The following is a 71,306-nucleotide window of genomic DNA, read 5'->3' as shown; positions in this document are numbered from 1 at the left end:
TCATTTTACCAGCTTTTCTAATATGGACCTCAGATTCTTGTTAACACTCCATGGCACAAATACTGTTCCCTTTAGGCTCTGTGTATGTGTGTGTGTATCAATATTTCTCCCATTTTAAAGTACTAGTCCTCCATAATTGTATTTCTGTTAAATCAAAGTACTTTTACTACATCTTAGTATTTCTGCTCAATCATAGTATTTCTGCTCAATCATAGTATTTTTGCCAAATCATGGTTTTTGTGCCAAATCATAACATTTGTGTTATGTTATAGTATTACTACTAAGTGGAGGAATTTCTGTCATGTTACAGTATATGTGCTGATTACAGTATTTCTGCTAAATCATATTATTTCTACTATATTATATTTTTCTTTCTAAATATAGCATTTCTGCTATATAATTGTATTTCTGCTATGTTATAATATTTGTGCTAAACCAGAGTATTTGTGCTGAAACATAGTATTTCTGCCAAATGATAGTATTTCTGCTTTTTATAGTATTTGTGCTAAAACATAGTATTAATTTAAAATTACAATATTCATAGTTCATCACAGTGTCTCTGGTAAATCACAGTATTTCTGCTATGTTGTACTATTTTTCTAAATCATAGTGTTTCTGTAATGTTTAAGTATTTTTGGCTAAATATATTCTTTCTGTTATCTTATACTATTTCTCCTAAATTCTTGTATATTTGAGAAGTTATCATGTTTCTGGTAAGTTACAATATTTCTGCCAAGTTCTGCTATGCTATTGTATTTCTGCCAAGTATTATGTTTCCTCTAAGATATTGCAGTTCTGCTAAGTTATTACTTTTTAGCAAAGTTCCTTTGCTTCTGCAAAGTTTTTACAATTTCTGCAACTTTTCAGCTTTTTCAGCTAGTTTTTGCAGACAGCTTCAGCTTTAAAGCATCCACACTGCATTTTCGCAGGAAATGCAAATTTTTCTAGTTATTATTATTATTCTAGTTGCTTCCGTACGTTTTTTGTCCTTTAACTACTTCCACAATTTTCAGCCGATTTTCACCGTTCAAATTTTGAACTATTCTGCTTTTTCTGCTTAAGACTGCTATGACTTTTGGTATTTATAACTATTATACTTTTTAAAATATTAAGCTTTTTTCCTTTAATTTGTCCCATTGAAATGAATGGAAAACTTCCGCACTTCTGCTAAAACTTGCTGTTTTTTGAAACTTAACTACTTCCTCATACTTTTGCCTAGAACAACCATTCAAACTTTAAAATGTTCACAAATTATTGGGCTATTAATGTATGATTCAGCTTTTTCAAATCTTTTACCATTTTACTTTTATCCCTCTTAAAGTTTTGAGTTGCAAAATTGTGATTTTTCACAAAATACATGGGTTGTTATGGTTGCTATGCAGTTGGTTCTAAGTGAGCCACTTTAAGTTTCGCAGTCTTCTCTTCATGTCCGAACAACTTCTTGCTACTTGCTCAATTTTCACTCAACTTCCACAAATTATACATCAAAACGTAGGTATTTTTGCTGGCTTTCAGAAAATGTCACTATCATTGTTGTGGGATTTATAGAATTTTGGCAAATCTCCTCAGACCAACACAAAGTCTCAAAACTCTCCATAGAAAGTCAATGGAGAGTTTGTTCAAAATCACCGCTTGATTTCTGTAATGAGAGGCATATTCGAATCGTCATATCTCCTTAACGGAGCGAAGTTAAGACATGAGGCTTGTCCCGATATATCTTCAGACACTCCTGACGCTCACAATTCAAGAATTATTTTCTCACCTATTACCATTTGGCCATGAATTACGTTTGTTTGAGGGTAGGAAATTCGTCCTTCGCTCAGATTTCTTCAGCTTTCAAACTCTGGAAATGAGCCACTTTTTTCTCTCGTCATATCTTTTTGATGGATTTCCACAAAGACCTGAAAATTTCCATGACTGTTCACCAAAGCCTGCTGTCTCTTACGGTGAAAGAATGATATCGATACTCCAAATAGATTTAGAGTTACAAAGCGTTGTTTGAGGGCAAGTCAAGGCAGTTTTTGCTTCGCCTCTACTCAGTTATGGTGCATTACAAGTCAAATATCTTTAATAATTCATATTTTAATGATAAATTGTCAACACTTGAAGATTCCCCCATCTCTTCTGAACAAAACGGTGTAAGAATGACCGTTCTAGCCCCTACGGTTAGGAAATTATGGCCATTTGTTTGGAGGGTAGTCCTCACTATGAGAAATAGACTGCAAAAATCCTGTGTCTCTCTCTGCTGCGTGTGTAAAAACGGCTGCACCTGTTTTGGCGGGAAAAAGTACACAGCCTCTCTGATTGGTGGATTCAAATTCAGCAGCTCCCAGGCTGCTTGACTGACCTAAAAACTGGCTTCTCTCTCTTTCTGTGTGTGTGTGTGTGTGTGTGTGTGTGTGTGTGTGTGTGTGTGTGTGTGTGTGTGTGTGTTTAGTGAGAAATAGAGAACTTTACCCTTATTTGGCAGCATATATTATAGTATTTCTGCTTTTTATAGTATTTCTGTTTTTTATAGGATTTGTGCTTAATATAGTATTTGTGCTTGATATAGTATTTCTGCTAAATTATAGTATTTCTGCTTTTTATAGTATTTCTGCTTAATATAGTATTTCTGCTAAATTATAGTATTTCTGCTTTTTATAGGATTTCTGCTTTTTATAGTATTTCTGCTTTTTATAGGATTTGTGCTTAATATAGTATTTCTGCTAAATTGTAGTATTTCTGCTTTTTATAGTATTTGAGCTCAATATAGTATTTCTGGTTGTAATAGGATTTGTGCTTAATATAGTATTTCTGCTTTCTATAGTATTTGAGCTTAATATAGTATTTCTGGTTTTTATAGGATTTGTGCTTAATATAACATTTGTGACAAATACTGTTCCCTTTAGGCTCTGTGTATGTGTGTGTGTATCAATATTTCTCCCATTTTAAAGTATTACTCCTCCATAATTGTATTTCGGTTAAATCAAAGTACTTTTACTACATCTTAGTACTTCTGATCAATCATAGTATTTCTGCTAAATTATAGTATTTCTGCTTTTTATAGTATTTCTGCTTTTTATAGTATTTCTGCTTTTTATAGGATTTCTGCTAAATTATAGTATTTCTGCTAAATTATAGTATTTCTGCTTAATATAGTATTTCTGCTAAATTATAGTATTTCTGCTTTTTATAGTATTTGTGCTAAAACATAGTATTTCTACTAAATGTAGTATTTATGCTTAATTATGCTATTTCTATATATTACTGCTAGGTCCCCAGGCAGCCAATCCTCTCTGAGGACAGACATTCAAATTTACTAATCAGAGCCTTCACGGCTTACCAGCCAGCCAATCGTATCTGAGGGCTCAGGCATTCAAATTTGCATATTGGGGCCTTCACGGCTTGTAAGCCAGCCAATCATATCTGAGGGCTCAGGCATTCAAATTTGCATATTGGGGCCTTCACGGCTTGTAAGCCAGCCAATCATATCTGAGGGCTCAGGCATTCAAATTTGCATATTGGGGCCTGCAAAAATCCTGTCTCTCTGCTGCATGTGTAAAAACGGCTGCACCTGTTTTGGCGGGGAAAAGTACACAGCCTCTCTGATCGGTGGATTCAAATTTAGCAGCTCCCAGGCTGCTTGACTGACCTAAAAACTTGCTTCTCGCTCTTTCTGTGTTGTGTTATAGTATTTCTAAATTATAGTATTTCTGCTAAATTATAGTATTTCTGCTAAATTATAGTATTTCTGCTTTTTATATGATTTGTGCTCAATTCTAGCATTTCTGCTTTTTATAGTATTTCTGCTTTTTATAATATTTGAGCTTTCTGCTTTTTATAGTATTTGTGCTAAAACATAGTATTTCTACTAAATGTAGTATTTATGCTTAATTATACTATTTCTATATATTACTGCCAGGTCCCCAGGCAGCCAATCCTCTCTGAGGACAGACATTCAAATTTACAAATCAGAGCCTTCACGGCTTCCCAGCCAGCCAATCATATCTGAGGGCTCAGGCATTCAAATTTGCATATTGGGGCCTTCACGGCTTGTAAGCCAGCCAATCATATCTGAGGGCTCAGGCATTCAAATTTGCATATTGGGGCCTGCAAAAATCCTGTCTCTCTGCTGCATGTGTAAAAATGGCTGCACCTGTTTTGGTGGGGAAAAGTACACAGCCTCTCTGATTGGTGGATTCAAATTTAGCAGCTCCCAGGCTGCTTGACTGACCTAAAAACTTGCTTCTCTCTCTTTCTGTGTTGTGTTATAGTCAGTGTTGGGTAAGTTACTTTAAAATAGTAACTTAGTTACATTACTAGTTACTTCTATCAAAAGTAACTCAGTTACTTCAAGTTACTCGTTACTTTCAAAGTAACTAGTTACTAGGGAAAGTAACTTTGGTTTTACTCAGAATTCTCTTGTTAATGTGTTGCTTCCATAACTTTGCCAGTCTTCTAGCTTGCTTACTTGCCACAAGTGCACTGTGCCACCTACCAACAGAAAGGAAAAGATAATGTGCATATTTCCACGAGAGAAATCCCACGCCTGGACCGTCATTGACTGCTGCCATGATTCTAGCCTACGTCACAGCGTCATGTGCGCCTTTTACATCCAACACAAAAACTGCAGTCGTGATGCTTTGATTGTACTAAACTTACTGTACTGTAACTCGGAAATTCTGCCTTCTGAATAGGAAGATGTAGACAACACCAGACTGCAGATGAGCTGCATACAGGGCTGGACGGGGACAAAAAATCGGCCCGGGCATTTTGACTAGAGACTGGCCCACCATTATAGGAAAAATCATAAAGCCTTTGAATGAAAACAAACGCTGTTGTGACAGTGATGTTCACTGTTTTGATGGTATATATGCATCAATCGTTTGTTGTAAGATTGAGATAATTATTTTTTAAAAGCTAGACATTTTAAATGAGAATAAGAAAGAAAAGTATTTCTTTGTGCCCCCCTCTCCCTGTTAATGCCCTACCTGGCCCCCCTGGCAAAACTTTGCTAGATCCGCACCTGCACAGTTACCAGCTGTCAACTACCTAAAAAGGATCCTGGGGTTATCTGTCTCTCAGAAACAGTTCATAACTTCCCTTCAACTCATTCATGTCACCTAAAAGGTAAACCTGTTTCTCCATCACCTGTTCAGCTCTGATGATTCAGTAAGGACATCTCCTGGTTTCATCTTCATGTTTCCCTCTCACCAGATAACCAAACCGACATCATGACCAGCAGCTTTTTTGCAGCTGTGGCTCCAACAAACATCAGCTGATACTAGAAATTAATATTAAATAAATTCTAACAACGGCTGCTCAAGCTTAAACGTGCTGCTGTTGTTTAGCGTGACATCGGCTGGTTTCCTCTTTCTGGCGCAAAGTGGGCGATAAACAAACAAGAGAGCCGATCAGCTGATCATTGATCAGTTTTCATGATTGAAGTAGAAACGGGAGAGGGAGGGGGAGAATGAAAGAAGAAGAGACAGCTGTGCAGCAAAGACACAGAATAACTCCAGCTTTGTGCCTTTTTCATTGTAGCTGAATTACGGGACAAACTGTTCCTTTTCGCCTCAATAAGAAACGCGTAATATTTTCTCTGAATACCAGACGGGACGGTTGGCAACTCTAATAACTTATGAACAAAATAAAGTTCAACATCATTAACTTCATAGCACCCACCCAGCTGTATAGAAACTCCGTCATGCTAGCTAGTACGCAGTATGGAAAAAGTCAGAATAACGAAAATAAACTCCACCTAAACTTGGTTTATATCTGACCCAGACAGACTGCAGGTCATAACTTATTACCTGAAGTTCAGTTCACACTTGGACCGGCGGCCGCCTCGGGTCTCTTTTCCTTCTGCGTCCCCTTTCCCTCATCCACCTGCTGCCTCCACCACTTGCTAATGTTACAGAATCTGTGGAAGCTCCGCGATAGCCACCACACAAAGTAACGAGTAACGACCCTATCTAAATCCCAGTAACGACTAACGCGTTCCTGATTTTGGCATACTAACTAGTTACCGTGCTCGTTACCGCAATAATAACGTAGTTACTGTAACGCGTTACTTAATAACGCGTTAGTCCCAACACTGGTTATAGTATTTCTAAATTATAGTATTTCTGCTTTTTATAGTATTTCTGCTAAATTATAGTATTTCTGCTAAATTATAGTATCTCTGCTTTTTATAGGATTTGTGCTTAATATAGTATTTCTGCTTTTTATAGTATTTCTGCTTTTTATATGATTTGTGCTCAATTCTAGCATTTCTGCTTTTTATAGTATTTCTGTTTTTCATAATATTTGAGCTTTCTGCTTTTTATAGGATTTGTGCTTAATATAGTATTTCTGCAAAATATAGTATTTCTGATTAATTATAGTTTTTCTACCAAATCATAGTACAGTATTTCTGCTTTTTATAGTATTTATGCTTAATATAGTATTTCTGCTTTTTATAGTATTTGTGCTTAATATAGTATTTCTGCTAAATTATAGTGTTTCTGCTTTTTATAGGATTTGTGCTTAATATAGGATTTGTGCTTAATATAGTATTTCTGCTAAATTATAGTATTTCTGGTTTTTATAGTATTTGTGCTAAAACATAGTATTTCTACTAAATGTAGTATTTATGCTTAATCATACTATTTCTATATATTACTGCCAGGTCCCCAGGCAGCCAATCTTCTCTGAGGACAGACATTCAAATTTACAAATCAGAGCCTTCACGGCTTCCCAGCCAGCCAATCATATCTGAGGGCTCAGGCATTCAAATTTGCATATTGGGGCCTTCACGGCTTGTAAGCCAGCCAATCATATCTGAGGTCTGCCGTTTCTTCTCTCGTCATATCTCAGCGACGGATGTACAAAGAGCAATGAAAATCGCAGTCAAAGATCACCAACGTCCACTGATTCACCCAGTACAAGAATTATGTTTCTAGTCCACCTAGTTTTTAAATTACACGACGTTTTGTAACTCTCACCGCGCCTCTCACCGCGATCTAATTCTGACTGCTCATGACCCTGTTTTCCAGGCGCCTGTTCTCTTTCCCAGTGGCGCAGTTGGTAGTGACATGGGTCTTCAAGCCAAAGATCGTTGGTTCGATTCCACCTTGATCAACATGTTTTTCTCCCTACAAATTAATACACTATCACAGAGCAGTAATTTATATTCATCATTTATTACAATTCTGCAAACTTTTATCATTTTACCAGCTTTTCTAATATGGACCTCACATTCTTGTTAACACTCCATGGCACAAATACTGTTCCCTGTAGGCTCTGTGTATGTGTGTGTGTATCAATATTTCTCCCATTTTAAAGTATTACTCCTCCATAATTGTATTTCTGTTAAATCAAAGTACTTTTACTACATCTTAGTACTTCTGCTCAATCATAGTACTTCTGCTCAATCATAGTATTTTTGCCAAATCATGGTTTTTGTGCCAAATCATAACATTTGTGTTATGTTATAGTATTACTACTAAGTGGAGGAATTTCTGTCATGTTACAGTATATGTGCTGATTACAGTATTTCTGCTAAATCATATTATTTCTACTATATTATATTTTTCTTTCTAAATATAGCATTTCTGCTATATAATTGTATTTCTGCTATGTTATAATATTTGTGCTAAACCAGAGTATTTGTGCTGAAACATAGTATTTCTGCCAAATGATAGTATTTCTGTCAAATTATAGTATTTGTGCTTTTTATAGTATTTCTACTTTTTATAGGATTTGTGCTAAATTATAGTATTTGTGCTTTTTATAGGATTTGTGCTAAATATAGTATTTGTGCTTAATGTACTATTTCTGCTAAATTATAGTATTTCTGCTTTTTGTAGCTAAATTATAGTATTTCTGCTTAATATAGTATTTGTGCTAAATTTTAGTATTTCTACTTTTTATAGTATTTCTGCTTTTTATAGGATTTGTGCTTAATTTAGTTTTTGTGCTTAATATAGTATTTGTGCTAAATTATACTATTTCTGCTTTTTATAGTATTTCTGCTTTTTATAGTATTTGTGCTAAAACATAGTATTAATTTAAAATGACAATATTCATAGTTCATCACAGTGTCTCTGGTAAATCACAGTATTTGTGCTAATTACAGTATTTCTGCTAAATCATAGTATTTCTACTATATTATATTTTTCTTTCTAAATATAGCATTTCTGCTATATAATTGTATTTCTGCTATGTTATAATATTTGTGCTAAACCAGAGTATTTGTGCTAAAACATAGTATTTCTGCCAAATGATAGTATTTGTGCTAAAACATAGTATTAATTTAAAATTACAATATTCATAGTTCATCACAGTGTCTCTGGTAAATCACAGTATTTCTGCTATGTTGTACTATGTTTCTAAATCATAGTGTTTCTGTAATGTTTAAGTATTTTTGGCTAAATATATTCTTTCTGTTATCTTATACTATTTCTCCTAAATTCTTGTATATTTGAGAAGTTATCATGTTTCTGGTAAGTTACAATATTTCTGCCAAGTTCTGCTATGCTATTGTATTTCTGCCAAGTATTATGTTTCCTCTAAGATATTGCAGTTCTGCCAAGTTATTACATTTTAGCAAAGTTATTTTGCTTCTGCAAAGTTTTTACAATTTCTGCAACTTTTCAGCTTTTTCAGCTAGTTTTTGCAGACAGCTTCAGCTTTAAAGCATCCACACTGCATTTTCGCAGGAAATGCAAATTTTTCTAGTTACAGTTGAACTCTGAGAAGTCAGAAACATTAATTATTGCCCCCGACAACCAGATATCTCTAATCAAACAGCATCTTGGTTCTCTTTGGCTCATCTGTTCACCCGAGCCTCAGGTGTGATCTTTGATTCTGCCATGTCCCTAGAACAACACTCTCGCCAGTCAATTAGGAACTGCCTTTTTCAGCTAAGAAACATCTCCAAACTGCGAACTTTGCTGTCTAAATCTGAGTTAGAAATCGTTATTCATGCTTTTATTTAATCTTGCTTAGATTATTGTAACAGTCTTTATCTTTGTTTAAGCAAAAGGAAACTTGACCAGTCAGTCCAGAATGCTGCTGCAAGGCTTTTAACTAAGACACGAAAAAGAGAGCACATTACACCAGTGTTACGTTCATTACACTGGCTTCCAGTACATTTTAGAATTCATTTTAAAATCTTGGTACTGACTTTTAAAGCTTTGAATTGTGATGCCCCTGCCTACATTTCTGATCTTTTAGAACCCCACGCTCCCTCTCGCAGCCTGAGATCATCTAATCAAAGGCTGTTGGTAGTCCCACAAACTTGTTTTAAGACCAGAGGAGATAGATCTTTTAGAGCGGTGGGCCCCAGGTTGTGGAATGCTCTCCCTCAATTTTTACGTTGCCTTGATTGTATTTATTCTTTTAAAAAGCAGCTTAAGACTCTTAAGGCTTTTAATTAGATTTGTGCTGTATGTTTGATTATTGATGTATTTTATGTATTTCTGTTTTATATTACTGTGAAGCACTTTGTGGTTTTTATCCTGTGAAAGGTGCTACATAAATAAATTGATTTGATTTGTTGTTGTTGTGTGAACCATCTTCTAGAGATAACTGTTAGAATACCTCTATGAATGAAAGAAAGCTGAAAATGTCTGTATGGTACTTTCCAGAAAGGAGGTTGCATCACAGTGTCTGAGAAATTTCCAAAGAAGAGCTGCATTCCTGAACTTTGCATGTACTGAAGTACACCACAACACAAAAGAAAGCTGCTGAGGCCCTCTTATTTGTGCTTCTTGCCTGAATCAGTGTGCGGTGGTAATATAAGTGAATAGTCTTTTGGGCATACACAACAAGTAGACAGAGGCTACATGTGAAAAAATATAAGGTTTCTGGAAAGTCTTTGGCCCAAGAAAAACAAATCATCCAATTTGAACAAAATAGTTCACTCACACTGACAACACACTCCTCAAAATTTGCATAATTTTGATTTGGTTTCTTTCCCTCTTACAAAGTTGAAACGCACAAAACCCAAGAGGAGAATTAGCATGAATTCACCTTAAAACCCTCCCCACTGCTCGCACACTTTCTGTTTCAGTGCATACTTCCTCTCACTGAGACGGTACTTCCCATCCCTGACTATACTTCCTGTCTCATTGTGTAGCTTCAGTGATGTGATTAGAGCTGTAGATGTAAATGTTTTGATCGTGTTTGTGTATAAAAGGCTCACAGATAAGACCGTCTGTACTGTATACACACTGAGTTTTTTTTCAAGAGGCTTAATGTGTTGCATAAAAAATATCGTTCCTCTTCCTCTACAGTCATGCTTGTTGGGTTAATTGGTGAACTTAAATTGGTCAGAAGTGTGGATGTGAGAGTTTGTGGTTGTCTGTCTCTCTGTGTGAGTCTTGTGATAGATCTGTCGCAGCTATATCAAGCCTTTACCTAACCTGACCTTACAGTTAATACACTTTTAAGAATGAAAATTAGGTTCAGCTTGTTGCTAGTTGGTGATTTAATGCCAGAATCATGCCTCAAATGCCTCGAGAAATATACATATTTTCTAAATTAAATTATTTGCTGAGTTATTCACTTATGTATTTATTTATTTATATTTTTAAATTTGGCTGTTTTAATCCTCCATACACACAGGCTGGTTTTTTGCTCAGTAAAAGAAAAGTGTTCCCATGACAACAGACAAAACACCATAGTTGCCAAGTTACTGCCTGTATCCATGGAAATCTGTTATGTGGTGGCATCTAATATAGTTCAAAGAATCTCACTGTTTCTTCTTCTTGTTCTCAGTTTCACCTTGTTTGTTTACTCATGTTGCAAAAACAGCTTGGATCGTGAATCATTTTGATGGTGCCAGGCCGCAAATGAGGCGATTGCATGTCTGTAAGTAACATGATAGGATGTTAACACCATATGTTAGGTAGGCCCAGCATCACCTGAGATGGATCCATGTGGGTGTAACGTCAGAACACACTCACCATGTGCCTGCAAAGATCGTGGTTCCCCCTATTTTGTGGTTAAATCCTTAAACATTTTAAAAACCACTCCACTCTTATCCCTTCATAAAGAGCCAGCTAACAAGTCACCGTGACACGTTGACCTCTGACTGGGTAAATTACAGGTTTTGTTTTGTTGAATAAGATGCGGGTAATGAAATTATTCCAATAGCTCCATCTGGTGGACAAGTGCAAAAAGCTTCAACATCTGGTTTATTTATTTATTTATTATTTTAAGATTAATATTTTTCTGTGATTCTGCTAACACAGATCAGACTTATTGCCTTAACTATAGTGCTGTGCAAAGGTCTTGAAGCATCCCTCATTACTTTATATTTTGCTTGGAAAATTGAATATAGGAGCAGTGATTTGTTCAATCATATGCAAACATAAATGGAAATACAACTCTCTTAGGCAAGATTCCTTGTAATTTCTTAAACCAGTCTTCAGGAATAGCTCTCCAGGCTTCTTGAAGCACTTTCTAAAGCTGTTTGTTGAAATATGGCTGCATTGTGTTTCATTTTCTGTTGAGATGATCCCACAGTGTATCAATAATGTTTAGGCCCAGGCTCTGGGGTAGCAGTTTTTTGCTTCAATTTTCATAAATCAAAATTTCACAGTACTGGCAGTAAGGTTTTATTTAGTGTTTACTTTGGCGGGGAAGTGGAAGTGCTTCATTGGCTGCTGTAGTAAACAGAGGACGAGTGTCCCCGCATCTTTTTGCCTTTGTTAATTTTCTTGGTCTGATCCTGAAGCATGTCAGCTCCCCCACTGGAGATATGCTTGGCCTGTGATTTCACATGCAGCCAGGCAGTGTATATGCTTTGTTCCACTCGTCAGTGGAATGACTGAGGCTGTGCTCAACAAACCTGTCTTTATAGCAACCGGTCCCTTTCGCAGTAGCTTATCTACATGAAAACCACATAACACAACACATCGAGCAAAACTATCAAAGGCTTCTGGTTCCCACACCACTTATTTGTGGAGAGATCAGGTTGGCAGAATGTACTTTGGCTAGTTTGTAAGTGTTTGGAAGGAGGAACTGCTATTTCAGATTTGTATGGTTACCAAGATGGTTGCCCCAAGCCACCTTAAGTAGAGAGAAATCAGATGTCTTACCAGTGGTAAAACAAGATGGGGCAAGCTTGGAGATCCCATATGAGCCCAAAAGTAGCAGCTGCATCACGTTGATACTTGAAATAGGTATGCTATCAGGATGAAGGAGTGGTATCTCTGGCAGTAAGTGGGTAAAGTGGCAGTACAGCCAGCCTGTTCCACTGGAGGCAAAACTGGATAAGAGTAAGGCAAAGCCAGACTGGATGATACATATGATGCCAGCTGAGGTTTAGGTACTCAGCAAGAGTGCTAACAACAAATTCACTAATATGTAAGGACATTTCTACAACAGTCATACCAATGACAAGTGAAGTATATGGAGACTTTCTGACATAAATAGATAAGAAGGCAATCATAGCACCATTATCTTTATTTCACTTCCTCAGCGGTTACAGATGGAGCACAAGTTTAAAGTAGCAGTTAATAAGAATTTAGGGAGCATAGTGAGCAGTAATCGTTTGCAGCAGTATAGAGGCTCAGAGGAAAAACATACATCTACTTCCAGGCTTCTTCATCTTGTTGTGAATCCTTTTACTCCCGGTCAAGTTAACTCACAGACAGGTCTGTGTTGCTTTATACATTTTATATATATTATCTATGTTATACAAATTATATAATTTTAAAAAAGGCAGCACTTTTCTACTACTTGGCTCCTTTTTCTTCTTCTTCCAAAAGGCAGGTTATGGCGATGGCCTTCGTCACTGCATACGGGTCACAGTTTGCTGCGGGACGGCGGTCCTCAAAGTACCCTTTCTTCTCTTGCCCCACCTGCCGTGGGATGCGGATGCTGGCACCTCGGTTGGCCACTCCAGCAGAGAAGTCGTGGATGCTGGAGGTTTCGTGGAGACCTGTGAGACGCCTGATGTTGTCCTTGCCTTCATGAGGGTCGTACACACGAATGTGCTCAGGGTGCTTTTTCCCCAGCTTATCAATAGCCTTCTCAATGTACCTAACATCAAAGAAACATGTATTTTTACTGAGGTTTCCTCTTATTACTCTGTTTTAGAAGATAATTCATCAGGCAGTATGTTGAACATCAGTGAACAGTTGTTTAAGCATGATTAGTAAAGATTAAGACAGCATCACTCTTTTCTTCATATTTGCTTCTAAGAAGACATTATTGTAATTTTTAAGGTTAAGGTCTTGAGCAACAGTTTTCCAGGTTTTCTGAAGGTCTTTCAAAGTTTTTCTCTGGATATTGACTGCTTTTTAAAATCATTTTGTAGTCCAGTCCTTGTATTTGATCATTTTCAGAGAATGTTTTTTTTGGTTTTTTGTTAAGCCACTGAAGACTTTTATCTATGAATCTCACTTAAGGGAATAACTTATCTACACCACAACTTAGGAAAGAACCAATTTAAAATTGTATCTTTGGGTAATTTGTTACTAGCAGTCAGCCACTTAAAAAAACACATAATTTCTTCCCGTTTCTTGAGTCGAATTTATTGCATACATAGAGTATCCAATAAAGTATCTGGTGAGGGGATATAGTGCTGCATTTTATTTAATTTAAAGAAATACTTAAAATAAAAACTAATAAGAAAATACAAGCTGTTTTTAAGCTTTTCAAATGTGCCACTGGTACTCCTTTTTGTAGTACAATGAAGAGCTTTTTTATGTGTATCTTTTGAAAGTCTGGAGTTTACTTACTGCAGTCCTCCTTCTTCCCTCATTTCCTTGGTGCTGACATTTGTGTGGCAACCAGTCCCGTTCCAGTTGCCCTTCATGGGTTTGGGGTCCAGCGTTGCTACAACCCCGAAATCTTCACAGACACGGTGCAAAAGGAAACGTGAGACCCACAAATGGTCCCCCATCTCGATGCCCTCACAGGGGCCCACCTGGTACTCCCACTGAAGCCAGAGAAAAAGAAAGATGCAGAGAAAAGAGGGAAATCTTTGAGGTGAAAACATTAACACTGTTAATAAATGATACGTTTAGCTAACTGCAATTTGATAGTTTTTTGACTGTTAGAAAACAAAGAAATTATAATGAGTAACATTTGCTAATGCCCTAGTATTTGCTTGGAAATCACTTGTGAATTATATTTATGTTTCATATTTATCTGTGTATTATATTTCAGTTTTTTGAGCTCATCAGTGTTTTCTCCGTTATTGAGCTCATTTTTCTCTGAAGAATTTTGTTTTGTAATATTGTTTTTTATATTTTTTAGGTAGGTTGTTTTTAATGTTTTGGCTGCTGTACCAGAGTATTTCCCCAAGTTCTGGGATAAATAGCTTGTCTCATAAATATGTCATATGTTTGTAATATATAACAATATTTAGTCATCGTATTGTATCAAATTAACATTGTCTGAATTAACTGTAAGTCATAACTAATGTTTGTATGTGGTCATTAAATACTGTTGAGTCATCCACTTTATTTGGACAGCTAATAAATTGTAAATAAAGTTGTAGCTGACTTTATAGTACTTGTTTTAAATTGCAGTTCAGTAGGGAGGTTGTGCTGTTTTGCCTTTTGTTACCTTCTCTTTTACTATCATTTTATTTTCTGTTTTAAACTAGCTGGTTAAGTTCAGGAATTGTGGTTCTATGTTGAGTTTGGGGTGAGACTGTTTTCTTTATTGTGTGGCATCACTGGATTGTAGCAGCGTGAGTATTTCATAGAAAGTCATGTTATGCGTGGTATGTTGGGGAGGTGTACCCATCTACCACACTCAATGTCACAAAATTTATCTCGTCGACGCAAAAAGAAAAATGCAATGGGAACAAAAGAAATGTGATGCAACCTTTTCTGGGTGTTATAAAAAAGAAACAAGAAACTAAAAATCCAACTGGCAGAAATCCAAAGCAGGAGAACTAGAAGATAAGAATAGTTTTTAATTATTTCATGTTTTTCTGAATAAAACAACTCTGTGATGCCCTATAATGAAAATGCTCATTGAGTAGTAATAAAAGATTTATTACAAACCAAAACTTAAGATCGCAGAAAAGTTAATGGCATAAAGAAACACAAAATACACTGTAACCAGTGATTAATAAATATTACATACATTTTATTGGCTATGTTTATTATAAAGTGCTACTGCCATGTATTGGAATAGTACTTTCACTTACCTGAGATGGCATAACTTCAGCATTAGTACCGTAGATTTTGATCCCAGCATAGAGGCAGGCCTTGTAGTGGCACTCCACAATGTCTCTTCCATAAGCACTGTTGGCCCCCACCCCACAGTAGTAAGGACCTGATGACACATGATGACACAAATGAAAATCCACAATATCAAGATACACTGTATGAAAACTGTACGACGGCTATAAACATTTAGGTTCTGAGCCTATAAAAAGTGCATTTGTGATGCTTGTTTTCAGACAAAAATTACAAACAGTTACAATATGAAGTGTCTGAGAAATGATTTGTCTACTTCTTTTCTAACTTTACAGAAATCCTTTGTATAGCACTGACCACTGTGCTAACTTGAATAAAATAATGATAACATGTGGGAAAGAGAAGTGTGGTGCTCAGAGAATCTGAATGGATTTACAAGCTCCTTAAGAATGTGAAAGCCTTTGTTAAAGTTTAGAAACGTATCAGCTGTGCTAGTCTACTTTTGGTTTTGTTCCTTTTGTCTGATTTCATACCCTGTCATTCTTGGAAAGTGTCTGTTTTGTTTCTGAGAAATTCTGTCATTACCTCTGCTTCTCTGACCTTAAATGTAAATGTGTATCATTTTGTGGGATATTGCTTCACTCCACACTCCCCGTGACCCAGATAATAGCACAAGGATTTACCACAAGCTGGCAATTGGTTTGTCACTGCAGTATTTGTATAAAAAACAGTAAAAAAATGACAGCTCGGTCACCTTGGGGTGCTGGGAATCCATTTGGAGGCCAGCAAAATGGATGTCCATCTGTTCCCAGAAGTGTGTACTCCTGTTCCATACCGAACCAAATACGGTGCTCTTTGACCTTTTCCATCACTTTGTTGCAGCTTGCTCTGTGGTTAGTTTCTAAAATAAAAGTCAGAGCAGTCTATTATTGTGATCTTAGACGATGTTAAGGGAAAAAAGCATGGACTGAAAAAAATGTACCAGCAGGTAAACGGTTGTACTTCAGGACCTCACAGAGAACCAGTTTATTGGGGTCAAGGTTGATTGGATCCCTGAACATGCAGACCGGGATGAGGTACATGTCACTGTTGGAGCCTTCGGCCTGGTAGGTGCTTGAGCCATCAAAGTTCCACTCAGGTATTTCTAAAAATAGAGACTTCTTATTACTCCTCTGATTAGGCGTCAGTGTTCACATTCTTTTTTAAAGTGAAACCTGATTAACTTGATAACTACGTTAATAGAGATGTCAAGTTTTAGACTAAGTGCCTCTCACCCATAAAGGTTAGAGCTTATTAAAAATGCCATTCACCTTCTATGCTTTTTGGTTCTGTGTCTAGAGTCCTCGTCTTGTTCCGAAGTGTCTCTCCAGTGCCATCAATCCAGATGTAGGTGACCTGGCATTTCTGTCCTTGAGGCAGGCTCATGTACTGCTGCCGCACAGTTTTGTTGAGATGAGAGCTGGATGACACTGATGCCATTTTCACCTTCAATTGCAAAAGTGGATAATTATAGTAACAGATGACATTTTTTGACTTTATGGTACCTTCAATTTCCATGTTGTGCTTTTTTCCTTCCCATAACAAACCTACAACTATAAGGTTTTTTCAAAGTTATTAAAACGAACCAGCGGCATTACTTCATTTATGCCTCGGGTAGCTGTCAAGTCTCACAAGATTAATTTTCCACATCTAGTTATAGTTCCACATGAGTTTGACATTCCTGATTTCTAGCAATCAGTGTCAGAATGTAAATATAGTGCTATAAGGTATTTAACAAGACACCAAGAAGATAACCAGGGCTTGAAACACATTCACAGACACCCTCTGCAAAATAAAATAAAACTTAAAGTATTTGAAAATAATATAACGTAATCAGTGATGCTCATAATCATACGGTATCTAATCCTAAACAGGAAATTGGACATTATTTCACTTATATGCTACTCATAAGTAGGTCAAACACATTTGAACTTTATGTAATGTATTACAGTTATAATTTGACTAAACTGACTTTTATATATATATTTTAGGTTCTGTCTGTGCTGCATTCATCAACAGATAAAGTTGTTGATGTAGAGTGACTAGTCTTAACAATTTCATATACAAGTAGCTGCTTTGTTTTACTTTACCTTCATTCCTTTTGTTTCCCTACATTTATTTGTATGATGTTAATTACATTTATTGATGTTTTATTACATTCTTGTCTTAAGAATGTAACTTTTAATGAAATATGTCTTAATAAAGTTTTTAGTAAGTAACTATTTGTGATAAAAAAAAAATGTTTCATTGTTATACTTTCAGATACTAACAGGGCAACTTTAAACATGAAGATTAAGAAAAAATTAAGATCTATTTCTTCCCTTTTTTAGTTCTCATATCTTAATAACTGGAAAACAGTGGCATACTATTCTCAGATTTAAATGAAGCAAATTAAACAAACAAAAACAAAGAATTATTTGAACTTACTCTTTTACAGTCGGTTTCAGGTGAAGAAGTGTGTAGCTTCCGAGTCAAGTCTGAGAATGAGGTGCCTAAACCTGTTTGTGGTATTTAGCCAGAACGCAAGCTAGGCTGCTGATGACACCTGTACGTCTTCCTGACGTAATACGGCATTTAAATACTTTGTGTAGGCTTGTCCATGTAAGCAGCAAACACATACACGATAATGATTTGATCAGTCCACAACAAATCCTGCAAGACTGTAAGCGCCTTCAGTACAATCTTTGACAGTATTCCTGCTTCTCTTCTATGTAGAAACAAACCAAATGGTAAACATATTACATTTATACTGTACACACCTCATGTACAAAGCACTGACCTATAAGATCCAAATATGTGCCCCTATCCAGCCAAACGAAAACAGTGCACAGGTATAGCTCAGGGTATCACAAACTCCCATGGAAAACAGTAACAAACACCCACCTGATGAAAGGCCATCTGCTGATAGTGACTGACTGCTGTTTGCTGAGCTGAGGGTCTTGCAGCTCACTGAACACAATTAGAGACCAGAAGCTGCTGCTGGCTTCAGTTTCCGTCAGGTTGGCTGTTCTGAGATCAGGCAGGGGGCCAGAAATTCAGCAACTCTAACAGAAAAAGAATTAGTCACATGGGATCCATTGAGGATGTATTGAAGTGTGTGAGATGTAGATGCAGAAGAGGCCAAGAGCATAAATAAGAAAAGAGATTGTAGAGCTCACCAGCCACAAGCAAGCAAATTGCTCAGTTGGCATTATTGTAAGACAACGTTTACTTTACTTGATATTGGGTCTGAAAAAGTAGGACTTGTCTCTGATATTTGATGACTACAGCAACCTATTGCTCTGATAGTCTTTCTGTGAGAAAGAAAGGTTTAGTCATAAGTGATTTTTTCTCTTTGCCTGTTACTGTATCTAACAAATAATAATAATAAATAAAACAGCTTAAACAAAAAATATTTTTGATTTGCTTCCTATTTGTATTACCTTACTTTATTTATAAATATTTCTGTCATGCCAGAGATGGAGCTCTGGGGACGGCAGCATTAGTCTGTGAGTCAGTAGTGAAATACAGCATAAAATCTTAGATTAGTTACTCTTAATGTCTGTATGGTATACTCCTGGTACTCAGAGGATGAGTACTGCAGTACCTAAGTCAGTTCAAAATATCTTGACAGACGTGAAGAACATTCCCATCAGCTTTCTCTATGTAAACATCAGCATGTTTGAGATGTTGCTGCGAAGGTTGCAGCAGGTTTCGGTTTGTCTTCACCTTAAGACTCAAGTTCAGCCAGAGAGTCATGCACAAAAGGAAAGTAATAATTGCGACCTTGGTCAAATATGATAATCCCCAAAACGGGACATACAGGTTAGACATCTAGCTGTTAGATACAAAATGTGACGCCACCTTAAAATAGACATGTTTTTTGGGTGAGTAATTTAGGCGTGTGCTCAAAACTCATCAGGCTGAGTGGATGTACACTTCACTTTGTCCAGTATTTGTTGAGCCCCATTAAACATAGACAACCAAAAACATTTTTAAGGCTTAACATGAAGCAAACTGCAGCCAACATGAACCCAAACAAACCAGGTAAACTCATCAGTCAGTGTCACAAAATGAAGATGAAGCCACCTGAACAGCCAGTCGTTTCCTTTAATGACAACACTCTACTTACAGACAGGTTGAGCTGATACTATTAAACTACACAACAGAACTTTTGGGCTCAGAGTCAAAGCACAAACTTGATGTGCAGCATTCTTTTGCATGGTTTTGTTCTTTGTTGTAGGAAAACTGCAGCTTTACAATTGGAGTATCAACCTTTCAGGAACCAGAGATGATGTGCAAAAGACAAAAACGCTACACCCTGCTTTTAAAAAGTGTCTTTCTATGGCTCAGCCACAGGTCTACAGTATATTAGCCAGATGTCATGTGTTTCGTGTTATTTCAGTGACACCTAACACTTGCCAATCCCATCTCATGAATTTTGGCCATATCTGGATCACCAAACATCTGTAAATTATCCATAAGTAGCAACAGTAACATTAGGCTCAAATGTGCCCACTTTCAGAAAGGTGTGGAGTTAGCTTTTAGTGTGACATTATGAGTAAGTCCTTATTACATAAGGTGTAGCTGGAAAATAATGACATCAATTTCAACAAAGGACACTAACTTAATGCTAAATAGCTGCCTAATAATTAAATTAACAAAAGGAAAGAATGGAGCCAGTGCTTTCAGGCTGAAATATCTCAATTAGGGTTTGAGTAAAATAAAATCTATCCTGTCTCCACAATCAAACTGACATTATAGTTTGAAAGTCAAATCTTGACTTTAAATCAACATCTCAGTTTATTCAACACTTTGCCATCTATAGTGCATTTATACTCTTTAACAAGCAGCAGCTTTGAATGCCTCTCAGGTAACACACACATTTCATTTTATTTGACACACAGTGCACACATACATGAAATGGTTTGTCTTGTTTGAATTAAAATGAAAGTACCTTGACTTCACTGGAAACACTTATTGCACAGGATATGCAAGAACTAGATTTACTGCCTCCAACAACCAATAAAGTTGTTGTCTACGTGGAGATTTTCCAGGGTAATAAGTTGTTCCCCAGATTTAAAGGAATAGCCTATAATACAAAATGACAATATTTTCCCTGTTTCTTAGGTGCTACAGCACATGGGTGCTGTATTCACTTTTTATGATATGGGTTAGAGTTAGGGGCTATAGACGAATTAATGTGTAACAGAACATAGAACGTGTAGATCTGCGCAAATGATGCAACCAGTTACATCCATTTCTTTTCTGAGTTATATCTAATTACTAAATGATTCTTTGCAAGGTGACATTTACACTTTTTACACTAAATCACTTTGTCTAAGGTAAGTTTACTTTTGTGCAGCTTTTAGTATAAAGCTCATAGCTTCTTAGCCTTGATTTGGTATTTGACAGTACTGTAGGAGACAATTCATGCTTCAGCAAACTAGGAAAAATACATATTTAAACAGTTAATCTTACACACATAAAAATACAAATATTATAACCAAAACAAACAAACAAACAAACAAATAAAAATGGTATTCAAAGCACGTAAAAAGGCATAGCTCAAATACAAATGAATGATAGAGGAAACTAATACTGGCAATACCTTAAGTTTGACCTTATAAATTTCTTAGCAGTTTGGACTTTTGCTTCTTGACTTGCATCAGAAAGACGCTGCCAGCTGCTCTTCCAAATGGTAAGACATGGTTGAAATGCCCAGTAAAATTAAAAGCGAGAAGACCCAGATCAGGCTTGCGGGCCAGGTCACGCTCAGAAGTCCCTACTCTTCAATAAGTGTCCTTATATGTCAAACTTGTCTCTTTTTTAGGCCTTTCTCACAATGCGGCCGCACTTCCTCAGGTCCCTCATTCCTCTATTTGTCCTGACCGATTGGATGCTTGCCCTCCAGGCTCCCTGACAAACACGAGCACTGAAAGGAAATACAGATAGTTTGAATGGAAACCTCATTAAACTTAGACAATCCAAGAAAAACGGGTGTTGTGGGGCATCTACAACATGCCGCACAACACTTCAATTCTGTTCAGTTAAATTTTATATATACAACAACAGTTGCTTGAAGGCACTAAATTTTAAAAGATAAATGCTCTACAATATTAAAAAGAAACAAAGAAAACCCCAATAATCACATGACACCCACATGTGCAAGCATGTGATTGATTTAAGTAACAGATTTAAAAATATCATTAAAAAAAAAAAGGTTTTTTAATGATCTTGTATGTGTTTTTTTTTATTGTGATTGATTGTCTATCTATTGCAGGTTCGAAATGGTGACAGAAATGTTCTTTCTGACCCAAAATGACTTTACATCATTCGTTACAGATATGGTCGACAGATTACAGTCAACCAAGACTGGTGGTTGTGAATGTTTCACCAGCTACTGTGTGTGTGAACATTTAACACATTATAGCTTTAGTTTGGTAAGTCATTTACAAGTTCTGCAAAGCCTTTCTTTTCTCTGATCTCCCCCTCAACAGCCATTTACTAAAAACTATCAGAGACTGCAGGTGGTTAACACAACTGATTGATTACCGCCATTCATACACATAAACACACTCACACACACCTGGAGCTCATCAGAGGTCGGTCAGCTCGTTTGCGAGGCTTGGCGCTCTGTCTCCGGTACTGCATCCAGCCGCAGACCAGGTCGTGCGCGATCATCACGTACAGCAGGAAGATGAGCACGGCGGGATCCATTCAGCCGCCGTATGACACGCGGCTGGCGCGAATGAAGCCGGGGTAAACGAGAAGCGGGGACTGCACGAGGCTGCGGGTGTATGATCTTGTGCAGGATGGTAACTGAGAGATGGATGACTAAGATCCAGAAGAGGGCTGGTGCCCAAGTTGCCCTGTGTCCACTTTAGGCAGTCAAATCGCAAGACACGAACGGCTACCGCAGTGGTCCCTCGGATTACATCCATGATAGCACAACATCCTCCAAAACCACCCCGAACATCCGAGTGAAGCGGTGGTTTCTGTGCGTCTCACGGGCAACATCTGAAAGCCGCGGTGACAACTGCAAAGAGGGGACCTCGGAGGATGTTGCCGTAGAGACGCGACCGTTGCTAAGGGCATGCTGTCGTCATCCCATCTGAACGAAGCATCTGCACCCAAGAACACATTATTGCTTAGGCTGTTATTTATCCTTTGACACACGGGTCATGCAGCAATTAAGTCTTTTTTTTATTTTTATATGTTAGTAGTATATATTATTCACCTTATATAAATATTTAAGCCACACAAGTATGTGTAATTTTCTTGCTTTCACTTCAACAGTAAGCAATCTGAATATAGAAACCATAAAATATTTGCTACTTTGAAATTAAATGAATGACGAGTCTCTGAAGTGCCACATTCTGTATCTTGTGCACAAAAAATATTTACCCCGTGAAAAGTTTTTATGTGGTGAGCACATGATAAGAACACACCAGGTAATTACAGTGTACACAAAGGATTAAAAAAAATTATAAAAATTGGCAACTTGACCTCAGAGTCTCAGTAATTTCTGCAATAATTTTCAGCAAATAGGTTTTTATTTCAAACACCACATAAACAGTTTCATAACCTCCCATATAAAAGGGCTATACACTCACTGGCCACTTTATTAGGTACACTTTGGGAGTATCATGTTGAACTCCCTTTTGCCTTAGTTCTTCATGGCATAGTTTCAACAAGGTTATGAAAACATTTCTGAGATATTTGGGCCCATATTGACATTATGGCATCAACGGTTGTTGCAGATTTTTGGGCAGCACATAATGCAAAACCTCCCATTCTCCAACTGCTTTATTAGATTGAGATCTGATGTCTCTGGATACCATTTGAATACAGTAAACTCATTGTCATCTTAAAAAAAACCCAGTTAGAGATATTTTTAATTTTGTGACATGTTGTGTTGTCCTGTGGATGCAGTCATCAAGTACACTGTGGTCATTAAGGCATGGACATGGTCAACAAGAATACGCTCAAAGCGTGGAAGAATATATCTCCCACATCATGCTGAACCATTAATACAAGGCAGGTTGGATCCATGCTTTCACATGTTTACACCAAATTCTCACCCTACCGTTCCAGTATTTCAGCAGACAGCAAGACTCATCACTCAGGCAACATTTTTCAAATCCTTTGTTTAATTTTGGTGAGCCCATGTAAACTGTAGCCTCTGTCTCCTGTCTTTAGCTGTCAGGTGTGCCACTTGGTGTGATCTCCTGCCGCCGTAGCCCATCTGCCCTAAGGTTTGATGTGTTGTGTGTTCAGAGATGCTTTACTGCATACCTTGGTTGCCTTCCTATTAGCTTGAAGCAGTATGGTTACTTTCCTCTGACCCTTGACATTAACAAAAAATTTTCACCAAGAGAATTTCTCTCTCTCTCTGTGTCTGTCTCTCTCTCACACATATTCACACATACACACACATATATACATAGAATATTTATATATAAATATTCTATTTCAAGGAATAAATATACTGTTATCAAAAATTGTGTTTATTAAAACTTGTATTTCAACTGTTACTCTGTTCCCTAACAATTCAGCTGCTAATATTTAACTGCACATATTTAGGTAGACATTTTTTAGATATGTTTTACTCATAATTTTAGCTAGGTTTCACAGTCTTTTTCAGTTGTTTAGCAAGCTATTTCATAAGCTTGTACATACAACCTGCCAACAACTATTTACCTACACTTTTAGAAGCTAACAATGTTGTCAGTTAGCTGTACTTTTGGCTAGCTATTCAGATGACTGATTTACTCTTTTATATTTTCTACTGCTCATTGATTAATTTATAATTAACAGGTAATTCACTACTCAAATCTTTAAAAAAAAAAAAAAGTTTTTTTTTTTTTAAAAATATGATTTCAGAAAAAATCTTTAGACCTACCTCCTGCATACACCAGAAGTACTATCTGGGATCAGAAAAAAAAACAAACAAAAAAAAAAAAACTGGTCTTGCAGTAGTCATCATTTTTATTACCAGAGGTCAATCACAGCTTGTTTTAAAACAGTAAAATGAACCCTTCAATACATCTAAAACATTGCATTACTCTAACAATCTTTACAAACACTAGCACACCTCAGCGTACACTTAAATGCAACTTTCTCAAGGCTGTAACCTGCGTGTTTACAGTCTTTTCTCCTTTGTCCACAACTTTCCTTCTTTTTGAACAACAAATTAAGAGTTTATGTCCCTAATATGAGTTTGACTCCACTTACATATTGCAACTCAAGGGTTCTGATAAACTCTCATAGTTTCAAACTCCAGTGGCCCATTTATTCTGTTATAAACATGTAGTCTCTAGGCTGAAGCTGGGAAAAAACACACAACTTGAACTGAACTGACAAAGTTATTACTTTTCCATATGCTGAGTATTTATTCCCACAACTAGCAAATTATTTTGCTAGTTGTTTTTTTAGAGTGCCCATTTTAGAAGATAAAAAGGGGGCTTAAATTACTGAAATTTTTCTGCTGCTTGCACTTAAAACTGTTCAAGGTTTCTGAGACGCCTAAAAGGATCTACTTACAGCCATTTCTGTCATTCATGGGCTGTGCCCAGTCTTGATTTAGAGAAAGTTCATTTTCATCCAAAACACATTAGACCTTCTCCTTTTGTCTTCTTTCCATCCACAGCCAGAGTCACATCTGAGGCATCTTCACCAATTAGGCTTAGCTTGGTTGGTCAGTGTGTGAGCTATGCTTGCATATTGTGTGTGTGATGTATGGGTGACACAAGTAGTTCTCCTGCTGTGATATCACCTTTTTTTCAACAAAACCACCTTTGGGTGGCAGAACCTTTGTACCTTGAGTCTCATTCCACCTCCATTTCTCTGGTGTTACAAGAGACCTGCAAAAACATAAAAAGGTCAGACTGTTGTGAAGTGAAAATGTCAATTTTGGATAAACTGCTACATGAAAGAACTTCTACTTTTCTGTTATTTTGACCATTAATTTCATGATTTATTAACATTTATGAAATTTAAACATGAAATAAAGCAGCCTATAATTTTTTTATGTTCATGTACAGCCTCTGAAGCCAAAACCCAGTGAATCAGCACTTTGGTAAGAAAATGTATGAATGAGAGATTCAACAGGTGGCGACAGATAGGACTTCAGCAGGTACCATGTTACTTTGTCTCTGGTGTTTAAGTGCTAGTTTATTTCTACCATCTGGTGGCAGAAAAGTCTATAAAGCTGCCTCTTATAGGGATTGGAAATCAAACAGCAAATGTCATATTAAATACTCACAGAGACTGTCACGGCTGAGCAGCAGTCGGCTGGTGGAATGAAAGAGGACCCAAGATGCAGGTGGAGATTTATTTAAGGTGAAAGACCCAAGGTGAGGACAGAACTAAACATAAACCTAAACTGGTGAAACTAACAAACAGAGGACGCACAGCGGGGAACAGAGGACGCACAGCGGGGAACAGAGGACGCACAGCGGGGAACAGAGGACGCACAGCGGGGAACAGAGGACGCACAGCGGGGAACAGAGGACGCACAGCGGGGAACAGAGGACGCACAGCGGGGAACAGAGGACGCACAGCGGGGAACAGAGGACGCACAGCGGGGAACAGAGGACGCACAGCGGGGAACAGAGGACGCACAGCGGGGAACAGAGGACGCACAGCGGGGAACAGAGGACGCACAGCGGGGAACAGAGGACGCACAGCGAGGAACAGAGGACGCACAGCGAGGAACAGAGGACGCACAGCGAGGAACAGAGGACAAAGCGAGGAACAGAGGACAAAGCGAGGAACAGAGGACAAAGCGAGGAACAGAGGACAAAGCGAGGAACAGAGGACAAAGCGAGGAACAGAGGACCACGGAGACATACCAAAATGATGCAGAGAAATGCAGACAACAAGACGAGGAGCACAGGCAGACACGCAGTATAAATACACACACCAGGTAATCAGGAAATAGCACACAGGAGGGGACACAGCTGGAACTAATGGGCATAACGAGACACAAACCTACAAAGTAAAACAGGAAACTCACAATACCAACTCGGGGACACGAACAGAACACAGAGGAAGGACACAGGTAGGGATGATAGAAACACTAAACACACAACTCAAACCATAAGAACAAATGCAAATCAGCAGAAACTGGAAAATAATAACAATAAACTCAAAACACTGGGTCAACGACCCAGGACCATGATAGAGACATTATTGAAACCAGCTGCCATCTGGGTTTTGGGTCTGCGGAACTGTAACATGGTCCTGCTGAAGTGAACTCTAATTAATTATTAGTGATTAATTAAGACACATTAAGGTAAAAATCAGCATTTTTGATCATATGGGCAATGCTTTTGTCCTCTTGCTTTTTGTGTTCTTAAGGGTCTGAATGTCAGATTTACTCACTGTGCGGACTGTGTCATAAGACTCATTAGTGAAACCAGCAACAAATGAGGAAGGTGATGTCTGTCGTGTTCGCAGGTAGAAAACCAGCAGGCCGACCAACGTGCCGATGAGCAGAAGGACCACAATCACAGACGCCGCGATACCTCCTGCATTGTCTCGGTTTGGGGAGGCTGCAGCACAGATGGGAAACATTTAGTATTTTTCTCATTAATGTAGTGAAGCCAAACTTTACAATGTAGTTAGAAATTCAGTCAAATGGTTGAATGGTTAAAAAAATTAAAGTGCTGAAAAACTGAATATTATTAAAAGCATATTAGTTCTAAATTCACTTTGTCAGTTTGGAAATTTTATTTTATTAAAAAAAAAACATCTTAACAGTGACTGCTTTTTAGCAGATATTATTTATTATTATTATCTTAGGTATTTATTCATTTTATTGACCAAAAATAAGCCAAAATGCAGAAGCAATGTGCAGAAATGTCACAAAAAAAAACATTTACTGCTGTCTGCAGGGGTGGTGGACACTCAATGAAAACTGCCTCTTTTTAAATTTCTCAGCACTGAATCTGAGCATGCACATTGTGCAGAAACATTAAAAACCTCTAATACAGTCTGTAATAGTTTGAATAGAAATCTGGGAGTTCTGCTCATACGTTTTATTGGATCTGTGACTTTGTTAGCGCAGTTGATCCCGATGGTGTATTCGATGTCATCCAGAGCTACCACACCTGCTGTACCTTTGACGCCTTCAAAAACAATCTGTTTACAGGAAAAGTAAGATGACAGCAGAGATTGCAGTAGGTCGTATATGCTTACATACAACAACAAGTCACTAAGTGTATTCAGCCATTTGTTATAAATGTGAGCCTGACCTGGTATTCCTCAGTAGATGTGATGTCAATGTCAAAACGTTTCCACAGTCCAACAAGTTCGGTCTCAGCCAGCGGGTTGAAACGACCTTCGGAGAGTCTCCATACTTTTAGCTGGCAGTCCGCTGAAGTCATTCATAAAAAAGGTTAAAAATATTTACAGGTAGATGCATTCAAAACTGACATAAATTGAATATGTTATTTCTTTCTTACACGACTGGCTTTTATAGAGCCAGAACTTCAGGCAGGTGCCTTTAGTAGGGGGCAGGTGAGGGCTCAGCAGTAGAGCGTTTTGACTCACTTCTGTCCGATTGCTGCTTGGAAAGAACAGGAAGTGACCTTGCAGAAAAGAAAAGAAGGGTGTTTTGAAAAAGAAGATAATAAGTGTGACTTTGCAGCATCTGCCAGCTGTCTAGTTGTCTGTTTCTCTCTGGTTTTACCTTTTTCTGTGCCCAAAGTGTGGTCGTCAAGTGGGATTGGGTAGTGATGTTCCATCTCTGCACTCGTCAGCTCCCAGTCCAGTTTGTCTATGGTCATGTTCTGAGTGTTGCTCCAGCTGCACATGCCTCTCTCCATACCACACTTGGAACCTGGGGAATCTAACAAAATAAATATTACACTATAATTGTGCAATATTGAGTAGGATAACATATTATAGAGGAGGTAGTCATGTACTCGGAGTAGTTTTTGAAAACTAATGTAAGGCCTTTATTTTAGTGGGTTAAAGACATAAAAATACACCAGTGCAAATTGGCTTACACCTTCTCTAGGTGGTACTGTAGGTAATTGTGGTTTCACTCACCACAGGAGTGCAACACTAAATGCATGCATTATTTTCTTTGGCTTGTGGCCAGTGGTGAGTAAAAGACTTCTCTAGTCTTTAAGAGCATCATCCAGCCTCACATAAACTTAAAAAAAAAACCTGTTCTAACTCAGCATAGTGTAACCACAGAGTAGTACAGACACACTGAAGCCACAATTTCAAATATACAGCACAAAATGGAAGACAAAAATATGTCTAAAGAATGTAATATTTAAAAATATTACATTCTTTCATTTATTCATTCATTTTTACTGTTGTCTTAAAGTCTTAGCGGGATCCTTGGTTAAAGCCCATGAGGAAAAGTATCTAGATACATAGAGCTGCGTGCTGCTTTTACTGCAGTCTTAAAATCTGTAGTGATTTCAATCTTGATGAGGCATGTCAAACCTTGATTTTCACAGGGATAATGTGCAAGAAAGATGTCATCGATTGCAATGCAAGAGTCTTTCCCTCCAGCGCCGACAACCTCAAATTCCAACTGCAGAAGAAAATTACCACAAAATAAGCTTGCTTTGAACAGCGGGCACAAAGTCCTTAGATCAAAAGCTACTGTGCAAAAGTCTTGAGGCACCACTTGTTTCTTTGTCTTTTGCTATGAAAACCTGAAGTAGTTGCATGAAGATTCACTGTACAACACAAAAACAGAATTTGTAGAATTCTAATTGAAAGCCATTATTTGATATTTTTTATTTATGTAATCTCTTTAAGTAGTTTTCAGGGATAGTTCTCCAGGCATCTTGAAGGAAATTAAAAGTTATTTCTTGGATTGGCTATCTGCCTTTGTTTTTCTCCAAATTCTCTGTCAAAATGATCCCACATTGCTTCAGAAATGCTGAGGTCCTGGTTTTAGGGAGGTTGAACCATGATTGATAGTGTTCCACTGTGTGTTTTTCTATCCAGATTGTCATTGTCACGGGTCTGTGACCCATCGTTTCTGTGTTTGGACTTTTGATTTTGGTTTATTTAATATTCTGAGGTTAAGATTCTGTTCCTTGTTTTGGTTATTATAGTTGTTAGCCTTCTGTTTAACATTTGTATTCTTAGGTCACCTTAGTTTTCTTATCTAGTCTTTACATTTCTGTTGTCAAGCCTCCCGTCTGTTCCATGCCCCATGTATAGTCATAATTCTGTAGTTATATATTTTCAATGTGTGTCTCGCTCTCTCTGTTTAGTCAGTCATGTCTCAGTGTTTGTTCCCGTCTTGCCAGTTAGATTATAATCCAGCCGTGTTCCCCAGGTGTTTCCTCTCTGCCCTGATTCCTTCATGTATATATATTGTCTGTGTCTTTTTGTGCTCTTGTGATGATCTCCCTCTTGCTGTGTGTCCCGTTTGTTCAGTGCCTGCAGTGTATGTTTCTAGGAGAACCGGTCAGTTAAGTTACTTAGATTTAGTTATTTGTATTTTCCAGAAATAAAGCTGTTAAGTTCAGTCCTACATTTGGGTCCTAACCTGCCTGCCACACACAGCGTCATGACACAGATATGCTTTTACTGCATTGACAGTGTGTTTGGGATCATTAGCATGCTGAAAAATGAAGCTGTTGCCAATAAGATAATGATTTTTTTCCTATTAATTCATTTCATAGCTCACAGATACACCTGCTGTAGATACTTATCTGGTTTCCCTCAGATTTTTTTTAAGTGCATAGTGTACACCATGCCAAAGTTGCCAAGTTTTCAGCTAATGGCCTTATGGGAATCACTTTGTTGGTGTAAAATGACTATTTTATGCCTTTCAAACTGTGTTATGTGTTATTCAGCTAAAGAAAGTGGAACAAATGATGTGTCTAGAAATGCAAAGTAAAATTGGTTCTTTGCTGATGGGATGACGGTGAGATGGCTCGAAACTTTTGCACAGTATAGAGAGAGTGGAGAGTGTGAGTGACTCAGGCAGACTACTGAAAATTGAATTCACACATGTTCATATTTTTAGATAAATGAGTTTATTAAATGAGTAGTTTATTTTATGGGAAGGATAAATTAATCACATTAAAAGTGGCTTAAAAAGTCTGTATCTGCCTTCACACTTACCTGCCAGTCCTCAAGGGAGCTCGAAATGTTGCCATAGCCATGACGCCACACATCTCCTTGATTCAGGTTGCTTGTAAATATCTTGACCCTCTCTCCCTTCACTGGCTTCATATACACTGTAAGAGAACCTATGGGACACACTCCATTAGTTTAACTTTGTGTGTGTCTGTGTTTTCCTCTGTGAAGCTGGCCCACCTGGATTCACTCCTCCCATGTGATACCAGAAATTTAGACACTCAGTATGGGTAGTTCCTTGGCGAACAGATGAGGTGAGGACTGCGGTGCTACCTGAGGGAAGGATGCTTGCTCCAGTGTTAACAACCATGTAGAAACCTGGATAGAGACCATACAGCATATGAACACAATTCTCAATTTCTCAGTCTCCTGCATGTATATTCTAATGTTAAACAGCAGGGGTGTTTCTTACCCTGTTCAGTCTCCAGGGTGTGATCAAATTTGGGCCCATTTGATGTGGCTGTGTATCCGCTACGGTGGAGCCACTGATCTTTACTAGAGCTGGTGTACCCACACTGTTGGCCTTCAAAGGAACACATCCTTGGGTTGGTACAGGGACCCTCCAAGAATGCCACATCATCAATGGCAATGAGTCCATCATAGCCAGAGCGAACGGCTTCAAACATCAGCTGTTGATGAATTGGAAGAGAAGGAAGATGTTATTAACTATTCCTATTAAAAAGCCAAGTTAATGTGTACAGGTGATTTTAAAACAACAAATACTGGACAATGTCATTGACAGAAACTTGATATCTATGTTTCAGATGAAACATAAGCATAAATAAGCAGACAGAAGTAAATTAATAAAAACATGCACAAGCAACAAAAAATACAAACATAAGACAGAAAGCTGGCATAAGTGGGAATAGCATCATGGTAAAAATGATAAAGAAAAATTGTGGGTCGTTATACATATTTAAGATCTTTGGAGGTGAAGAGAGGTTCAGCTGTTAAAAAATTGACCAAAATAATTTCTGCACTTCACTTGTACTCAGTGATGAGTTAAAGGGAGATGTGGTCTTTATTCTTCATAAAAGCAAAAAGCGTCAGTGCTGCATTTTAAACCAGTGGCAGGCAGGATAGGTCTACCCGTGAAGGGCATCTACTTCCTTACAGCTGCAATGATGTTTTGTTTTACCACAAGTGGGCAAAGTTTCTCCAAAAACTCAAACCATTTGTTTAAAATCACTTTCACTTTGTGTCAGCTGGGATAGGCTACAGTACCCCATGACCCTCAGTTGGATAAGTGCTGAAGAAAAAAGGATGGATTTCCTTGTTTTAGTAATTTCACTGGTGCTGTGTGCATTTATTACATACATGAAATCTTGAGATCTGGTGCGGTACTGGGCATTGTGCTTCATGCCAAACATTTCCACGAGCTCCACTGTGGGTCCACAGGACCATCTCAAAACCTTTGTTATCTATTAGCTTCACATTCAGAGTACCTGGAAGAAAAATATCAGAGATTTCTAGTTAAAGGTTTGTTTTTCTTTTTTTTAACCGAAGAAACAATCTTTCATTCTAAATTTACATATTACATTCTTTTAGTCAAATTATCATCACCTGCATTTGGCCCATAGACTTTGTAGAAGAAGTAAAGGCAGTAATCTTTAGGACCCGGTGACTGTGGAAAGGAAATTAAGCGTCCAAACAAACCGTGCAGGTATGGACTCCTCATGTCCATGACAAGGCTTCTGCCTGAACATCAACAGACAGACAGGTCAGCATCAGACACTGATACAGTATAATACCAATCACATAATGCTTAGCAAAATTAGTATCTTCACTTTCAAACTTGTATTATATTTATGGCAACTATTCAAAAAAAAATACATTAAATTAATACAAAGTACTTTTACTGTGCTTTCCATCATTTATCGACAGGGACTGAAAGGAGTTTATAGTAAAGAAACATCTCTCAGCTTTGTGACAAGAATAACATCCTAAATGTCAGCTGAAAAAAATCAATTAACAAGGACCAATCATTACTGACAGCAGTTAAGAGCATTACACCTGCGCCAAACCACACTGAGGGTTCTCTAATAGAGAGAGTGAGTCTGTGGAAAGGATTCAAACGTATGTACATCTGAGATGCTCCCTGATTAAAAGCCTGTATAAAATGCTAGATTAATTTATTTGAAATCAAATGAGCTTACCAACACTGATAGTATGGTCCATCCCACTGAGCATTGTCCAGTCAAAGTTGTCGCTGCTGTCCTGATACCATCCACACAATCCTTCTTCAAAGTTACATGACAATCCTGGGCAAACACACACAAAACTGGTTGGTTTAAGCAAGTACTAGAAAAACTTTAAACTGAGCATCATAAATTATGTAAATTATAAGTAGATATTAAAGTTACCTGTTGGAGACCATGGATAATAGTCAACATGACAGTCACTAAATTGGACATTTTTCACTTTAATCTTGGAGCACTGACAAAGTTTCTTAGCGTGAGCTTCAAAAGCAAGCTGGTGAAGATAAAACAAAGCGGTCTAATGAATTAAATAATATTTTAACTGTTTCATTGTTTGATTTTGTGTTACAGAAAAACAAATAGCATAGCATTAGCTCAGTCAAGCCACAAAGTGAAACTCAACATCAATTGTGTCAGATCAGCTGATCTCAAATCCCTGAGCAGATGGTTCAGCTTATACTTCCTCTGAAGGTGCCATTGGCAGATTTCCTATAGAGTGTGTTGTTTAAACCTCCCAAAACTCTCTTTTCTTTTGACTATAGTTTTCAGACTGAAGTTAAAAATATAATAATATAGCTCATGTCATATGTACTGTTAGAGCGATGGACGCTCATGTTAAACAAGGTAAAGATTTTAAATAATGAGGTCATGTTTAATCTTGGGCTTTGTATGATGACCTCACTGAAAGCTGATATCATTAAAGTGGCACAGAAGGCCCACCCAGCTACCATTCAAATTTTCTGTTTATGAGAGTCAGCCAATGAGAAGAGGAGTTGTATCTCTGTAGTTGAGCAAAATGATAAATACCTGAGCAGCAAGACTAAAGTTAAGCTGACCTGGAATCGATTTTTCCTAAATCCAATGAGTATGTCAGCGTGTTGCCAATCCTCTGCCTCTGGTCCAGTCTTCCCATTAAACTCCCACAATTTAGGCCCCGTGCCCATTGAGCTGTCAATCACTCTGACGGACAGATCACCTGCAGCAGAAAGATGTAACCGGGGTTATTTACAGTGTACCAAGTTTGTGTTCTGGAAAGAATAAAAAGATTTGCAGGGCAACAACTTACCAATATAACTGGGTTTCCCAGTTAGTGCATAATCAAAGCTCATGCTACAAACGGGACCAGTGGGGCCTAGGAGGGGGGTCCGTGTTTGGGCTTCAGTCAGTTGCTGGCCTGGAGCTTTGGCTACATACAGAAACTCCTCTGACAGATGAAAATAGACCCACGGGAATAAATTGTACTATGAAATTAGCACTAAACAAATAAATAAATGAATACCAGAAAGAGCTGTCTGTACCCTGGGCTGTGGAATTTTGATATAGTACCCAACCTTGACCCCCAAGACTGGTGTCAGTCCACCCAGAGCTGCCCTGAGAGTAAGAGAAATCACCTGCAGAAGAGGTTTTTGAAGAAACAGCAGTTAACAGCAGTGATTAAAAATGCAACCATAATCAGCAATAATCTTGTATATTACATGTTCCATGCACGAGACATTACTTGTAAAGTTTAGGAGCAACCAAAGCAATAAACACAACCTACTTAATTTCTTTTTGAAAATTAGCAATGAAATTGTGTAAAATACAAGTTAATTATTTACCAGCAGATTATTTTAAGTATATTAACCTTCTTCTTGAAATAAAATAGCTATTATTAATAGAGTTGGGTTAAGTTTAGGAACACCCTGCTGGATTCGGCATCACTTCATTTCATAAAATCAAAAGTCTTTTAAAACTTTGCAGACCATTTTAAAAAAGTCAAACTGAATAAACAGGATGAATGCACTCACCACATTTAGCTTCATCCTCTGCTCCTTCACAGTCAATATGAAAATCACACAACTTATCCGGTTCAGCACATGGATTTTTAGGGTGATCAGGGAATGTTTCAACAGAACTAGTATCTATGGAAGAGAAGAACATGAGCAAGAGTCATTCAACGACAGAAGATGTTTATACTTATTCCCTGCAGATGTTTTTCCTCAAAGTTAAGACAATTAAGAAGCTTACTGGTTGATAAGCGGCATTCGGGAGACAAAACAATGCTGTCAATCGCGATACCTCCATATGTAAAGTTTCTGATTGCTGCCATAATCAGGATCTATAGGGAGAAAATAATTCAAAAGAGCAGATTAGCTATTTTATATTTCAACTAAAATTGTCACCAGTTACACTATAAAAGAGGTAAAAAACCAAAACAAAACCCAACAACAACTAAATCGCTTATTTCCAAGCTGCTGGATTTTGAATTTTGTGAGTACAAAAATACTAAATTACATTTAGTAGTCATGTAAACTCAAATTAAAAGAGATGTTTTCTTTTCTTTTATTCTTCATTTGTCGCCTGTAAACTGTTCTTTTCTTTCTACTGAGTATTACATTCAGATCTCAAATGTTTTTTATTTTAAAGTCGGAAAATTTTGATTTTTGATTATTTATGCGCATATAGAAGCTGTACGCTAGAGCTGAGAAACTTTGGTTTAACGCGATCTATAAAATGTTGTTGTTTGCTTTTTAGGCGATGTTATATTCCTTTTAAATGTTTACATTTAAATGTTATTTTTTAAATATATTATATTATGATATATTTCTTATTTATATTAATATAACAATAATTAATAAATAAATAAATAAATATAAATATAAATATATATATATATATATATATATATATATATATATATATATATATATATATATATTCAAATCAAATTCAAAAATTCAAATTCAAATTTTATTTGTCACATACACAGTCATACACAGTACGGTATGCAGTGAAATGCTTAGACAACTGCTCGTGACCTAAAGAAAAAAAAGAAAAGGCTATGAATAAGATAGGAAATAAATATGAAAATTAAAAAGGGGTAAATTTAACTAGGAAGGAATAAAATAAAATGTAAAAATTAAAGTTAAAAATGAAATAACTGTACAACACAAATTAGAATGAAGGGTAAATTTAACTGGGAAAGAATAAGATAAAATATATAAGTTAAAGTTGAAAATAAAATAACTGTACAACAAAATACACAATACACAGTAATATATAAGAATGTATGAAGAAATATAAATATATATATACACAATAACAGCAGCTGTACAAGTATTAAATGGAAATGAAGAGATATAATGTCCAGTGTTGTGCAATCCACATTATTTAGTGTCTTGTGCAGTGCAAATATGCTTAAAGTGATTTAAGTGATGAAGTGAAAACAATGTCCAGAATGTCCAGTGTGTGTGTAAGAACCATATGTGTGGGTCAGTACTGTGTGGTGGTGTGATTGAGAGACCGTATCGCCTGCGGGAAGAAGCTCCTCCTCAGTCTCTCTGTGTTGGTCTTCAGGGAGCGGAATCGCTTTCCTGACCTCAACAGAGAGAACAGTCTGTTGTTGGGATGGCTGAGGTCCTTCACGATCTTCCTGGCCTTGGTTCAGCACCGCCTGCTGTAGATTGAGTGCAGGTCAGGGAGCTCGGAGTGGATGGTGCGCTCAGCTGATCGCACAACCCTCTGTAGAGCTCGTCTGTCCTGCATGGTGCTGTTCCCGAACCAGGTTAAGATGTTTCCCGTCAGGATGCTCTCTATGGTGCACGAGTAAAAGTTCCTGAGCACCTTGGAGGGCAGTCGGAAGTCTCTCAAGCGTCTGAGGTGGTGGAGACGCTGACGGGCCTTTTTCACCACGGTGTTGATGTGACAGGACCATGACAGGTCCTGCGTGATGTGAACTCCGAGGTATTTGAAGCTGTCCACTCTCTCCACTGGGCACTCGTTGATGACGGGGGTCTGGTAGTTCCTCTCCTGCTTAGTGCTGAAGTCCACTATCAATTCCTTTGTCTTACTGACGTTTAGAAGGAGGTTGTTCCTCTGGCACCAGTTCTCCAGATTCCTAATCTCCTTCAGGTAGGCCGTCTCGTTGTTGTCAGAGATCAGGCCCACCACGACGGTGTCGTCAGCAAACTTGATGATGGTGGTGGAGCTGGTAGTGGCCACACAGTCATATGTGTACAAAGAGTACAGCAGGGGGCTCAGAACACACCCCTGGGGGGCTCCAGTGCTGAGAGTGGTGGAGGCTGAGACATGTCCGCCCATCCTTACTGCCTGTGGTCTGCCAGTTAGGAAGTTGGAGATCCACTGACACATAGATGAGCTACATATATATATATATATATATATATATATATATATATATATATATATATATATATATATGTGTATATATATATATATATATATATATACAGTGGGGCAAAAAAGTATTTAGTCAGCCACCGATTGTGCAAGTTCCCCCACTTAAAATGATGACAGAGGTCAGTAATTTGCACCAGAGGTACACTTCAACTGTGAGAGACAGAATGTGAAAAAAAAAATCCATGAATTCACATGGTAGGATTTGTAAAGAATTTATTTGTAAATCAGGGTGGAAAATAAGTATTTGGTCAATAACAAAAATACAACTCAATACTTTGTAACATAACCTTTGTTGGCAATAACAGAGGTCAAACGTTTACTATAGGTCTTTACCAGGTTTGCACACACAGTAGCTGGTATTTTGGCCCATTCCTCCATGCAGATCTTCTCAAGAGCAGTGATGTTTTGGGGCTGTCGCCGAGCAACACGGACTTTCAACTCCCGCCACAGATTTTCTATGGGGTTGAGGTCTGGAGACTGGCTAGGCCACTCCAGGACTTTCAAATGCTTCTTACGGAGCCACTCCTTTGTTGCCCGGGCGGTGTGTTTTGGATCATTGTCATGTTGGAAGACCCAGCCTCGTTTCATCTTCAAGTTCTCACTGATGGAAGGAGGTTTTGGCTCAAAATCTCACGATACTTGGCCCCATTCATTCTGTCCTTAACACGGATCAGTCGTCCTGTCCCCTTGGCAGAAAAACAGCCCCATAGCATGATGTTTCCACCCCCATGCTTCACAGTAGGTATGGTGTTCTTGGGATGCAACTCAGTATTCTTCTTCCTCCAAACACGACGAGTTGAGTTTATACCAAAAAGTTCTACTTTGGTTTCATCTGACCACATGACATTCTCCCAATCCTCTGCTGTATCATCCATGTGCTCTCTGGCAAACTTCAGACGGGCCTGGACATGCACTGGCTTCAGCAGCGGAACACGTCTGGCACTGCGGGATTTGATTCCCTGCCGTTGTAGTGTGTTACTGATGGTGACCTTTGTTACTTTGGTCCCAGCTCTCTGCAGGTCATTCACCAGGTCCCCCCGTGTGGTTCTGGGATCTTTGCTCACCGTTCTCATGATCATTTTGACCCCACGGGATGAGATCTTGCGTGGAGCCCCAGATCGAGGGAGATTATCAGTGGTCTTGTATGTCTTCCATTTTCTGATGATTGCTCCCACAGTTGATTTTTTCACACCAAGCTGCTTGCCTATTGTAGATTCACTCTTCCCAGTCTGGTGCAGGTCTACAATTCTTTTCCTGGTGTCCTTCGAAAGCTCTTTGGTCTTTGCCATGGCGGAGTTTGGAGTCTGACTGGTTGAGGCTGTGGACAGGTGTCTTTTATACAGATGATGAGGTCAAACAGGTGCCATTCATACAGGTAACGAGTGGGGGACAGAAAAGCTTCTTACAGAAGACGTTACAGGTCTGTGAGAGCCAGGGATTTTCCTTGTTTGAGGTGACCAAATACTTATTTTCCACCCTGATTTACGAATAAATTCTTTACAAATCCTACCATGTGAATTCATGGATTTTTTTTTCACATTCTGTCTCTCACAGTTGAAGTGTACCTCTGGTGCAAATTACTGACTTCTGTCATCATTTTAAGTGGGGGAACTTGCACAATCGGTGGCTGACTAAATACTTTTTGCCCCACTGTATATATATATATACATATGGATTTTTATGCATTAATTACATAGGTACATGGAGACCCAGTATTGCAGGGTCTTTATATTATGATATAAAGCGGCTTTTGGTATATTACATGGAATTGAACTGAACTGAATAATCACCATCATTTCCGTTAAAGTAAATTAAAGTATATGTGAAAAGGTAAAAAGATAATGATAATTAAAAAAAAAAAACCCTCATATTTTAATTATTTAAGCTTAAAGTTAAAATTTAACCACTGTTGCCTTCACAACATCAACTTCCTTCTGAATTATTTCAAAATGTTCATGTATTAAGAATTTAAAGCTTTTCTGTGTGGAAAAGTGTTTGATTAAACGATGACTCCCAGCTATACTTAGTTGGCTCACCAAAACAATCTCAATATTAGCAGTAAACGAACAGCTCCAGGATGTAGGACAACCCATATGTGAGACTGGCTAATAACAGGAAAAATCAATCCATCATTGGAGCAAGTTTGTGTTGTTATGTGACGGTAGTAGTGCACACTGTTGTGTGAAATTTTCATGCATCAGAATTTGGTTTTTGAAATCATATTTAGCTGCTTTTAATTTGCAGAATTGTACTTATTTGGTCAATTTTTGGCCGTTTTGAGATTATTATCAAACCCACACAGTTTGATGATTCAGACACTTGACAACAGCCCTCAGCTGTGCTAATATAAAAGGAAAATGGTTTGTCTAATATCTAGTCAGCCTTTTAACATAACGACCAAGCATTAGGGAACACAACGTGCCACTAGAACACTAAAAAGCAGGCCTATGTAAACATTAATCATTGGTATTTCACTAAGTTAATATAATGCAAGATTTAAAAATATGTGCTTTGCTTTCAAAAACAGTGACTCAACTTTTCAGCATTAATGTACCTGCAGTAACATAAAGTTGTTGTATTAAAATAAAGTATTGCAAGCTCTCTTTGAACTTTGTTCCAGGTTTATTCAAAAATAATAATGGTGGCTGATATATCATATATTTTATTTTTTGAAGATGAACATATAACAGTTAGACTTGTGAGAATTGTGTCGGCTGTATACATGCATTAAATCGACACATATATTTATTTTTACATTACATAGACTACTGTAGTGGCTTGGAGGAATCATCTCTTATCAAATCATCGCACCTCCGAGCTACATGAATTTCTGTGGCCCGACTTAACCGATTCTGTAAACTTTACTTACTTACAAAAACCTAATTTTACTGATCTTTACCTTATGTACTAACTTTTTTGCTATTCAGGTTTTTTTTTTTTTTTTTTTTGATTTGTAGTCCTAACCCATCAATATCCCTATTTTAGAGTTGGAATGGGTGAAGCCCAGCTTCCCTATTATGGTTATTAATTCACCTGTGAGAGGCACTTACCTTGAAAGTGACGTTGGTGACAATCTCCACCTCTGCCTTTACCCAGAGATCACCTAGAGAGCCACCTCTTTCCCACACTGGGTAGATATATTTATCTGCAACCAACACCGTCAAACCCCCCGACCTCGGCCCAAACTGGTGAGTGTACATCACCATCTACAACAGGCAGGTACAGTAAACTCATGAAATTAGGTTTTAAATTCAAATTATTGTTAACAATGTTAATTTAAAGATGAGGGATAAAAAAATGATTTTCTCTCCAGCAATTTAAGAAAGAAAGAAAGTATTCTTTATTGATCCCCGTGGGGAAATTCCTCTCTGCATTTAACCCATTCACTCAGTGAAGCAGTGGGCAGCCATTGGGCGCCCGGGGAGCAGTGTGTAGGGATGGTACCTTGCTCAGGGGTAGCTCAGGGTGGCCGTTCAGTGGATTCGAACCACTGACCTTCCGATCATGGGGCCACGACTCTACCAACTAAGCTATCCTTCCCCCTCCTCCACCCCCCCCCCCCTTTTTTAAAAAGAAAGTATACTCTTAAAAAAACAATAACCCTTATGTGATTGTTAATTCAATTTGTGAATAACATTTTCCACATTTTTACCTTTTCAAAGCATTTGAATGTTTCAGACTACTGTGAAACAGTAAAAGTAAAAGCCGCTGAAGAACGAAGGCATCAGTTTTGGACTCACCTTGCAAGGATGTGAACTGTTGGTGGGTTCAAGAGAGTGACTTTGGAAGGAGGCCCAGTCACTTTTGAGACCCTCATCAGGGACCGTAACATAGAGAAAGTGACCTGAAATAAAAACAATGACATTGTATTTTTTTAAATTTGCCTTTTATTTCTAATACAAAAGCATTTCAAATACTAGCAGTAAGGAGTAATAGCATAGCTTCAGTAGCAAAAATACAAAAGGGTCCTCTGATTTGTCTGAATATCATACCTGATGCTGAGTTACTAGAATGATCTCTGCCTGGTCCTTTCAGAGGATCCGTGTTGGAGATCTGTGTCTGATTTGTCCTTACCCATTTCAATGGTGAAAGTGACCTTAGGTCCCAAATGCACAGGTCTTTCTCAAAGTCACAGGACTTATATTGAGCTGGGGACGCAACAAACAAAGACGGAACAAATAGTCATCATTATAAAGTGTACTGTCCATAAAAGATGGACATGGTCATCATGGCAACTTTTTTTTAAAGCCTTAAACCTGGTTTATAAATATCATTTAACCCTCTGGGGTCGCTGGACGCGCGGGTGCGTCAAAATCACATGACCAATTTCCATTTCAACTTGGGTCGAAAGTGCGGACTTCAAACTATATACCAGTTTTTGAATTGTGTCGATGGGCCACGTAAAACCAGAGTTATGATAAAAAATACACGCGATATTTTTTTCTGAACAAAACAGTGGTGTTTACAGCGGGAAGAAGGGTAAAAACGGCGTTTTCTACAGACAGCGCTAGCAAACACTCTCAGCTTGCGAGGAGTGATGGGTCGTTCGCGAACGAAATGGCTCTTAGAGCCGACTCTTTGAAGTGAACGACGCGAGCCGTGAGTTTTTTTTCTTCTTTCTCTCACCCTCTCTCTCGCCCTTTTTTCCACTAAACTCCGCATGCGCGGCCTGTACTTTGCGCTGGGCAGAGGGGGGAGGGGCGTTAGTTACACTCGCAGTAGCACAGGAACAGAGCCAGAGAGAAAGAGAGCGAGGGACAACAACGTCACATTAGAAAGTTATAGTAATCATCCACTATTTTCAGTTGCAGATGATAAAGGATTCAGAAATCATGCAGGCCCATATGACAGAGAATGTGCATCTTCTTTTTGTTTTAATATTTTAACGGTTAAATTTAACCACAAATGTGTTGTGGTTACATTTAACCGTTAAATTTGTTTAAAAGGAAAAAGCTGAAAATTTAAATAGTTAAAAGTTTAAAATGTAAATAGTTGTTTTTTGTATTATATGATTTATTTATTACATTTTATGTGGAGTGAATAAATAAAGTATACTTATGGTGGCCCTTAGAAACAAAGCACGTACAAACTCCAAAACACGTACAAACTCCTAAGCATGTACAAACTCCAAAACACGTAAAAACTCAGAAGCACGTACAAAAGACAACAGAAGTGCTTCAGGATGCTAGGGAGCAGTGTTGAGCTTTTGTTTCCTAGTGGCTACACAAGCCAGGAAGTATCAACAACCGGATTTGGTGTGTGGTAGTAACAGGTAAATGAACTTTCTTTTAAATTATTTGAATAAATATGAGTGCTTGTCTATAAATACACAAACAATACACACATGCTTTCTATTGTGTAATTTAAGTGATCTGGGTAGCTCTGTTTTGGAAGTTCAGTAAACGCTAGAAATGTGTTTTGGAGTTTGTACGTGCTTTTTGGAGTTTGTATATGCTTTAGGGTTTGTACGTGCTTTGTCTCTAGGGGCCATATATAAACATATATAAATAAAACCACTTTTTTTTACATTAGTAATTCCTTTTCTGTCTAATTTTATATTATTGTTAATGATCAAATAATTAAAGCAACAAAACAACCTGAAGAGCCGGCTCTTTTAGTGAGTCGAGCCGAAAGAGCCGAATCTATAAAAAGAGCCGGAAATCCCATCACTACTTGCGAGTGAAAAAAGAAAAGAAAAACCACCCCTTCCCTATTGGTGTTAGATTTTACCATGTCAGCCAATCAAAAAAAACGATAAGGCAACATGTGACATTTGGTTGTTTAGGGAGAAGGGGAAGTTTTTAGGAGTGACACCCGCGACGGAAAGCGGGCGAGCGAAAGACACACACAGAGAGAGAGAGCGACTTTTCATATGTGAGACTTTAGTGACGTTTAGCGTGTTTGGAAGCTATAGTTAGTTTGTTGTGTAGTTATTGTCTTTTATTGTGTGTCAGTTATACTGCTGAAGTTCACATTTGCTCTAAAAAAGCCATCAAAGGCAGATTCCAGTGTAAACGCTGTTCCCACATGGAAAACTGGACTGATGCACCTCCTCCTGTCAGACCTGCAGGGTTTAGGCCTTTGGTGTTCTCCTCTGTCTTATACTGAACACAAACTACATTTTTTGGACTGGCACAAATAATTTGTGTGCCTTCTTATTTGATGCAGCACACCTGATTGTTCTGTAAATAGATTCAAATGGTTATATAAAAACGCCTGAGGCCTTGGCTGCATTTTTAGGTAAATAGTACCATATAACTTTGTTGTTTGCAAAACTTGTGCATAATCTTTAGAAATGTACAATTTCTATTTGCATTTCAAGTTATGAAAATGATTCGTTAAACATGTTTGTGGGTTTTACAGTAAAAAATATAACTTTTTTCTACTCTGATTTTGATTTCTTTGTCTGAATTTAGATCAACTGTGCTAATATAGTATACCAAAATGAAAGAATAACTCAAATTTCAGATATTTGAGGTTGTGCTGAAAATAATGATACCAAACAAGGCAAGAAAAACATATTTTAAAGGTGAAATATAGAGTTAAAATCAAAAGTAGTCAAAAACGGCCAATTATACCCTGGACCCCAGAGGGTTAAAAATATATACCGATCTTTGCCCAATACCTGTGTTGCCTCTCGATCACAAGCAATCTCCTTCAAGCAAACTCTGTTTTACAAAGTACTGAGTACAAAATCAGGTTTTTTGTTACTGGAAAACATGGCAGCCATTCCAGCCGCAGCACTTTGTTGGAGTAATTTTGCTTAAAATATTAACATGAAGACAGTTTGGTCCTTACCAATAAAAAGCTCCTTTTGACAAAGATATTTAATGTAAGATGATTCCTTCTGATTTAAGCATTTCTTACAAAAGCTAAAAGATGATATCGATATTAGTCGCTTCTACAGGAATGTTTATTCTGAGGCAACTGAGCAAAATACACAAGAACTGCTTTTCCACTGCCTTATATAATAACACATCTTCTTTTTGCAACCCAAGGCACTCATGATTATTTTAAATCGTACTGACAGTGGATTTGGATTTGTTGTTCCTTGTCAGTTTTATTATTTTAACCAAGTTTTATTATTCCTGTTGACAAAAGTCAGTCTGTCTTCCAATCTGAACTAAACCTGCCACACACTGTTGGAGACTGAGTTTGGAGTTTTCACTTGATAACAATAAACAAAGAAGTGCCATAGAAAAAACAAATGCATCTTAGCAATATTTTCACACATGCTTGAAATTATAATTGTAATTACGTTTTAATTTGTATTAATTGCACAGGCCCATTACTCTGTCACTTCTGCTAAAAGGGAAAAAGGACCCTGTGCACAGGTGTCCCATTCAAGAGCGAAGAGCCGCGTGTCATTCACTGATGATATGATGATGACATTTTTGGTTAGGTCAGCTGATGGTTAGGACTACAAAAGTGGTTTTAGCACATTGATCAAAATACACGGTGGTGCTACACTCTTAATAAAAGACGCTTGTACACACCGGTGTGTCGACTGGGACTATAGCTGTGTCTGAACGTACTTCCAGTGACATTTGCAGACATTTTTTTTAATTTGATTGAACTTTTTGTGAACAATAAGTCTGTTTTCCCCACCAATTTTATTACTTTTTATTGTGACTAAAATATTCCTACATATTTAATATGGGATTCAGGTGAAATTAGATTTCTCACTGCAGTTGAGCTCATCAGATCCATCACCACAGTCATCGCTGCCATCACAGAGATGGCGCTCCTCCACACAGGCCTCGTTGTTACACTTCACCATCCCTGCTGAACAGTTTCCCCCAGGGACTGGTGCTGATGATCAAGAGAAAATAAAAAAACTATCACTTATGAATCAGTTTACTGGAATTAATTGATTGTAAAACACTCTGCAATGACTTGAAAAAGGCAGGGACAAATGGAATCTTTTGAGGGGCTTACAGGGAAGAGCACAGTCTAGAAACTCCAGCTGGTCTATGGCCACATCTCCTCTTTGTCCCACTGACCGCAGTGAGTGAAGACGGATTTGAAAAGTTGAGGGAATCCGGCCCAGAAAGATGAGAGCTTCCCTCCAGGCACGAACACTGGAGGCCTCAGGACGCCAAACAACAGCCTCTTCACCACCTGGGTAGAGGACAGATGCCCACAAGGGTGTAGATCCCAGACCGGTGTTACCTATAGTAAAAAGTAAACATTAAAGTATTTATTAGCACGACAGCTGCAGGGGAAATACATTTTATCTTTAAAGATTGTTAAAGAAACATTATACATTTTTAAAGGTAGGGCTTGTTATGACCAAAAACAGGACTAACAGAGAGAGACGGAGAGGAAAAATCCTGGTTATCTAAATATATGACATGCAGTTATTTGCCGTCATTACCCGAGTCCCACAGGAAGTATCTGAGGCGAAGGCGACATGTTGTTGAAGACTGATTAATCTCTGGAGAGATTAAAACTGCAGTATGGAGCAAGTCTTCATTTACTGCACTGATTCCCATGAACCAACCTTTGTAAAAAGACATATTGATTAGAAAATTTCAAGTTATTACCATTCCAGTTTAATTCAGGATGACTTTCTAAAATACTTGCAATAATACAGCTTTGACTATAAACATGACAATAAAAAAGACTGTACAATACCTATGGCTGTGCCGGTGGTGTAATCGGTGGACGGTCCACTGTCAGGCACCGTTTCCCCTCTCTGATGTCTCTCCCATTTGTATTGTGCACTGGGCGACGTGTCAGCCCATCCACACATTCCTTCATCCTCAAAGTCACACACAAACTCCTTTCCATTGTAGCCTTTCACAGGGGTGACAGAACATTCAATTGTTATAATACTGTGTATTACAGGAGAGGTCTTCCACTAAGAAAACTATTTACCCTACCATAATTTGAAGTAAAATTTTCCTGCTGTGTAGGTATAAAATCTAGAAATTGTGACCAAACCTTAGAAACCGCTAAGTTTTCCCGTAGCTAGCAGATGCCACCAGATGCAAAATCAGGGTCTTTTAATTGTTATCTTAAATATGATGATTGTTTTATTTGAACATAAGTGACCAGCCTCTCAAAATTAGTTAAAATTCCCCTTTCAGAATGTCAATAAAACACAGAAGCTTAATGAGACCATAATGATCATGTAACATGATCACATTGATATAGTCAAGTCAAATCTATGGGTGATGCTAATCATATTCAGCATATTCAGCACTGAAGCATTTTCCCATTTTTGAGACAAATCTGACAAGAAATGGCACCAAAAAAATAAAAAATCAGATTATAGATGGGACTAAATTACATTTTTAAAACTTACCACAGCCTTGCTCATCACTCCAGTCTGGACAGTCTTGCACAAAGTTACATTTCCCCCCAGGAGCTTGACACGACTGAGCTGGAGAGCCAGCAGCTGGATAATAATATGAAACACAAAATTCATTTTTTTCCTTTTGTCCTGTGAAATTACACCTGCTGATCAAGGGTGTATGAGATGGTCAAAAATCAGACTAATGATCACTATGGACTGCAAAAAATAACTGTAGCCTTTCCTATTAAAAGACAACAGTAGAAGCCTTAACCTGTCAGAGCTGATGTAAATATGCAAATATCTTCCAGCCAAAGATTGAAAATACTGAATTTTTTCCATCGTTGCTTCTGGGTGTGTGAATCAGGCCCAAACTCTCTCATGACTCATGACTCAAAGGTTTACAACCCATCTAACGCCAACAGGCTCAAAGACCGCAGAGAAGTAATCAGGGTGACACCATCCACTGAAGGCATCTGTCCAACCAAACGTCTCTGACTAAGACTCAAGACTTTATGATTCAGTAACCTAATAGCTAGAAAATAGACAGGACACCAGACATTTGATTTTTGAGTCTGAATATCCCAAAAGACATCACAGCATCATTTTGTTAGAAAATAAATCACACATGAAAGCTCACATTTTTAGTAAGGAGTTATTACCTGACATCAAAAACTATCTGAAGTATTGAAGTCTTCTGTGGACTCTTAGCGTTGTGAAATACTCAAAACCACATTGAGCATTTCTTTATCCTTTATATTTGTGATATTAAATATTAAGGTTAATTATATGTTCTGTCTCAACACATACCATTCTGTGGATCTTTAATTATCAGATGGAAAACAAATGCCAGGTTGCCTAAATTCCCAAAGATAGCAAAAACCTCCATAGCAGCAACAGTTATGCATCTGAGACTGAGATGAAAGAGAAAATTTTTCAACTGCTTGTGGCTTCTTTATCAAATACTAATTTTTTAGTTTTTTACTGACTGTGGCTTGATTAAAAAAAATCCAAAATCTACTGACTTGTCAAGACATTATTTCAATCTATGTGTAGCAGGGCTGCACAAACTAAGTTTAGAATAGTTAGCACCATTATTGCTGCACATAATTAAAATTTAACTGAATGTTTTCTTACCCCACTGCAGAGCCCACAGCAGAATGAGCGTTGAGCTCCTCACATGAAACATTCTCTTTTTCTCCCTTCTTGCACCACATCAATCTGAAGGTTTGCCGGCAACCTGCAGAGACTTTATTGTTGACTCTGACCTCTTCTCTGTGCGTGAGAGATAACAGTTGGACTTTAAAATCACCCATCATGCAACAGCAGCCAACAATTATAAAATAATTTCCTACAAATGATGGCGGATGTCCGAACATTGCTCATTTACTTGGCGGATACAGAAATGCAGAGCAAAGCAGATGCAAAGTGCAGTTTACGGAAGCAATTTTAGCTTACCTCAGTCATGCTGCATAGGTATTTAAGACAGAAACATGGGCAGCATCCTGCTTTAAGTCTCGCATGCATTACTCCAACATCATTACCTCAGTAGATTCATTTATCTTTGTCTTTATTAATAGGTGCAGTTTATAACACTGCATTTGTGTTAAAGTTGTTGTTTTTAAAGAGATATCATTACTGCGACATACCAGAGGAATCAGAATTGCTTCATTTAGGCTTCTGTTGAAGGTCCGGGGGTTGAACTGATCTACATTCATGTGAAATTAAGGTTTTAGGATTAGGATTCAACTTTATTGTCATTACACATGTATAAATACAGGGTGACGAAATACAGCTCAGTGTAATATGTTTTCATAGTTTTCATTCTGTGCAGTCCCTTGGAGAACTATTTCAATTAGGTTGAAGTCTGGATTTTGACTGGGCCATTGCAACACCCTTTTTTTCAGCCATTCTGTTGTAGATTTTCTGCTGTGATGGGATCACTGTCCTGTTGCATGAGCCAGTCTCAGCTAAGCTTTACCTGTTGGACAGATGGCTTCACATTTGACTCTAGAATCCATTGGTATTTAAAGGCGCTCACGGTTGACTCAGTGACAGGAAAGGTGCCCGGATCCTGTGGCTCTGAAACAAGCCCAAATCATCACCCCTCCACCACCATGCGTGGCAGTTGGTATAAGGTATTTGCCATTAGCCATGTTTGGTTTTCTTCAAATGTGGCACCGCACATTATGACCAAACATCTCTACTTTGGTTGAGTAAGGTCCTGAAGACTTGTGGTGTGTTTACATGCAATTTTGCAAATATAAGATGTGCTGCCATGTTCTTTTAAGAGACCATGGCACGCCGGGCTATCCTTCCAAAGAAACCATACACGTTCTTTTTACAGTTGTTACATTTAACATGTTAACTGAGGTCTATAAAGTCTAAGTCAGGGGTGTCGAACTCCAGGCCTTGAGGGCCGGTGTCCTGCAGGTTTTAGATGTGTCCTTCATCCAACACAGCTGATTCAAATGGCGAAATTACCTCAGCAACATGTCTTGAAGTTCTCCAGAGGCCTGGTAATAAACTTATCATTTGATTCAGGTGTGTTGACCCAGGGTGTTATCTAAAACCTGCAGGACACCAGCCCTCAAGGCCTGGAGTTCGCCACCCTTGGTCTAAGTTGCAGCTGTTGTGTTTGTTTTATATTTCTCTGAGCGAATGACTGAGGTGCCCACTCTTGGGAAGAATGTGGCGCTGTGTTAACACTTGAAAGCTCCGCCCGGGAAAATGCTAAATCTTCTTGGAAGAGATGCTCACACTTAGTGATGATCAATTAATCAATTGCATCAGATTAGGAGCACCTAGCTGCTACTTACCATGGAAGCCATAAGGATACTTAGTCCTTCACAGAACTGCATTAGAGCCCTGCGAAAACTGTCTTTTTCTTTTCTTTTTTTACATGACTGTCTGTATTTTAAATTAAATATTTGTATGCATTTTTATCCACAGTTATCTTTACTGATTATTAATATGTATTTTCCAGCACGTTATACATTGTGAATTGTGTTTCAGGTACTTTTTGAACATATGTAGAGAAAAAAAATGTGTTGTCAGGTTTCTGTCCTGGCATAAATATGCTGTGGATCATATGCTGTATAGAAAAGTTATACATAGTTTCCAAATCTGAAAATGGAAGCCAGTGTGGAACAGCAGTATTGTTTGTTATGGCAGCAGGGGCAACCTTGCTTTACTTCACCTGCTTTATGAACGCAGTAAACATATTCCTGATAAGTTTATGGCCTCAGTCACAAGTTTAAGTCTTATTCAGTGTTCATTTTGTAAACAGTTTTCCCCCATAAAGCCATAAAGTATGACATGCTTAATTTAAAAAAAACAAAAACAAACCCTCAATTCTGTTAGGTCATGGATTTAGAGAAATTTGCAGTTGATTGAGAACCGCCAACTGCCTAAACCCCCTACTGAGTCACTGAGCTCATCTCCATTGTGTTTGTGGTGTTGGCCCATTTTGAAGCATTTTAATGGAATAATCTGACTAATAATGTGTCTTTCTGTGTGATACAACTTATCCAAGACGTTTGTTCTTCAGTTTTGTTGAGTGAAATTCTAGTATTTTATTAGTCTCTACAAGCACTAATTAGCATATATCTGATAATTAAAAAGCCAACAGATTGGCAATAGCCTTGGTTGCAAACACTTCTAGACTTATGGAAGTCTATGGGAAAATTGGCTTGTTAAATCTGACCTGACCTCAGTGAATATTCTCCTGATGAACTTATGATCTCAGTCACTTATTTTTAGTTATATTGCTTAAAAAAATGCAAGTCATTTTGTAAACCTGTCAGAAATCAATCCAAAATTGATCCTATATCAACCAGAATGTCAGAATCCTTTCAGAATACTTCAGCACAATGGTAGTAATCAGGAACATCAAGTTCATTTACTTTTATCTAGCAACTGTGGCCATTTTAATCAACAGTTTACAGCACGCTGGAATCTGGACCATAGCTGCTGTAAAAAGTAAGATAAGCAAAGAGATGGGGTGTTGTCATTTTTCTGCTCTGCAGGAAAGAGGCACATAATATAAGCACACATTTCACAATAAAACCTCACATCAAAACTTGTAAGGTTTGCTTTGTAACTTTAATTTCCAAAGAAATTTATGAGGGATCATGACTCTAAAACGAGTCAGTGAAGGAGAGGGCGGTAATCTGCAAAGCCAGCGCAGGCAGTCATTTATTTAAAATGCTTCCACATGACAAATTACATTCATTAAATTATTAGCTACACTATGAAAAGCTGTTATGTTTTACACAAGGAAGGAAGGTGAAAACTTAAAGCTGTTGTATTAATAAAAAGAAAAATCCTAAATGTGTTTAGCCAGATAACGAACGGTTACAAAAAAAAATACATCAGTCCAGGGTTACAGGGAATCAAGTAGAAGCTATTTAAAGTTCATTTCAGTAGCCTTCATTATCCCAGGTCACCTCATAGTCTGGATACCGAACCTTGAGTTTCTCAGTGGTCACTGCATGGTTTGCTCTTCCGAATCCCTGTGATCAAAAAAGACACATCAGTGTTTCATCAGAAAGATGAAATAACATTTGATTTAAACCACTGAAAAAAAACCCCATCATTGTATTCATACTTTCTCGGTATTTACAGATCAGAATCACCCACCATGGAGTATCCATAGACATGGATCTTCTTGGCCTGGAGGTCATGTTTGATTCTCCCTCCTCCTATACACTCACAGTCCAAGTGCCCGTCCCTTTCCAGCTCCTCTGCTACCTTCTCATAGATGTCAGCTGGGAAAAGGATGGATACAACTCAGAAACAAAGTTTTTGGAATATTTTCTACATCAAAGTATGAATTATTGCCTTAGAAAATATAGCTTGGTGACTTGGAGTTTGTAACTGGAGTTTTATTTATAATTTCAAATGCCTGCTTGGTATGTGGATGTGTCCATACAGTGTTCATTGAGTTTCATGAGGTTGGTCAGCTGTTAAATAAAATTGCATGTACTGTGCATTCAGTGTTGTCCAGCAGAGAGCAGCACAGACCTGTCATTACTAAATGCAAAGCCACCATTATTGCATTCATAAAGTCTGCAGTTATTCTGAAGGCTGCCTGTTATTATACAGTGTTTATAATATTTTGTGCCGCTCCATATTGTGTACTAATACTACATAATAAGCACCAACGGATTAGATAAACATCCCTTCATTACAAAATTCCAAAACCAAAATGAGGCAGTCGGTCAATGAGTGCACAGAAATGTAAAATATACATTAGATGTAAAACAGTGTCTTTGCTTCCCCTATAGAACCAAGGAGCACAACAAGCTCGTCAAGCAGCTCATAGGGAGGAGAAAAGGTAAAAACTGTGAAAAAGTGAAAAGCTGTGGAGCCTGAGGAGAAAGCGCAGGCATGGTGAGGCCTTAATGTATGGTCTGCACAGAGCTATCAACGACAGGCTGGAGGTGGTGATAATTCCTCCTCCACAATATAAAAGAGACAAAGCGGAGGAAAGGTGGAGGTTGGGTAGGGGATAGGGGCAGAGCCATACATAAAGTCTACAGATCTTTAGACTGGTTGGGGAAATGTGAATTCTCTAAGCCGTACTTTATCTCTGGCATGAGGGATATTTGAGCATATTGTGTCCGTGTGCTTGAGCCACACAGAAATTCTTTGTTCATTTCTTAGTAATGTTTGCTTAATGTACTTACTAATAACTGGGTAATAGGAACAAACAAAGTCTATACATTTTACTTTGTCCATTTAATATTTATATGAATTTTATTGAATAGAAAGAAATCCATGTAAATTATACATATTTATATTAGAATAGCAATTTAGAGTAGTAGTAGATAAGATATTACCCTGACAAAAAAAAGAAGTAAAAATGGTGCTGCTGGCCAACAGGCTGACCTTAGAAACTGTGCTGAAACTTTGCCTTGTGTTGGCCAAAGACAAAGGAAAAGGAAAGGGAGAAGGCATCGTAGGAGGCAGCGAGACTAAAAGAAAATTAGGAGTGTGAAGGAGAGAGCAGGGACTTTAAGTGTAGAAACTGTCTGGCAAACAGAGAGCATTTTGTGGTATGAATGGGGGAAGATTAGTAGATATATTGTGTGTGCAGAAAAACAGCTGGAAAGGAAGCGAGGCCAGAAGCATTGGAGGTGGATCCAAATAGTTCTACTATGGTGTAGATATGAAGTAAAATAGAGTAGAGGTAATCTTGACAAGAGTATATAAAGAGTGTTGTGGAGGTGAAGACTGTCAGACAGGATTATGAGTTTGAAGCTGGAAAATGAAGGCGTGATTCTGAAGGAGGGGGTGAGTGGATATTAAAGTAGGCTTCAGTGGACATGCAGGAACAGAGGCGATAAGGTGTTAAGGAGAGAAATGTTGAACGATAGATGGTGGTGGATATGCAAAAAGGACTGGAATGGCTGTGGTAGACATTAAGAAGAAGGTGGAATACAGAGTGATGCTTTTTACTTTTTTTTTTACTACGTACAGCACTTTGGTCAACCTGTGTTGTTTTTAAATGTGCTTATAAATAAATTGATTAATTGATAGGATTGAGTGAAGTAGCAAAAAAAAAAAGAAAAACAAAACTTTAAAAAAAAACCAACAAAAACAAAACTTTAAAAAAAGCAAAATTGAAGATGTTAAGTTTTTTTTGGCGTGATCAGGATGGGACAGGGATATAGGTGGTGTCCAAATTCATGGGCTGCATCCTCCTGAGGCCGCATTTGCGTCCTCCTTTTAGTTTTAATATTACTCTTATTACTCTTTCTGGGTGACAAAATAAACTTTTAAGATATTTTCAGGCGAGAATGTAGCTGTGTAAACTTCAAATATCTGCTCGATTTATCAAGACACCACATATTTGCAAAAGTGCTCCGACGTTTTTAGAGACGTCTGTTACCCACCAGCTCGAAAGCTAGCCGGGGCGATAACAGCGAACTCCCTTCGCTTCCCATCGACACGCAGAGGGTTGATGGGACAGAGGAGGATGCTGGGGATAGGGTGAGATGAAGGGAGATGATTGGCTGCTTTACTTATTTACCGTACACCTATAGCTCTGGTGTATGGTCCAGTTTGTCTGTTTTTTCCCTTTTAAAATATCTCGCTTGCATTTACTATACCCTGTTTTGCACTGACAAAAACTTATCTTTCCTTATGATGGATCAGAGTCATTGCTTCATTCTCTCTCTCTCTCTCTCTCTCTCTCTCTCTCTCTCACACACACACACACACACACACACACACACAGATTTCAAAGTGAACATAAGTTCAGGGAAGAAATCATGTGCGCACACCTGTGGACACCTAGACACATTCTAATGTTGGTTATATGCGGAGGTAGAACAGGAAACTATGGGGAGGCAGATTCAAACTATTATGAAACTCAAAATAATAAATTTTTTAATGCACCACTTGAGAAATGAGATGAAAATCTTTTACTGAAGACCAATCTCTGACCTCATCATCAATGGGCACAATTGTTAGAGTGTCTTGTGACAACAGCATAACTGTGTTTATATGAACTTATTTGGGTTCTCTCTTTTGCAGTCCCAACTCTATGGGGTTAATTACGCTGGGGTATAAGTAATATTATTATTTGCAACATGGTCCCCTCCCTTTATCATCTCATTTAGCAGGAGATACACTGGTCACTGTCCTTCATGAAAGGACCAGGGAATAATGCTGTCCATACAATTCAGAGCAATGCACTGTCCAATCATCATTAAAAACAAACAATATATCTCACAAGTGATGCTGATCAAGCGTATGTTAATTAACAGCATGCTATCCATGTTGTGCAATGACCTGCGGCCATGTTTTTAATGACAGGTTGTTAAAGCCTTGGATGAATTCTGACTATAGCCACAACAAAACAGCCACTGGGAGGACAACTGTTATGTCCATCTTTTATATACAGTCTGTAGGTATGGCGAGGGTAGGAGAACCATCAAGAACAACACGGAGGTGGGAGACAGATCCTCGAGATGAGTCAGTATTAGGACAGAAGCAAAGCTGGGTCATCTGTTTGTTTGTTTGACCTCGGGGGTACATCTCTGGTGCGTTCAGGTGCAGATGGAGGTGTATTTTACGCTTAAAACATAGCCCTCTGAGCGTTGTCCTTACTCACCGTGGTACTCAGCCCAGCCGTATCCTCGGACTATATCCACTTCCGAGTCATCCCCCTCCTCTCGGCTATGAACACGGATCAAGACGTACTTAAATACTCCGGAAGGGTCGATGTCTGCCTGCGGTATGTTGGCCATGAGAGCAGCCGCCTTCGTCTGTGTGCACATGTCTAAACTTCTCAAGGACCACACTAGCAAAGCAAGCAGCAAGCGAAACGCTCGGATTTTCCAAACAAGCTTCGTGTCTATGCGTAGAAACTAATACGGAAGTAACACGTTTATATCTCTATATTGTAATCTGGACGGGAATGCAAAAACTATAAATCATTGCAAAATAAAAGACATCATCTAGTTTCCTCCTAGCACCGCCATAATACAGCTAGCCGGCAAAATCAAGTTAACTTCCGGTATGACCCTTCACAATAATAATACTACGACTTACTATTACCACCATTAATAATAATAATAATAATAATAATAATAATAATAATAGTAAACATACAGATATCCATACGTCTTATGTGTAATCTTTTATTTTTAATTGTTGCTATTCATGGAAAAGCTATGGAAGAAACAGTGAAAATTCCTTATTAGAAATGTTTTAAAACTTAATTTTATTCTGAAGGCAGTTCAAACATACCGGAAAACAGAAATGCATTTTGGTATCTGCAGTCCAAATGAATATTTTAAAGCACAATGACTTTGTTTCTATAGTCATTGATCAGAACAAAAAACATACAAAAATGCAGAGGGTTTAAATTTGGGGTAGAAAACATATCATGTGAAAGATAATGATAAAAGTAATTATTTCATAATTATAGTTATAAACAAATTGTATATCAAATATCAATATATATTTGTGGTCAAATGTTTACATACACTCATGAGCATGAATGTCATGTGATTTGGTGACCCTAGAGTTCTTTACACTGCTTTTTTCCAGGGCGCAATGATTGCAAAGCTTATATCCTTAAGGACTTTAAAAAACAAGAATTGGTTGAGCTTATATTGCGATTGGTCGATTTTCTTAACAGGTTGTGGCCTGGTCAAGCCAACTGGCACTGTGAAATCTACAGCAGCACTTGTTAAAAGATCTGAGCGTATGAATCTATTTGAGCCTGTATACAAGTCCTGTTATGTTTTCATCGTTGCAATCTTGCTGTTCATGTTGGTGCCAAGTAGGGCTGCCACAAACGATTATTTTTGCGATTAGTCGACTAATCAGATCATGCATCCATTGGACGTAAAACGTACAGCTTACTGCACCAGCAGCATCTGCTCTTATATAACTATCATTAGCTTACAGCTTTAAGTGTTTAAGGTATGTTCTAACTAAAAATAAAGACAAGATGATAGTTTCGGTGAAGTTTAATAAACTCCTTGCTATCTAAAATATAACAGGACACCGGAGTATATTCTCAAGCATCTCACACTTCTGATAATCAGTTGCCTGCTTGACGTTTATTCAGCTGTGTAAAAACTATAACTTTAATCTCAGCCAAAACATTTACTCAGGAGCAAATAAAATACTTAAAAATGTTATTGTTTGGCTTTTTTTTTTTTTTTTTTTTTTTAAGTTATCTAAGTGACTTATATATCATGTTTAACCTGAGTAGCAAAAGACGGTGGTGGGTTTGAAAACGATTCGCCGGGAGTCCGGTGTTCTCACGGCTCTAGTGAGCTTTGGCCCCCGGCTAGCTATCGAGCTAGTGGTAACAGACGTCTCTGAAAACGTCAGAGCGCTTTTGAAAATATGTGGCGTCTTGATAAACTGAGCAGATATTTGAGGTTTACACAGCTACATTCTCGCCTTAAAATATGTTAAACGTTTATTTTGTGACCCAGAAAGAATAATAAGAGTAATATTAAAACTAACTAGTTGCCGCCATTGTTGGAAACTGAGCTGGGCCGCGCTATGAATTCCATCTTCTGTTTCAGTCCGTTATTACACTCTTAAATCCTACTACTTATTCCTGTGGACAACTGCTGCCCAACTACAGCAGGTCATTGGATAATATCTGTGGTCAAATGCCTTTGAGTCAAATAGCAGCAGATATTCACAAAATGCATTTAATATTTTATTCCGCATGACTTGAAACTTGCATCAAAAACGGGGTTCGCTGAGGTCAGAGTAAAGGAAGCCGAGGGACATTTTCCAGTAGGCGAGTTGCCACCTGCTGGCCATTAAAAAAGATGCACTTTTAAGGCACTTCCACGCTGGCATTGTTTTTCAAACTAAAGTGAGAGTACTCACTGTCAGCTTTAAAGTAGTTTACATTCACAGCAAGTTGATGCAATGGTTTCACTCATTTTATACATACCACTCAATTATAGGTTAAAGCAGCAAACTGTATAAACATGTTAAAGTCAAAACATTTTGTATATGTCGTGTTAAATTTTTGCAGTCAATTAACAAACCACAGTTTACATTTAGCACTAGTTAAAAATAAGTCAATTAGTGTAAAAATTATTTTTTCAAAAGCAAACTATGGTATTATATAATAGAGAATATGCTTAAATTAAAACTCAAATTTTGCTCCAAATCTTCCTTGTCAGGTCAGTGTTCAGAGCAAAATAAAAAACTGACATAATTTCTTAGCTAAATTGTGCTTTCACTGCCTCTTTTCTTATTCTGTCCATTATAAACTCTAAATAAGCAGAAGGAAAGCACTGCGGCAAGGAGCATGACAAAAAGAAAGATGAGGGATCCCCACACTCCTGGGGTCAGGGCCTTTCTCAGCTCCAGTTGCTCTGCTGGCAACAAATTGCTTAAACTCAGCATGTAGCCCAGAGCCCAACCCACCATGGTGTCAGCAACCTGCAGGGTCAGCAACATAATGATGTGAATATATTTGGATCAACTCCCATCCAATTGCAATGGAGCATTGACATGTTTTGTTTTGTTTTTAACTGTAAAGAGATAATAATCACCTTCTTCTGAAAAGAAATGTGTGGGAATGTTGTGTCATTGAAGCCATATCCTCTCAACATGAGAGTATTGAGAAACACAGAGGCAGCACAGTAGTAATGCAAACGGGACTTTTGCTCTGGAGCGAGAAGCATCATCTGGAAAAATACAATAAGTATTTTCACATGCTGCCAGAAACAGATGTCCTGGATAAGTAAAGCATGAATAGAAAAGGTGATTACTTGGGTGAAACTCATGCTGCACACTTTTTTGGTCGCATCCTGTAGTTCTGAAGGAGAGCTAGCAGTTATGCCAGTGACTTGCTGAAGGAATGAGTGAACATAGAAGAAAGCAGAGAAAGCCTGAAAACAGAAAAGGGAAAAGAAAAAAAACATGTAAAAAGTGATACAGCTACAGCACAACGATCAAATAAAAGTTAGCCATGTTGAAAGGCAACTGTGTAAAGTTAATCATATTCAGCAACGTCAAGCAACTGCAGAGTTGACCTCTGACACCGTAGGAAACGCATTAGAGGGTTACCCAGGCAACCGGAGCCTGGAATTAATACTAGTGGCCAACCATCAGGGTCATCCTGTGTGGATGGAACTTCAAGTTATGTTTTGATTTATATGCACTTACCACTTAACATCAGTACAGTTAAATGGTAGCTCACCCTGGATAGAATATAAATGCTTTCCACTCAAGATCACGTTGGTGCGATATGCCTTCTCTTGAATATAATAGAACTATGGGGTATCTAAAAGGCAAAAGCCAAACACAAATGATGCCTTTGAAAAACTCAGCAGCAATGTCTCTTTCCAAAGATCAAAACCCTTCAAAATGTGTAAGATTTGTGAGGAGGTCACATAGGAATCATTTTAGAAGACATCTCTAACATGATTGTTCACAAAATAATAAAACATTGTTTAGCAGCTCTAGGTTTGAAGCAAAAAAAAAAAAAAAAAAAAAAAAGAATAGACCAACATAAATATAATATTTTTTGTTTTGAAACAAGACATGACGGCTCACTGGTAGAAGCTGGTCTGCTGGAGATAGTCCACTATGGTTTCCTTGGTTTTTGCAGCGTTTCAGTCCAGGTGATAGCGATAACACCAGTCTGAGATTACAGACCATAAATTTGACAACACACCTCTGTGATGTGCCAGTGTTCAGGATAAGAGCAATCTCCCACCCTGATATTCTGGGATCTGTTACTCACAAAACCTACAGGCAGTATTCTTACACTGGAGTTTTCCAGATTTAGTTGTGGAGAGCTATAATGACTGCATCCTCTGTTGACATGTTTGCTTGATGTGAGAGAGGATGAGACTCAAAACATCTGGTGATGTTCGAGGTTAGAATGACTTGGCATGTAGGGCAGGTGTAATTTGATTACCAAACTACACCTGAGAAAAGGTGTCACTGTTCAGGAGGAAAGCAAATGTTAATATTCAACTACCCTTGATAAACAGACCTGTGCTTATGACAGCATGGACAGGAACAATCTTGAATGTATAGTGTGGTCTGCAATGATGTTACTTTCATAAACAGTATAGCAGTTTTAAAACATTAAAGTTTTGTGAAAAGAAATCTGGGGTTGTGGCGGCACCTTTGACATACAGGCTGAGCTTTAAGTTTAAGAAAGCATTTGCTCTGCTTCTCTTACCATGAAACCTCCGGTGACATTTGGTTGGAAGACTTTGTCAAATGAGCACTGGGAGAAGGGACAGCTGTTGAAGGAGAAGACTTCAGACACGTTACCCAGACAGTATTCATAGTGTCCGCTGCCATGTACTGTCACAGAAGCATGAGGGTCGTAGGAGCTGGGTTTGTACTTTACTGTACATGGAGAGTCGAGTATACTGCTGAGCTTCACCGTCCTGCTGTGGTCTGCAGGATAGCAGGGGTGAGTGACAGACTGAGGGTAACCCTGAGACTGAGAAAGAGAAAACATTTTGAGTACAATGATCTTATATACATTATACTGGTGGTTTTATTGGAGAGGCTGACCTTAAAAATACATCAGTATAGTTAGATATGTTCCTCTCTACATAGCTGCATGTTTCTACCTTAACTTGCAGCGGACATTTACTGAATTGAGTTCCTAGTAACTCATTTTAATGTGTGCCAGTTTTAAAGCCAGATACCTACACTTAAGTTATTCTATTATAGGAGTGAACATTTCTATATATACACTATTCTATACATAGCTATAGTCTAATACTATGCATCATTTTAGACTGAAGCCAGGGAGAACCTGAAGTGGCGATTTCAGAAAAGGAGTTTCAGAAAGCATTGGGCCTGTTCCCTTCTTCTTCATTTCTGTGTGTATTTTGCAGTCTGTGTTCGCGTTATGACCCAAGTGGGGTTTTTTTTGTTTGTTTTTTTACTGTGGTTAGAAGAATAACTAAGTGACATTCTCTAAATCTCAGCATTTTGCTGATTGGCTCCTCTGCAACATTCCTGGTGCTGCTTAGAAAGTCTGGTTCTGGTAGCAGCAACATCTCAGCTCTATTCTTTGCTCCCTGTAGTCATTCTGTGTTTGTTGTGGCAAGATCTAAGATTTGGTTAGGCCTAGTGACTGGTTAGGATTGTTTTGGATAAATGGATTAGTTCATGTATAAAAGTGATTGATGTAAAATCCTGAAAAACAGTCATTTTGTGGACAGGATTTTTCTTTTGAGCTTTTCTTGTGATTTAAGAGAGTGACGTTACACTACCTTCATTATATGAGCCAGCAGTGTCATGAGGAACTGGTCCTTCCCATAGCACAGGAAGCTGTGTGTGTACAGAGTATACTCATGACCATAAAGGCGCAGCTTCATCAGATCGTCTTTGTTCTCGATTTTTTCCTCAGTAGCAAATGTTATCTGCGTGGATGCGCCGCCCAGATCGAGAGCTCCCACTGTCGGTCTGCTGGGGCTGAACCAGTGCCCCCCAAAGCCATACTGCAAAGGAATAGTCACAAAAACCTGGCTTCATCCAATGTTTGCATCTCTGTTTTGGAAAAGTATTTACAAATTAAACTAATGCCTTACTGAATATATAAAGCCATTTTCAGAAAACTTGCAATACAAACGCTCTCATAATGTTATCAATTTGCTGGTAAAGTTTCACAGTGACAGCAATAACTGACTTCTAGTCTCCTCATAAATAATATTGCAGATTCCTACTGATTAAAACCATTTTAAAAGCTTCTGATTTTCACATTTACACACTTGGATACCTTAATAAAGTTCTCTGAGAGATAGTTAACTGTGACCCATCCATATGCCCCCTCTTCTTTGCCACTCAGTATGGCTGCTCCCCGGTAGTCGAAAGGGTAGGACTGGATTTTTTGTCCCACTTCCTTCAGAATCTGAGTGGACAGCTCTGGACTAGATAAACTGAACAAGGGAAAAAAACAAAAACAAAACAAATATAATCAAGATTTTTAGTGATAAGACTTTCACCAAATCATTAGGAAGAATGATGGTCATGAGGATAATGATCTTTTTTTTTTTTTTTTTTTTTTTTTTAAAACTTCATTATATATATATATATATATAAAAAAGTAAAGTGTTATTTTTATGCCTTCTACTGTAAGCTTCAGGCATAAGTTTTAAAACTGCAAATCAGGGGTGTCAAACATAAGGCCAGGGGAGCAGAAACGCCCACCAAAGATTTACATTTACTTAATTGCTTCATAACAGAAAAGGCAAAGAAGAAATTAAATAACAAAGTTACTATAAGTACTATAGAACGTTATGATTTTTAATTTATTTATTTTTAATCTGTTCATTACCTCTGCATGAGACAAATATGCAGACAGGAACTAAAGGACAGATTAAAGTCAAAACTAACATTCCAGATATTTTCCAAGCTATAAGTCATCCTTATGAGGTCTTTAGATCTCCCAGTAAACTTAAATTAAAGGATTATTATTATTATGATTTTTAAAAATAGACTTTAGAATAAGCTGAAGTCAAGATTGTGTGTCACATTAAAGTTTAGCGTCAATGCTACATGAAAAACATTTCAGTAAACATTCATGCTGATACTCGTCAGTAAAACCCGCAAACAAAACAGCTCAAACTATAAAATGAGGTGGTGTATTTGTGTATGGAAATGCATTTGTGACAAAACAGCTTTTAAAACACATTTGCAAGAATCAAATGATTTACGCACGCATGCAAGTTAGACTGAGTGACTGTCCAGCTGTTTTCCGCTGCATATTTGATTGAGTTATGGTACACATACAAGGAAAGGATGCCTTCTTCCAGACAAGATGTTTAAATCCATACTTGATAGCTGCCTAAACCCAATCAGGCAGTTTTGCTGGCTAAACTGAAAATAAAAAGATGGTTTCCTGTCTGCAGGCAACGTTAAGCCACTAAACCAAATATTTGAATACATTTAAACTCTTCTCGATAATGCTTTGCATTTTCAACACTCATGCCTTCAATCTTATCTACATGTCTGAATGCCCCGTCACCATCCCCAATCAATGCTTTTAACTTTATAGACTTTGGTTTGACCCCATTGCTGCATGCCCTCCACCAGGCAAAGTAGAACTGGTACAAATATAAAACATATCCTGCTCAGCATACTAGAGATAAACACATAAAACAACTTTGCACCGTCCAGTCAATTCTCTGTAAACTTCAGTGTGTGGATATTGAGGGGATCTACAGGTTTTGAGAGACCCTCAGATGTGTTTGTCTTTCCAATAAGAAATGCAGAGGGAGGAGAGGCTCAGGTGCTTGCAGGTGGCTACAAACACTTTGAAGGTAATTTCCTTATTCTAAAATAACACAATACAGCCAAATTATCCTGAAACATGTGACTTCAGCCCTATGAAATTTGCAATCACTGCTTATTCCTTGTGTTTATATTTTTTCATCCTCAGACCATTCAATGCAACAAGGGTTGCCGCTAAAATAATCTGGCTAAAATGGTCTTAAATGAAGGATTACATTTAAGCAGCTCTTTTACAGAAAACACATTATGATGGTAGGAAATTTGCAAGAGAGAAACTGAATCTAGGGGAGACCATTTTGTGTGGATACCTCTCATTTTCTGAAGCAGAAGGACCTCAGTCTATTATCCAGGAGTCAAACAGGGCTATTCACTGCATGCCAACACAACTGACAACAATTACACATTGTAGGTGGCAATATCATGAAGCTGGTTAAGTTTGTCCAGTGGAGTCATTACAACAAACAGTGCAACAGCTACTCTGAAAACTCTTAAACAACATTTGGCTTTTTTCACTTTTCTCTGATTTCTTCTGCACTGTAGAAACTTGCTATATTTGGCACAGAAATAATTATATTCCCAACACATCATTCATCTTGTTTAATGAATGTGTAAGCCGGTTAAAAAGGCCAGTATGGATTGCCATTTTAGCATTATTACAAGATTTACTTGGAACAGGATCAAAATTAAGGTGATACATAACTAAAACACATGGAAACAAAACAGACACGACTTACTGCAGAAGCCTCATGCCGGCTGTGGCTCCCAGGTACACAGGTGTGAGCTGGTGCTTGTCTTTTGGGATGCTCTTCACTGCGTGATCCAGACATGCTTCTAAGCTTTGCCCTGCTGCTCCCCTTTGACCTGCATAACTTGCAATTCCTTCACCTGAGCGAATGATGAACATGTCGAACAAACAAAATCTATTTGATAACGTAATCAACTTGGTGTAATATTCACAAAAATCAATGTTAGCAATTGTGACCCATATCCTTGTGGTGTTGCAATACAAAAGAATCCAACTACTATCCCAGCTTCCCAGCCAGCTGTATGAAAATCTACTGAATTGTGTGTAAAATTTTAAAATATTAACGTTATCTAAAGTCACAGAATAAGTAAAGCAAGTTATCTGCATTAACTCAGAAAAAAAAATGATTTGGGAAAAACACTTTATATTTAAATAAGAACGCATATTTCCTCCTCGAGACATCTTAGGATCATTTTATTCTGAAACATGTCAGCATAAACACCGTGCTCATGAATGACAAGGGGAAAAAAGTTGTTTGGTTAACACAGGAATAAAAGCTTTCTACAGGGCAGGAGTGGCAAACCACAAAGCTCAACTCTGACTCATGACTGTTGCTAGGCAAACATTTGCTTTGACATCAGTGCAGTGATGCAATAAAATAACTCATTCAGAAAAAACTCCATGCTGACTTTCCCACAACCAACTCATCATTAAGATTTCCACTATTTCTCAATTATCAACCAAGTATATAAATTACTATGTGGTGTAATGAGTTTTACAGAGTACTCTTCCATTAGATGAAAGGTGTACTGCATGTATATTGTTATGAAATAATGTGATTAACTACACCTAATAGGTTTAACATAAGAGTAGTTCATTTATAATGAATGAATAAAGTTATGTTGAAACTGGTTAGTCTTCTTTGTTAGCACAATAAAGGCTACTTCTCATTAGATCACTCAATCTTTTATCCTCCATAGCTGGGTTGTCAAGATTTAGGAGGACTACTGTTAACTGACACAGCGCACACAGGAAGATCCTGAAACAAACTTACAAGACTGGCTGAGAAATGTGATAAAAACTAATGAGAATGGATGGAAGAGGAATATGATATAGGAGCTAAGATAGCTAAAGATTTAAAACGACTAGCAGACACACTACTTAGCCGAAATTCAGCCTACAAATACTGGATACATGGCCTTCTGAAAATTCCCTCAGCTTCCACACCTTTCCAATACCGTGAATGAATCTTAAGCAGACCATTTCCTGCTGTGTGGTAAAAAACAGCTGCGGACAAACAAAACAATATCCTGAGGGGAACCCTCCCAAAAAAAAAAACGCCTTCAATTTCATTGATGTTTCAATTACCATTCAAACTTTGAGCATCTATTGTCCATATGCTATACAACTTTTGCATATACTTAAATATGACAAGTTTTTCATTTGTCTAAATGAACTGCACCAGCTTCAAATTAACGTATGTGTCAAACAAGTCTGCACGATTTCCTGCAAATAATTGTTGCTTTAAGCACCCTTTGTTTTTCAAGCAAAACTCTACCAATGTTTTTGGTGTGGGAAGTGCTACTTATGATACCTACCCTCAGCGTGACATTTGCTATGCTGGGTGACCACGGCTGTGCCATTTTGCTTATTTGCTGGCCACTTGTATATGTATAAAGATGTGTGTGAGGATCCAGCATCCAGGACAATCCCATACTACAGAAAAGGGAAATTGAGGAGAAAAAGCAGTGAAAATACATTTTTTCCACCCTTTACAAAGATTTTTGTGGCAACCGCTTTGAAGCAGACCTCAACTTAATATAGCAGAGTAGCAAAAATGACTTTAAGGATCGTGGTAATGTAACCTTCACCATCTGGCTAGAAATGAGGACAACTGGCAATCATCAAAAGAGCCTTATGGATTTTATATTGTACAAGGTCACATGTTTGATTTGAAAACAGTGATTCAATTGAAGTTCTACTATAATCCAGCAGTATAAAATCTTTATAAAATGTCCTAAAATGTTTTCGTCTTCTCTTAGCTGCTTCCTTTAGGGGGTTGCCACATCTGCCTCCATCTCACCCCATCTGTAGCACCCTCCCTGGTCACACTAACTCTCTACATGTCCTTCATCCATGAACTGCCTCCGATTTCTGCGTCTGTTTTCCTACCTGGCAGCTCGTTTATGTATCCTCTCTCTCTCCTCCTGCACATGTATAAAATATCTCAGTATCCATAATACATTTTTATTTTAAATCAATTTGTGTTTGTCTATGGAGTCCTCTTAATGGAGTTGTGCAATGCAAATACTACATCAATCCATATTGCTTAAATAATACAAAGTTTTGGCTCTATGAGAAAAAATGAACAAATTCAAGGCTAATGAAAATCATTATTTTGAATGAGTCATTTCATCTAAAAATCAACATGGACCATCTGCTTGACCCTCTCCGACCAACAAACCAAAGTTTGGACACAGAATAATTTCTGTGAAAGCCCCACTTTCAGGTTGTTTTATTTCACACTGAAACCTGTTTTGTTGCCTTCAAAATGAATCAGGATCTACAATTTGAGATGCATACTTCAACACAAAAACAAGAGTAAAAAACAAACAAACAACAACAGGCCTTCACATAGAAAAAACGAGATGAGGTAAAATTCTTACTTTTTTTTTTTTTAATACTTTTTTCAGCCAGTTTTTATCCTGGATTTGTATTTTTAGGTAAATCAGAGATGATCAGAAAAAGTTTTAAAAATTAGCAGATTTCAAATGGAATGACCTGAGTGTAAAATCCATAAATTGAGGAGTAAGACTTTAATAGCATAAAGCATTATAGTCAACTAAAATACATTTTAACCATTTTTCCTTACTTTTAGTTAAATGCACTTCATACACTCCAGTTGTGCTGCCTGCCATATAAACTGCTGTGTTACAATTGACTTGCACAAACAAGTAGAGTAAGAACTCTGGCAAAAAAAAAAAACAAAAACAATTAGTATCTGCAGAAACAGAACTTCAGACATCATTTTATATGCCTGCATGTCACAAGACCAAGACCAATCATGGGTTACTTTATGGGTTATGTTTCACAACTGCATACGTGGTATAACATTTCAGTATATGGTTAGAGTGATTTGAAGACAAGCAAACAGCATCCCAGCTTTTTGGAAACGGAGTAATAAGAGGCTTAAGTATGAAATTCTGGGAAAAAACCAAACCAAAACAAGTAGCATGCCTATAATTTGTAATTCTAAGAAGCCAAAACAATGGAGTCAAATTATATTTGGAAATTTCTTTACAGTGTGGGTGCCACAAGTTATCCTGAACTTGTAATATTAACACAGATTCAGCTGTGCTTCATCATAATTTTATGATCATGCTTTATGCTACAGTATATGCTCACAGCTGTTTGTAAAATGCTTTGTAGTATAGACATTTAAAGGAAACGTTTATGCAGCCAGACAGATTTCAATTCTGAGCTCAGTTGCAGGTCTGCGTTTTGCTGCTGTGGATCAGTAAATATCAAATCATTACAGCTTCAATGCCTTCTGAAAATAAAGGAACCTGGAGAGTGTGCTGAAATCTGGCCACGCGGAAACCCATGTGACCGACAATGCAAAGGGAAGGGACCACACGCGTCTCATATCAGTGCTGCAGGTGAACGGCAACAATATACAGACATGTTCCTAATCACCCCTAATAATAATTCTTCATTGCTGTGCACTCGGCTGTGAGGAATCCCAACACTTGGCAAACAAAACACGAGACGCTCTAATTGTCTGTTCAGTCCTTTCAACACACTTTTGCATTTGTCTCCTCGGAAAAAAAAATAGAAGAAAACCTTTGTGCTTGCTTTCTCAGACTGGATTCCCACGTTATTGCTGGGTGGAAGGGGAGCTACATTATAAAAGGGAACCATGGGATATTAAGCTGGTGACACAAAAATGAGGGATCAGCAGTAACAGAATTTGGTGTTGAATGGCTCTGCAGCAAGCCACTTGCAACTGACACGGCCCTATTAGGCTATAAAAATTAAGCATAATATAAAATGTAAATTCAAAATATGGGGCCATATTTACATCCAGGTATCAAGGCTAATGTCCTCGAATCCCCTGGTCCCACATTCATTTTTCTTTTTAATTTTATTTAATTTTTTAAATTTATTTTTATTTATTTTTATGTACCACCTGTTTCACACCCTTCACACAACACACTGACACGCACCGATCCGACCTTACCCTGAGCTCAGGTTCCTCCTGAACATCCTCGGTGGAAATAGTAAGGAGCAGGATTCCGGCAAGTCCAAACACCAGCAGCGCGACGGGGACAAGGTGAGCAGACCGCTGAGCCATGAAGCGAAAGCGTGAAGCGCAACTCCTCTCTGCGCCTGCAGGACACTCAAGCGCCTACCTACTGTAATAGCAGCCAACTGGGAGAAATGGCTGGCTGCCAGATAACCGGAGGAGTAGTTAAAAACACTGCAGAAGTGAGACATCCAGGAGAAAAGGAGTCTTTAGCTACCCAATCCGAACAGTGCATGCTGGATTAGTTTCCAGATCAGGCGGTGTGCCCATGTGTAAATCATTCCAATGATTTACTGATGATTAATTGAGAACACGCAATCCCGTATACGTCACACCAAGAGAGCAACAGCTACAAGTGCAAGCTTATAAGGAAGTATATTACGTAATATGTGAAAAGGTTAGTTATTGAAAAAAGTTATTTATGAGTTTTTTTTTCAATAAGGCATTTTATTCTTATCATAATAATAAAGCTGCAGTGTCAAACCTATGAAGTTTCCAAATGTATGTAAATTTGAAAAATGTTGCTTTTGTCTTAAGTTGCAGTCTGTTTTTAGTTTTGCCTCTCTGTGATTTATCAACATAAATTTGTAATATGAATATGTTTTGGTAATAGTTTTGGTAATAGTGCTTTGTACCACCACCAACAAAAGAACAAAAAAAGGAATACTGTGTGGAAGAATATTGGATCAAGAGACTGGGAGCTCGTTACCAAAGGAACGCAAAGTAAAGACATCTTAGTTTTCCCTTTGTCACCTGTATTTAGATCAGTGAATGCAAAACACCTGACGTATCATGTCAGTCATGTGGATATTTGTCATAATGCAAAATGCAAAGTGTATGAGCCACCAATAAATCGGTAGCAACTGTGTGATACTCTAATGTCAAATGGTCCCAAATCTCTGAGGAATGTTTCCAACAACTTGATGAATCTATGCATGTGAGTCTCGCTGCTGCAGCTCAGCCAAAGGTCCACCTTACCAAAGCCAGATGTCAACACCTGCGCCTGCTGTAGCTCATATCAAACGTGGCTCAAGACACATATTTACCAGTTCCACAACTGCCATAAATGCCAAAATGAGCCCAGATTAGATGCAAATAAGTCCACTATATTCTTCATCTGCTACATTGCCTTGTGTCCTGTATTGTATTTTACTTGAGAAAGCAAAGTCAGACCTGAATTTAAATGCCAGCCAAGTCCTTTTCAATGTGCCTCTACTGAATGGGAATGGCTCCAAGGCTACTCGAACCATGGAAGGAAAAATGTTTTGCCATGGCCAGAGCTGCAGAGAATGGAGTGGCCTGCTGTTCATTTATATTCAGCAGTTAGCTTGGGTGGAGCTACTGACTAATTGCTGCTCAGGCACTTTATTGTTAATTCAACAGAGAAAGGAAAACATATGATTCATAATTATTCAATAATGAATGGAAATGGGTGGTTTAAACTGACAGAAATCCTAGTTTCTGGACTGAAGAGCTGCAGAGCTGGTTGTTTTCAACCAGTATTTGCATTTGAATAGGTGCAGCCTTAAACCCGACTTGCAAATTGTTCTCTTTTGAATGATGTCTTTTCATCAGAGGCCTATACTTTGTTTGTACAAGTGCTTTTTTAAAGTCTATTTTCGCTGAAATCCTTTTTTTTTTACAAGCTCTAAATTTAGCGGAATACATAATGAGTTATTTTGAAAGAGTTTCTGAATATCATCTCTTCACATTATCACTCCATCCATCCATCCATCCATCTTCATCCGCTTTATCCGAGGCCGGGTCGCGGGGGCAGCAGCCTAAGCAAAGAGGCCCAGATCTCCCTCTCCCCAGCCACCTCCTCCAGCTTATCCGGGGGAACACCAAGGCGTTCCCAGGCCAGCCGAGAAATATAATCTCTCCAGCGTGTCCTGGGTCTGCCCCGGGGCCTCCTATCATTATCACATTATTACTCATAGCACAAATTGTTATTGCTGCATCATTCACTGTCAATATTCCATATGAGTTTATCTGTCTTCAGGAAGACGTGAGATGTAAATGGCACATGGAATAAATGCAGCACTTTAATGCATATAATGTATCACATTATCATTCCCTCCCTTCTAGTGACTTCACATCAATAGACATGACACATTTATTGCCATTGTGACAAATAATAAAATACCATTATCTTTCCATTCCTTGCTTTCCCAACGCATTCACAAATAGAGTGATTAAGCCGCTGGTAATAAATGTATGCCTGTCTACATTGCTCTTTTGAAGGACTTTGGGCTGCAGACAGGTTAGGAGCGTGAGCTCCAAGAGCTGGTTCTTGACCAAAGACTTCCCTTGCTAGCAAGTAAAAGATGTTTGTCTTGTTTTTGTCGTTAACGAGAATAAGTTTCTAAACTAGCGGGGCTTGTGGAAACACAGACCCAACAGACTCACAGTTTTTAAAATATTGTTTTCAAATTTTGTGTGTTGGTAGATACCAGTAACATCTCAAGCTGATTTAATTTTGGTAGAAATCACGTCAAGGTGAAGGTCACACCAAATGTGCAACTCAGGAAAAATTTCATATTATTATTAATATTTTTATGGAATGTCTTCAAACTTCACAGCAATATACTAAACCTCGGGGGAAGTGGGTACCTAGGTTGTCTAAGCGTTTGACCTTGACCTTCTTTGTAACCAGCAAAGGTTAGGAGACACTGGGAGAGGTCAGACTAGAGAAGGTAAAAAGAAAACAAAAACAGACAAAGAGACTCACATCCCTTCCTTATTTCACAACTCCAGGTTGTGGCAAAGGTTGTACGACAAAACTTTATTAACCTCTGGGCCTAAGCCTAAATAATCCAGATGGCGTGACTTTCCAGACATCTCCTTCTGGAGCCAGTTCTTTTCACACATATGACAGCAGGCCACAGCGTGTTTTGTGCGTATAAGTCATTTCTTTCCAATTTTCTGAAAACTTAGGCTTGTTTTTGCATGCTCTGTTGTCTGTTTGCTTGAATCCTGTTACATACCTTAAGAGTTTTTGTCTCCCATAAACTAAAAGGTTATTGCTGTTCATCTAAACCTTGTGTCACAGCAGGGGTGATTTTAGCCCAGTTTTGGAGGTGCTTCAGCACCCCCAAAATGAATCAAAGCACCCCCAAAGATGTCTTACTTTTTTTGAAAATATTTGCTGTTTGTGGGACACACTACTAAAAGTATAAAAAGCATACAGTACTTAATTGAGATGGAACATTTTAACAACAAAAGTATAGATAACCCCCCCCCTCCCAAAATGGTTTGTTCCAGCTCTGCTCTCTCCTACTCGCTCTAGCGCTGTTGCTGCCAGAGCGATGGTGGCTGAGACCACCTTTTTTTAGTATTTTATTTGTTCCTGAGTAAATCGGTTAGGCTGAGATTAAAGTTATAGTTTTTACACAGCTGAATAAACGTCAAGCAGACAACTGATTATCAGAAGTGTGAGATGCTCGAGATATACTCCGGTGTCCCGTTATATTTTAGATAACAATGAGTTTATTAAACTTCACCGAAACAATCTGCAAATTTCATTCAAATTTAATAAACTATCATCTTGTCTTTATTTTTAGTTAGCACATACCTTAAACACTTAGAGCTGTAAGCTAATGGTAGTTATATGAGAGCAGATGCATGCTGGTGCAATAAGCTGTACGCTGTACATCCAATGGATGATGATCTGATTAGTCGACTAATTGCAAAAATAATCGGTGACTAGTCGACTATCAAAATAATTGTTTGTGGCAGCCCTAGTTGAAAACGTGTTTTCCGACGATGTTTGCTCTGTAGTAAAATTAGCGATATTTGACTGCCCTGTTGATCTCATTGAAATGTATACAGCCTATTTAAAATCTAAAACTTAACATTGTCCGTAGCCTGCTGTTGTTACCACTGTCCTGTTTGAAATGTAATGAGAGAAACTGGTTATTTTGCCATATGTGCATGTGCCGATATTGAACCCAAGGTACTAACTAGCTAACTGACTGGATGCCCATTAACCTTATAACTCCTGTTGTGTGTGTGTGTGTGTGTGTGTGTGTGTGTGTGTGTGTGTGTGTGTACAGATTGTCAGTCCAAAGAGGGAGAGAGGAAAGAGGGGAACATGAGGACAAAGTACAAGATCAGGAAGTACCAGGTAAGAAAACAGACAGGGAGTACTAACAGGCAAAACAGGAACTGTTAAACTGGCAAAGAAAAAGAAAGACAAACAACTAATACAAACAACTCATACAATCTGGAAGTTGTGTTCTCCCTATATTAAAGCTGCTATACAGAATCTGCAAAACAAACTGGGTTGTCAGCCCTGGCACTGCATTACCATATTGAGCTTCAGTCAGAGGAAGTCACGGTTGCCAAAGACTTATAAAGCTCAAGAGTGAGGCTGGTGCCATTCATATGTTAACATTGTACAATCTTCTGGATAATCAGATCTTCCCCAAACTGAAAACTGTTATTCAGGTTGCCCTAACAAACCCAGTTAGCAGCTGTAGCTGTGAAAGGTCTTTTAGTGTCTTGAGTCAGCTCCATACCTGGCTGAGAAGGA

The 71,306-nt window shown here is 38.0% G+C and overlaps 4 protein-coding genes and 1 long non-coding RNA gene across 5 annotated transcripts in view; all 5 read right to left on the bottom strand.

The window, feature by feature from the left end:
• LOC146502200 (uncharacterized) overlaps window positions 1-8,713 on the bottom strand; it is a 10,569-nt gene extending 1,856 nt beyond the window's left edge. The window contains exons 1-2 of the long non-coding RNA XR_014869541.1: window positions 7,107-8,713; window positions 1-7,008 (exon numbers count right to left, since the gene is read on the bottom strand). The exon at window positions 1-7,008 is cut by the window's left edge and continues 1,856 nt beyond it. This is a non-coding gene — a long non-coding RNA (uncharacterized LOC146502200). The remainder of the gene's footprint in view (window positions 7,009-7,106) is intronic.
• Window positions 8,714-12,420: 3,707 nt separating this feature from the next.
• On the bottom strand, window positions 12,421-16,619 carry LOC146502199 (glutamine synthetase-like). The gene is made up of 6 exons (XM_085133703.1): window positions 16,445-16,619; window positions 16,117-16,278; window positions 15,889-16,035; window positions 15,143-15,270; window positions 13,719-13,918; window positions 12,421-13,017 (listed from the first exon to the last, which is right to left on the bottom strand). Exons 1-6 carry the CDS (start codon window positions 16,611-16,613, stop codon window positions 12,711-12,713), a joined length of 1,113 nt encoding a protein of 370 aa, XP_084989829.1. The 5' UTR covers window positions 16,614-16,619; the 3' UTR covers window positions 12,421-12,710.
• A 9,726-nt stretch (window positions 16,620-26,345) lies between these two features.
• On the bottom strand, window positions 26,346-47,197 carry LOC146502198 (apical endosomal glycoprotein-like). Its single transcript, XM_085133708.1, has 28 exons — window positions 47,091-47,197; window positions 45,966-46,058; window positions 45,293-45,454; window positions 45,033-45,158; window positions 44,594-44,827; window positions 44,342-44,467; window positions 40,648-40,803; window positions 40,396-40,499; window positions 39,706-39,861; window positions 34,484-34,574; window positions 34,264-34,377; window positions 33,775-33,867; window positions 33,543-33,680; window positions 33,313-33,452; window positions 32,642-32,750; window positions 32,435-32,539; window positions 31,842-31,976; window positions 31,596-31,723; window positions 30,691-30,907; window positions 30,459-30,596; window positions 30,264-30,391; window positions 28,620-28,710; window positions 27,850-28,008; window positions 27,623-27,748; window positions 27,413-27,534; window positions 27,194-27,299; window positions 26,541-26,710; window positions 26,346-26,402 (listed from the first exon to the last, which is right to left on the bottom strand). Exons 1-28 carry the CDS (start codon window positions 47,140-47,142, stop codon window positions 26,346-26,348), a joined length of 3,576 nt encoding a protein of 1,191 aa, XP_084989834.1. The 5' UTR covers window positions 47,143-47,197.
• Window positions 47,198-50,121: 2,924 nt separating this feature from the next.
• LOC146502197 (14 kDa phosphohistidine phosphatase-like) lies at window positions 50,122-54,475 on the bottom strand. Its single transcript, XM_085133707.1, has 3 exons — window positions 54,076-54,475; window positions 50,595-50,722; window positions 50,122-50,467 (listed from the first exon to the last, which is right to left on the bottom strand). Exons 1-3 carry the CDS (start codon window positions 54,239-54,241, stop codon window positions 50,375-50,377), a joined length of 387 nt encoding a protein of 128 aa, XP_084989833.1. The 5' UTR covers window positions 54,242-54,475; the 3' UTR covers window positions 50,122-50,374.
• Window positions 54,476-56,138: 1,663 nt separating this feature from the next.
• LOC146502196 (ectonucleoside triphosphate diphosphohydrolase 2-like) lies at window positions 56,139-67,067 on the bottom strand. Its single transcript, XM_085133702.1, has 9 exons — window positions 66,707-67,067; window positions 64,065-64,182; window positions 62,456-62,606; window positions 60,208-60,367; window positions 59,702-59,929; window positions 58,648-58,917; window positions 57,224-57,343; window positions 57,005-57,139; window positions 56,139-56,891 (listed from the first exon to the last, which is right to left on the bottom strand). Exons 1-9 carry the CDS (start codon window positions 66,818-66,820, stop codon window positions 56,673-56,675), a joined length of 1,515 nt encoding a protein of 504 aa, XP_084989828.1. The 5' UTR covers window positions 66,821-67,067; the 3' UTR covers window positions 56,139-56,672.
• Between the last annotated feature and the right edge of the window lie 4,239 nt (window positions 67,068-71,306).

Source organism: Neolamprologus multifasciatus, chromosome 15 (genome assembly GCF_963576455.1).
Source record: "Neolamprologus multifasciatus chromosome 15, fNeoMul1.2, whole genome shotgun sequence".
NCBI classification, from domain to species: Eukaryota; Metazoa; Chordata; class Actinopteri; order Cichliformes; family Cichlidae; genus Neolamprologus; species Neolamprologus multifasciatus.
The sequence above is the reverse complement of the archived record's forward strand: the minus strand, read 5'-3'. Positions and strand labels throughout refer to the sequence as shown.

Coding starts and splice junctions, on each gene's coding strand:
- LOC146502197 (XM_085133707.1), bottom strand. CDS start 54,241: ATGTGCACACAGACGAAGGCGGCTGCTCTCATGGCCAACATACCGCAG. Junction 50,723..54,075: donor CGGCTGGGCTGAGTACCACG/GTGAGTAAGGAC, acceptor TCCTTTTCCCAG/CTGACATCTATGAGAAGGTA. Junction 50,468..50,594: donor ATGTCTATGGATACTCCATG/GTGGGTGATTCT, acceptor TTTTGATCACAG/GGATTCGGAAGAGCAAACCA.
- LOC146502196 (XM_085133702.1), bottom strand. CDS start 66,820: ATGGCTCAGCGGTCTGCTCACCTTGTCCCCGTCGCGCTGCTGGTGTTT. Junction 60,368..62,455: donor GCCGGCATGAGGCTTCTGCA/GTAAGTCGTGTC, acceptor TCCCTTGTTCAG/TTTATCTAGTCCAGAGCTGT. Junction 58,918..59,701: donor TGCTGGCTCATATAATGAAG/GTAGTGTAACGT, acceptor TCTCTTTCTCAG/TCTCAGGGTTACCCTCAGTC.
- LOC146502198 (XM_085133708.1), bottom strand. CDS start 47,142: ATGTTTCATGTGAGGAGCTCAACGCTCATTCTGCTGTGGGCTCTGCAG. Junction 45,455..45,965: donor GAGTGATGAGCAAGGCTGTG/GTAAGTTTTAAA, acceptor CCCCTGTGAAAG/GCTACAATGGAAAGGAGTTT. Junction 34,575..39,705: donor TCACCAACGTCACTTTCAAG/GTAAGTGCCTCT, acceptor TTCTCCCTATAG/ATCCTGATTATGGCAGCAAT.
- LOC146502199 (XM_085133703.1), bottom strand. CDS start 16,613: ATGGCATCAGTGTCATCCAGCTCTCATCTCAACAAAACTGTGCGGCAG. Junction 16,279..16,444: donor AGAACCAAAAAGCATAGAAG/GTGAATGGCATT, acceptor CTCTATTTTTAG/AAATACCTGAGTGGAACTTT. Junction 13,018..13,718: donor AGGGAAGAAGGAGGACTGCA/GTAAGTAAACTC, acceptor CTTTGATGTTAG/GTACATTGAGAAGGCTATTG.